Source organism: Amblyomma mixtum, chromosome 9, assembly GCF_055824585.1.
Source record: "Amblyomma mixtum isolate Tamu chromosome 9, ASM5582458v1, whole genome shotgun sequence".
In the NCBI taxonomy this organism is placed as follows: Eukaryota; Metazoa; Arthropoda; class Arachnida; order Ixodida; family Ixodidae; genus Amblyomma; species Amblyomma mixtum.
The window spans coordinates 12,779,649-12,834,948 of NC_143020.1; the positions used below are offsets into that span (position 1 = coordinate 12,779,649).

The 55,300-nt window shown below is 50.0% G+C and overlaps 2 protein-coding genes across 2 annotated transcripts; one reads left to right on the forward strand and one right to left on the reverse strand.

Annotated features, from left to right (window-relative positions):
- Positions 1–4,537: 4,537 nt before the first annotated feature.
- Positions 4,538–20,166, forward strand: LOC149328343 (uncharacterized). Its single transcript, XM_089558964.1, has 3 exons — positions 4,538–5,457; positions 16,208–16,352; positions 20,017–20,166. Exons 1-3 carry the CDS (start codon positions 4,538–4,540, stop codon positions 20,164–20,166), a joined length of 1,215 nt encoding a protein of 404 aa, XP_089415090.1.
- A 4,255-nt stretch (positions 20,167–24,421) lies between these two features.
- On the reverse strand, positions 24,422–54,972 carry LOC149328344 (uncharacterized). Its single transcript, XM_089558965.1, has 4 exons — positions 54,605–54,972; positions 49,238–49,412; positions 43,066–44,304; positions 24,422–24,556 (listed from the first exon to the last, which is right to left on the reverse strand). Exons 1-4 carry the CDS (start codon positions 54,970–54,972, stop codon positions 24,422–24,424), a joined length of 1,917 nt encoding a protein of 638 aa, XP_089415091.1.
- Positions 54,973–55,300: the final 328 nt, after the last annotated feature.

A 55,300-nucleotide genomic window follows, 5' to 3' on the forward strand; every position in this document is an offset into this window, starting at 1 on the left:
GTTGAACCGCCCACAGCAGCTGGTGGCAGTTCAGCCAGATTAACCAGATTCCTAGCGGTAGGAGAGTGCTCGTACTTGGTGTTCAACGTTTTCATCAGAGCACGCGGCTCTGCGATGTTGTGGCCTGCAGGAATGTAGTCAACCTAGGAAACATCAGGCCAGCTATGCATCAACAACACGTTGCCACAAATCTACATGCGTCTGATCACATGTGCTTTCCAGAGCTTCGTCTGTCCTTCCTAGCTCCATGCAGCGACGAAAGTAGCGCACCGCTCGTGCCACACAAGATCAGCTGCATTGTCCGCTGTCTGACGTTGCCTGCACGTGGTAGCAACAAAATAGATGGAGCCGACTGTGCGGGCGACGAGTACCACGCGACCAGCATGGACAGCAAAGCATTCAAGCTTCTCAAATAGGTGCTGTTAGCTGATCCACGGACATGGGCAGTAGCTTCGTTTGCAACGATTTCTCCGTCTCGCACCCACCGTGCTTCCTCTTGGATGCTTTGCCCAGCCGGCGAACACGCAGGCAATGGTTTCCCTCGTAGGCTGTTGGCGCGAGCTTGGCGAGCGGTTACTTGCTGTTCCAATACTGCCTTTTTACTGCTTTTTTTGGCCGATATGCTCTATCCGGGGCGGTGTCGAATGCTGAAAGACTCTCTTCGATCGCTGTGCTTGCAGGGAGCGTGACTTCTGCAACTTCGGCGGGAGAGTTTACGGAACCTCCGCGTTCGCTATAAGCGAGCAATGCGGCCAAAGTTGTTCGTTGTATCTGAGATGAATTTTCATTCCCCTAACACATATTTTGAAGGTAGCACCGCATTCGTTAGTAATAAGCGAGCGTTCGTTACATCAGCGGCCATTGTAAGTGGGCTCGACTGCAATCAACAATAATACACACTGTGTGAAATACTGATTATCGATCGATTTTCACATTCGCCTTCTCTGGGTAGTGGTCTGTGATTTGTGCATTTGAGATCACGTCACCTTGCGACGTCATAGCTCTCTCGACTAATCAGCGAGTTTCGGGACACCGGATGACCCTGGGCTGTTCACGATGTGACCTCTAGCGCTATCTAGGTTGCAGACCAGAAACCTGACTGCTTACAACACGGTAGGCACAATGTGATGACGTGAAAAGGTCCCGCGACCTCTTGGACAAATTAGGATGGCTCACCAGGGCAGGTTCCGATTGACGTCGCAATGCCACGCGATCTATGTCAACCACCCAGGTGGCCTATCGGGCAAGACTTAGTGAAAATGCGAGTGTATAAAACAACCCTCTAAATGGTCGTCTTCCGAATTCCTGTCTTGCGTTCCATTATAAACTCATAGGTGCCAAGCATGACAATGAGTGAAATAGTTCCAACTCATTGTCAATACACTCCGTCAGTGTAAACGTGCTGATGAATCCCCATTTGTTTAGTGCCGTGCGTGACGACACAAAGCGTCGGTTGCTCATTCGGACACAAAAAATGAAAGCAAACATGCACTGTTGTACGCTGAGGCGATCGATCAAAAATTTGCCATTCAGCTTTTTGCATTTCCATCTGAAATGATATTTGAGTAAATTTACTTTATTTCCATTCAGCTGTAGAAGCAGAGGTTCGGATATTTTTAAAAATAAACAGACCTATCCAAACATCATCCTTTCGGTGTGAAAAGCAGAAAAATATGACGAGCGAATACGCGTAATAAGCCTTTAACTAATCAAACTTTCAATGAGGGCCCCCGATCGGGTTCAATAACACCCCATGCTGTGCGAGTCAGTCCATCTGCGTATTAAAGCTGCCCAAAACAAAAAAAGGCTCAGAAGAGCAGTAGACAGGAAACACTGCCCCTGTCTACTGCGATTTCATCACAAACACTGGAATATACACCCGTTAAAGGGACACTGCAGACAACTCCTGCTAATTATTGTTTGAAAAAATTGTTCCTATGCCCCTTTTCGGGAATGTTGACGTTTTTTTTAGCAGCAAAAAAAAAGCGCATTTACAGTTGAGAAATTCGGACTCATAAGTTCACAGAATATTTTTAAAAAACTCCTATTCGCGTACATCAATTCGCATACTGTGCCAAGTGAGTATAGAACCAAGGGCCGCCGCGGTGGCTCAGTGGCTATGGTGCTCGGCTGCTGGCCCGAAAGACGCGGGTTCGATCCCGGCCGCGGCGGTTGAATTTCTTTGGAGGAGAAATTCGAGGCCCGTGTGCTGTGCGATGTCAGTGCACGTTAATGAACCCCAGGCGGTCCAAATTTCCGGAGCCCTCCACTACGGCGTCTCTCATAGCCTCAGTCGCATTGGGACGTTAAACCCCATAAACAAAAAACAAAAATAGAACCAAGGAGCCAAGAAGGATAATCATACTGTGCACATGTGCGTAAACGAAGTAGGCTAACGCGCAGGAGAATGCATGCGCTGGGTGGCGAGAAATATTGATTCTGGTTCTTAGTTTTAGCCCCGATTCACTGAAAGAAACAATTTAGCTTTAACGCGCATCACTTCACATTTCGTACTTTTCCTCATACAGTGTGTTATTACGATGAAGACGACCTAAATACGCTTGCCATCCTCGCCGGAGTCGCTGAGAACCATTCCAAGCGGTTCCACAATACCGAATAATGCTGTTTATTTCCATGTCGCAATGCATTCACTTTGCCTCGTCGTCCTGTCAGTGATTCCCGGCGCGAAAGCGTGTTCCTAGGTGCAGTGCATGAAACGAAACGAAGAGACGCGTAGGACGTTCGAGTGGCACTCGCCCCGGCCGATGCGTCATCCCGCTGAGACGCCGATTGCGTGCTCTTCGAAAAGAGCGACTTTCATGGCGTCGCCGAAAGGAAACAGAATGCTGAGTACTCTGTAGACGTGTCGCACACGTCTACCTCCTACTCTCTGTTGCTTTTGCGCACCGTGCGCTTACGTGAAGCGCGTGTCAAACCAGTTTGGCGCAGCGCTCTTCGCAACGTCTGCTGCATCGAACAGCGCTGCCTTACGCGCTGCAATGCGATGCGTCCTTAACAGATGCGTATACGCCAGCGTTCTTACCAGAGCGCCGAGTTTCCTTTCCGCTGAAGATATACTGCGTGTAGACGGGCGTTTGTATATCGACGGCATTTTTAAGACGAGAGCGTTATGAAGCTCGTGTCGCAGATATTCGGGCGGCACCGTCGGCGCAGTCAACGTCGTCAACGTCGTTGACCATGAGCAAATATCCACGAAAAATACTCATAGAAGGAACCTAGGCGAGGTTGGCCACCTAGGTCACGAATCCTTTTGGCAACATCACAACCTGCCCACTGGATGGTGAGCAAACTTCCCACTATGGCAGGTGGCAGTTAATTATTAGTCGCTAGAGGTTGCTCGGCAAGAGTAACGTGGGTCGCAGAAGCGCCACCGGTGGCAGCGCCTGCCATCGCAGTGCAGTGGCGCATCACTTAACCGCTGCGCCACTGCGCCAGGAGTGGTATGAGGACTCCCAGGGATCTATGAATGTTAAGTAGAGAATGACCAATTCTGCATGTATAGGCATTAACCTATTGAGCTATCCCGTTAAACCCTTCAGGTCGAGCTTAAGTGTCGCCTATAGATTTTTTTATGAGAATAGCAAAAGCTGAGTTAGAAGATGTCTTCAAAATATGCGAAAGGAAACCAATCGCTAGGAAACGTCCCTATATTATATTTCTAGTTCTCAAAAGTACTAGAAGCCTAATAAGATTCGACTAATGTCCAGTTTAAAATACGATCCCGAATGCCTATTCTAGACCACATCAAAGAACTCGCCTAGGAATCGACTGTAACAGAACGTTACCTGTCCGAGTGCATGCAGTTAACAAGACGTCCCCAATAGAATTTCTAGCGACCATTTTGTACCCACCAATTTCGTTCGTTTTGTTCATGAAAGAGGAGCGCTATGTTTCCACATCAAGCTGGCACTATACGCTGCACAATAAGCCTTATGCACGCAGTAAGCCATGTCTTGCAGCGATGCAAGCTTGGCGTCAACTGTTGCTCTGTAGTAAACGAAAATGAACAATACCCAAATAATACTATTTGTTGTGTTTAGTAAAACATCACGTAAAGCAAGGCCCAATCACTAAAAAAAAAGAATCATTACGACACAAGAAGCTAGAATGTTATTAAAAATCTTCTGAGGCGAACTAAGCAGTTACTTTAGCGCCGTTAAAATTTCCACCAGGGTCCCTGCTCCGTCGTTAGGAAACCAGAAGAAAATACTTTTTCCGCCTCCTTGCACCGCCTGCTTGACGCGCCCATTTATTTATTTATTTATTTATTTATTTATTTATTTATTTATTTTGTAAGAAAGAGAGTTGCGGTTTGCTGCCTCAGCGGCTAGCGCTGCCGAAGGAGAGGAAGACGATAGAAGACGAAGCTGACGAAGCTCGTGTGCGCTCTTGCGAACGCCGGTCTACTGAGCAGCACTGCTGGGGCAAGGACTGTGGCCGCCCACACTAACTGTGCGAGTTTCTGCATTACACTTGGTGGAGGTGCTGCTTGTTCTCCCCGTGGATCTGCGCTAAGATGCCCAGGCTACCAGGCTCTACCACGACGTCCGGCACCTCGGTCCAACCTGCCCAGCCGGTCATCTGTTCCGGTGCCGTCCGTCAGCGCGACCCCACGATCTTCAGCGGCACTGACGACACCGACGTAGAAGATTGGCTGGCGTCCTACGAACGCGTGAGCGCATACAACAAATGGGATGACGTCGTTAAGCTCACGAACGTCATCTTCTACTTGACCGACGTCGCCAACTTGTGGTTCAGCAACCACGAGGCGGATTTTCCTACCTGGTCGGCTCTCAAAACCAGCCTGACTGACGTCTTCGGCCGCCCCGCTGTCCGCAAACTTCGTGCCGAACAACGTTTGCGCAGTCGTGCTCAGCAGAATGGCGAGAATTTCACCAGCTACATCGAGGACGTTGTTGACTTGTGTAAGCGGCTCAATCCATCTATGACCGAGGCTGAAAAAATCAAACACATTCTGAAAGGGATTGAGGACGACGCTTTTCAAATGTTGGTGTTTAAAGATCCTCAAACCGTCTCAGACGTCGTCTCTTTGTGTCAGAGCTACGACGAGCTCCGAAAACAGCGTCATGCCACCCGGCGTGTCATTTTCCCGGACGACAACCTTTCGAGCTTGGCGGTAGGCGGTCCTGCTAACGATCAGCCGACCCTTCTTCAGCACATCAAGCAGTTTGTGCGAGAGGAGGTCGCCCGTCAGTTATCGCTGGTTACCTCCCAACCCGCCGCATCGCTGTCGCTATCGCCTTCTATTCAGCGTGTAATCCAGGAGCAGGTAGCTGAGGTCCTGCCGCCCACTAATCTACCTCCTCCGGTCACTGCACCGTTAACATACGCTGAAGCAGTCATCCGGCCACGACCTCAGCCGGGTGTTCCGACTTATGCGCCGCCTGTCAACATGTACCCTCAGCAGCAGCTCGCGTCGGCACTGCCGCGCCCTCACCATCCTTTGCCTCCTACCGGTCCCCGCCCTATGAATCCGTAGCGCACCCCAGATAACCGCCCGATATGCTATGCCTGCGGTCTCGCTGGTCATGTGGCCCGCCGGTGCCGCACTCGCGGATCCGGTGCTTACGAGTACGGGCGCTCTCCAACGTACGACGCTTCATTGCCCTCCGTCCCTGTCTCTTCACCTCTGCCGCCTCCGAATCCCTCTCCGCCTCGCTCCGACACCTACAACCGAAGCCATCGGTCACCGTCTCCTCGACGCCGTTCGCTCTCTGCTATGCGCCGCCGGTCCCCACCTCTTCAAGCGGAAAACTAGGCGCCGCAGTTCCGGAGGCAAGAACTGCGCCGTCAACGACTGTCTCAAGCCCGTCTAAAGCCCTATGAACGTTATTGAAGTGATCGTTGAAAGTGTTACTGTTGACGCGCTTATTGACACTGGTGCTGCCGTGTCCATCATTAGTCGCAACTTGGGCCGCAAATTAAAAAAAGTGATGACGCCACTTTCTGACCTTTCGCTTCGCACCGCCAGCGCTGACCACATTCGCCCTCTCGCAGCGTGCACTGCCCGCCTCGTCATCCAAGGCCCCTCATACACCATTGAGTTCTTCGTTCTCTCCCGATCCTCTCATGACATCATCCTCGGGTGGGACTTTCTGTCCGCGCATCACGCCATCATTGACTGTGCACGTGCTGAAATTGATTTGTCGCCGCTGTGTGATGCTCTTGTGGACGCCTACCCTGTTACCGCCGCGCCTATTCTCGCCGCTGACGACGTCGACGTGCCAGCTTTCTCTTCTGTTCTCGTGCCGCTGACTTGTGCTGCCCTCTCTGACGCTACTGGCCTTTATTCACCCTCACCTCTTTGTGCGCACCGCAAGTCTGTCTTGCTCCCTCATGCCGTGCTCACACTTGCTGGTGGTTGTGGCGCTCTGTACGTCGCGAACCCGTTGCCTTTCCCAACCACTTTACTTCGGGGAGAATCGCTTGGTACGGTTGATGTCATCGATCTCGACGACGCTTCTCCTCTCCTTGATGACCGTGACGCCCATGACATCAACGCTCTCACTCCTCCCGCCGATGTCGCCGACCCGTCCTCCCCGGATATGTTTTCCCATTCGGTCGATGCCGCTCTACCACATCACCAACGCGCCCAGCTCATCGCTTTGCTGCAGCGCTTCCGCACATCCTTCGACTCACCTCAAGCACCGTTGGGTCGTGCCGCAGCGGTTCGCCACCATATCGACACTGGCACCCATGGACCCTTGTGCCAACCCCCCTACCGCGTCTCCTCCGCCGAGGAGGAGGAGAAAAGCATTTATTTAGAAATGTACAGAGAGCTGCTCGGAGAGAGGCCCGTACAATATAAGGCGGAGTCCCTCATTCCGGGATCCCGTTGGTCGAGACCGCTGCACAAGTCCGCTGAACCAGGGCCTGTTGGGCCGATAGTTCCTGGCAGCTGAGCAGGGCCGCCTCCCAGTCCTCTCGGGTAGGGGAAGGGGTGATTGGGGGGAGAGAAGGATTTTTTCTGCATGCCCAAACCATGTGGAAGGTGTCGGCCACCTCCCCACAGAATGAGCAGCGGCCGTCAAAAGAAGGATTAAAGTGCTTGAGAACCGCCGGGCACAGCAGGGTGTTTGTAAAGAGCCTGAGGAGAATTCGTTCGCCTGCTTTACCCAGTCCTTTCATAGGAATTGGGTATCGCGGTGTTCGGCACGATAGTGCTCAGTAATTTCTTTAAAAGAAAGGAAAGGGTTGTGATCTGGGTTAAGCTCCTCCCAAGGGACGCCTGGTGCCCGGTGAGTGAGTGCGCGGGCTGCCTCATGGGCGGCTTCGTTACCTGGCATGCCTTGGTGGCCGGGGACCCATATGATTGTGATGAGTTGGATCGCCGTCGCGAGTACTGCGGTGTAAAATTTGGTGAGCGAGTGGAGTGATCCAACCGAACTTAAAGTTACGACAGGCTCCGCGAGAGTCTGTGAGGATGAATTTAGAGTCGGGATGGGAGGCTGCGAGGGCGAACGCAACCTCCTCCGCATGCGTTGAGTTGGGCGCTCTGAACGAGAGGCCGTCCACCTGTTTTCCCTCGTGTATGACTGCAGCCGTGTACCATTCCCCCCTGGAGCGGTAGGGGCCTGCAATGTCGACGTAGAAGACGTGTTTCTTTGAGCCATAGTAGCGGTGCAGTGCATTCGTCCGCGCCTGGCGCCGGCCATTATGGTCCTCCTTGTTCATATTAGTCGGAAAGGGTCGAACGTAGAGGGCGCTTCTCCACAGTTCTGGCACTCGAACCCGTTCCATGGTATGGTGATCATGCCTGATATGTAACCGGTCCAAGAGGCGGCGACCGGACACGGTCTGGGCGAGACGCGTGTATTGGTTAACGAGATGCGCCTCGCGGAGTTCTCGATAGGTGTTCACCACCCCCAACGCGAGAAGTCGCGCGTTGGAAGTGGATACCGGGAGGTCGAGGGCTCTCTTGAAAATGTTGAGGAGTACAATCTCCAAGTGATCTTCGTCATGTTTCCGTAAGCGGAGGTAAGGAGTCGAGTACAGTACTCGACTTGTTACGAAGGCATGCGCGAGCCGCATCGCATCCTTACTTCGCAACCCTCCTCGCTTGTTGGAAACGCGGCGAACCATTCGGCCCACCTGGTCGCCAACTTTGCGGAGTTCGGCAAGAGTTGTGTCTGCCTTACGATGTTGATTAATGAAGAGACCAAGTATTCGTAGCTCCTTCGCTTCACGGATGGGGCAGCTTGCGAGAGAAAGCTGAACGGAGATTTTGCATTTCAGAGAAGATCGAATATGCACAAATTCAGACTTGGACGGGGAGCACTGGAGGCCGCAGTACGTGGCATAGTGGTCAACTATGCTCGCCGCTGCTTGCAGGCATTCCTCCATCTCTCCTATGTTTCCCGTAGTGGCCCAGATGGTGATGTCATCGGCGTAGAGCGCATGCTGAACACCGCCGACAGCCCTCAGCTGTGCCGGGAGATACATCATAGCTATGTTAAAGAGAAGCGGGGACAACACAGCGCCTTGTGGTGTGCCCCGCGTTCCCATCTCAAACGGGCCGTACTCGGTCTCTTTTATACGTATATAGGCCAAGCGGTCTGTTATGAAATCTTTGATGTAATTGAATGTACGAGGACCACAGTTGATCTCGCTAAGGTTCTTTAGTATGGCGCCGTGTTTAACATTGTCAAACGCACCCTTGAGATTGAGTGCTAGGACTATTTTGTCGTTGTGTGGGTGTTCTATGGGTTCGAGAACCTCGTGATGAAGCTGTAAAAGGATGTCTTGTGCGGACTAACTGGGTCGGAAACCGAACATGGTGTCGAAAAAGGAGTTCTTGCTCTCGAGATATTCTGAGAGGCGGTCACGGACCATCGTTTCCATCAGTTTTCCTACGCATGAAGTGAGGGAGATGGGCCGGACGTTGTCTGTGTTTACCGGTTTCCTCGCCTTTGGGATAAAGGTTACCAATGATGTCTTCCAATCCGGTGACAATGAAGTGTCCCCGGTCCAAATGGCGTTAATATATTCGAGTAGGGTTTCGTATGCCCGATCAGGAAGGTTCGCCAATAATATGACTGTGACCTTATCCCTCCCGGGCGCCGTCCCCCTGCGCATTTTGACAAGAGCCGCGCGAAGGTCGTGAAGCTGGAAAAGTTGATCCAGTTCCGGATTAACGCAGCCTGCATACGAATAATCCTGCCCACGCGGGTCTTGATCCTGATTGAGGTATTGTGAGCGCAAGGTGTTCGCTAGCTGCTTCGTGTTTCCTTGAAAGTTGTGTATCGCGCGATTGATGTGTTTATGTGTTTCCGAGCGTGTTTGTGTGGGGTCTATGAGAGTCCTGAAGAGCCGCCAAGTGTTGCGGCTGGACATATGTCTTGCTGCGCTGTTGCATCGATCTACCCAGTTAGTGTCTGCGAGCTGGGCAGCATACTCGGCAGCTTGCTGGGTGAGGTCAGAGATGCGAGCGCGGAGTTTACGGATGTGTTTCTGCCGCCGCCATCGCTTAGTGAGGCTGCGGCGAGCTTCCCAGAGGTGCATCAGGTGGTTATCCACGTCAGGTGCACGCTCCGTAAGCTGGATATGCTTTTCGTGCGAACGGAGTGTTTGCATGAGTCCGTGTGCCCAAGTGGAGTAGTCCTGTTCCATGAGAGAAGTTACTGGGAGGGCCTGGCGGAAAGCGTTCCAGTCGGGAAGTTTGGCTTGCGCAAGGGGGCGACGCAAGGGCCGAGTGTAAATGACAGTGTTCAGTATGCAGTGGTCGCTACCGAGGGTGTCCTCGGTGTTGATCCACTCTGCGTGTTGGATGTGTTTCACGAGGGTAAGGTAAGTGTCCCGAGTGACGGAGTTCCCTACACGTGTTGGGTGGACCGGGAAGGTTAGAAGAGTGATGCGCAGCGTAGATATAAGTTCCGCCAACTTACGACCACGCGTCTCTTCCTTGCAATAACCCCACATGAGACAAGGCGCGTTAAAATCGCCCACTATCATGAGGGGGTCGCGACCCGCGATCCTTAGCGCTGCGCTAAAGATGTTAGAAAAAGTCATGTTTTTGAGTTTTGGGGGGCAGTAGATATTAAGTGTGTGTGCGGGGCTATCTGTTCGCCGCAGGGGGAGGACAGAGACCATCACGTACGAATATTCCAAATTTAGGTCGAGATCAACCTCCTGCGCTGTGTAACCCTTATGGACTAGGATACAGGTGAACGGGTCTCGTTGAAAAGTGTTATAGCCCGTGAGCTTAACCGCATCTCCGGTTTCTTGCAACGCAAGGACTACGGCGGGGTGTTCGAAGTTGTCAATGTACGGCCTTCAGTGGGCGCGTTTGGTCCTGTTTTTGAAACCCCGACAATTCCATTGCACAAGGGAAAAAACTTGCTGTATTTGCTGGGGGCGGCGCCCTTTAGGGGATTGGTTGGGAGGGGTCGCAGCCATATTGATTTGAAGGGAGACTGCCTTGGAGAGCCGGCACAGGTTCCGTCACCTGCGGCTGGATCGGTTCCGAGCGCCGCATCATTGATGAACAGGTGAACGACATGATACATCGCGGTGTGATCCAGCCCTCTCACAGCCCGTGGGCTTCTCCGGTCGTGCTCGTCAAGAAGAAGGACGGTTCCATTAGATTCTGCGTAGACTACCGCCGGCTAAACAAAATTACTCGGAAGGACGTCTACCCCCTGCCTCGTATAGACGACGCGCTGGATTGCCTGCAGGGAGCGGAGTGCTTTTCTTCGTTGGATCTGCGCTCTGGGTACTGGCAGGTGCCGATGGCCCACGTCGATCGCTCGAAAACAGCTTTCATCACGCCTGATGGGCTGTATGAATTTAATGTGATGCCCTTCGGTCTCTGCAACGCGCCTGCCACTTTTGAGTGTATGATGGACAACATCCTCCGTGGTCTTAAATGGCAGACATGCCTCTGCTACTTGGACGACGTTGTCATCTTCTCCCAGAATTTTCCGTCTCATCTTCTTCGCCTATAGAGTGTTCTTCGCTGTCTCAGTGACGCTGGCCTGCAGCTGAACTTGAAGAAGTGTCGCTTCGGCGCTCAACAGCTGACTATCCTAGGCCAAGTCGTGTCCAAGGATGGTGTACTCCCGGACCCTGCCAAGCTCCGCGCAGTTGCAGATTTCCCGAAGCCCACATCCCTGAAAGAACTCAGAAGCTTTCTTGGCCTTTGCTCCTACTTTCGCTGTTTCATCAAGAATTTTGCTGCCGTTATCGCCCCGCTGACGCAACTTCTCGCTGGTAGCCACGACTTGTCTGCTTGGTCCCTTGCATGCGGCGAAGCTTTTGCAACGCTGCGCCCGCTCCTCACCTCCTCCGATCTTGCGCCATTTCGACCCTTCCGCGCCTACAGAACTGCACACAGACGCCAGCGGCATTGGTCTCGGTGCCGTTCTAGCTCAGCGGAAACCTGGTTTCAATGAGTACGTCGTTGCTTACGTCAGCCGTGCGCTCACAAAAGCGGAGACTAATTATTCGGTCACAGAAAAAGAATGTTTGGCGATTATTTCGGCGATCACAAAATTTCGTCCTTACTTATACGGGCGCCCGTTCGATGTCATTACCGATCACCATGCCCTTTGTTGGCTGTCGTCACTCAAAGATCCATCTGGCCGCCTCGCTCGTTGGGCTCTGCTTTTACAAGATTACGACATTCGGGTTATTTATCGTTCCGATCGTAAACACTCCGACGCCGACGCTCTCTCGCGCTCCCCTGTGACCTCTGAGCCTGACCCACCATCTATTTCCGCCCTCACACCTTCTCTTCACACTATTGATATGGCTTCTGAGCAGCGCAAGGATCCTTGGATTACTTCTCTTCTGGATTTCCTAGCCAACCGCTCAGCGCGCCTCCATTCTAGAGCGCTCCGTTGTCAAGCCCATCACTTTGTCGTGCGTGACCAGGTGCTGTACCGTCGGAACTACCTCCCCGATGGTCGCAAATGGCTGCTCGTGATTGCAAGGCATCTCCGTTCCGCCATTTGTGCCAGTTATCATGATGACCCGCAATGCGCTCATGCCGGTCTACTGAAAACTTTTACCCGCCTACGCCATCGGTATAATTGGCGGGGCATGTACCGTTTCGTCCGCCAGTACGTACGCTCTTGCCTGGAATGTCAGCGTCGCAAGAACCCACCACCGCACTCACCTGCTCCTCTGCAACCTTTACCGTGTCCCGCCCGGCCATTCGACCGTGTTGGAATTTACCTTTATGGCCCTCTTCCCATCACTGCCGCAGGGCACCGCTGGATCACCGTCGCCATTGATCATCTCACGCGCTATGCCGAAACTGCCTCGTTGCCAGCTGCGACGGCCTCTGACGTAGCCGGTTTCATACTTCAGAACCTCATTCTTCGGCGCGGTGCGCCTCAGGAATTGCTCAGCGACCGGGGTCGCGTCTTCTTGACGGCGTCGTGGAAGCCCTCCTTCGGGAGTGTCATATTGTTCACCGCACGACGTCTTCGTACCATCCGCAGACGAACGGCATGACCGAGCGCTTTAACCGGACCCTCGGCGACATGATGGCCAAGTACGTTTCTGCCGATCACTCAGACTGGGACCGCGTTCTACCTTTCGTAACATACGCCTACAACTCTGCAACGCAAGCCACTACTGGTTTTTCCCCGTATTTTCTTCTGTACGGACACGAGCCTTCCTCCATCATGGACACCATACTCCCTTACTGCCCCGATTCGTCCGAATTTACAACCGTCTCTCAGGCCGCTGCGCATGCCGAAGAATGCCGTCAACTCGCCCGTTCCTTTACTTCACACGACCAGCACCGTCAGAACAGCTCCCGCGCCGCTTCTCCCGGTCTGCCGCCGCCTTATCTTCCGGACTCCTTGGTTTGGCTTTGGGTGCCCTCCTCCAGCCCAGGACAGTCTACAAAACTGCTGAGCAACTACCAGTGCCCCTATCGCGTTGTTCAGCAGACATCTCCAGTTAATTATCTTGTGGAGCCCACCACGCCTTCGTCTGACCATCGCCGCCGCGGCCGTGAAATTGTGCACTTAGACCGCCTGAAGCCCTACTACGACCCAGCTCTCGTCTCGTGCCCTTAGGCCGCCAGGATGGCGCCTTTTCACCCCGGGGGTATTGTAAGAAAGAGAGTTGGGGTTTGCTGCCTCAGCTGCTAGCGCTGCCGAAGGAGAGGAAGAAGATAGAAGACGAAGCTGACGAAGCTCGTGTGCGCTTTTGCGAACGCCGGTCACCTGAGCAGAACTGCTGGGACAAGGACTGTGGCCGCCCACACTACCTGTGCGAGTTTCCGCATTACAGTTTATTTATTATTAATATCGGTCCTAACAAGGACCCAGATAGGGTTGGGCATTGAAACAAACAACAACATGCCAAAATATACAGAAAGCCGTACATCTGACATCCTGTGTGCAGTTCTGAGCACAGCGCAATCAGAACACACACAAGCATATGCCGGCGGCAGGAGTTACACAATAACAACAAAAACATTATTAGCTTGTCTTTTTGAACGCGTCTTCAAGGCGGGACCTATGATTCCTGCTTCCCGCAATAGCTTCTCTATAAGCCGCGAGCTTCTTGACGAATAGACCTACACAAAAGGGACTGGGTAAAAGAGGCTACGGCTTAGTTAAAACTTTGGGCCAGAGTACTAATGTCCCTCCATTTTCAACCCACTTAGCTATAGTTGTTGTTGGCCTCAGTACTAAACGTGCTCCGTACAAAAGGACGGCGATAGCGAAGAGAACGCCAGTAGGAAAACGGAGGAGGAGGGTAAGATGTCAGCATGGCAAGAGGTGGACTCCGCGGAGACGGCCCCAGATGACGCCAAAGTAGCGCTCCGTCCGTCCGATCCGCAGCGCGGCGGTGCGTTGCGCGCTCTATGTCCAAGCCGAGCCCGAGAGCGCCTACAGCCGCCACCGCTCGGAACTGCGTGTTCCGTATTGCCGCAGCAGCAGCGATGAAAAATTGCACTACCAAGAAGTCTAATCGTCGGCCAATTTTTTACTATCGTGAAATGCATCTATAAAGTTTTCATCTGTTCGTGTTTTTCGACCTTTTCGATCTTCTACCCTAGCCCAAACGCGTGGAACGAAGTTGGAACAGCCTCGGTTGAATTGGCTAATGTACAGGGGTAAGATCGAGATGGATTGGCGCGAACCGAAGCAAGAGACGGAGTCTCTTTTTTTGTACTTTTCTACTCATCTCCTTCTCCTTTCTCTTGGATTTGGTTTTTGCTTGTCTTGCCTAATTTTATGAATATCTTCAACTGCGACGGGCTTCAGTTTACGACCGTCCGGGTGGGGCCCCAGTAGTGACTGTCGCCTTAAAAGCGAGCAGCTCGCAAGGAAATCTCTCAAAAACGCTTTCGATATGAATTTGGATGCGCAGCCTGCATGTTTCACGTGCCAACATGGTGGCGCTCTAGTCCCGTGCAAATAAAAGCTGCCCGCCATCTCTTGGTATCCGGAAGGCGAGAAGACTACAAAGACTCGCTAAACCAACTTCATTTGAGCAAGAACTAGAGCGCATGCTGTCTAACTTGGTAAAAGGAACAAACTGTGCCGCACCGCTGCCTGCGAACAAGAGAGCTTCCTGCCATTCTCTTCGGCCGCCTATCGGATTCCCTCTCGGTGACGAAGTGGCAACCTTCAGAGAGGCTCGCGCAAGCGCACGCTCCCAGCCACCGACCAAGCGCGAGCTGGGCATGCGCGTTTAAATATAAGGCAATGACTTACCGGTCAAAGAGGAAAGGTCTACTATTCGATTGCAAGACGGCACACATGAAGCACTTATCTCAGCGTAAGTGTCCTAAACATTTTTTTTTCAAGACCACTTAAGCCGCCATTCTTTAGACCTCGCGAAAATTGTATCTTTGGAGAAACCCATTGTGTCTCATATATGTCCCGCAAACACGTTTTGAAAATTTTGTGCGCTTCCTGGGTTATCGGAACTGGAATGATGTGTCATACTTTATAATCTCAGGTGCATGCCGGCTGTGAATGACCGGAAGCCTTTACAGCATCAGAAGAATGCAATTAGGAAATAAATTTTTAATTATTTGGTTACATCCGTTTACAAGGTAGACATGCCTGTTACCGGGGCCGGGAGGTAAATTTTGCGTGATCCCGCATGCAAGGAACCATCTGCCAAGGCAGTCTGGAGAGTACTTGAGTTTCAGGACGTTCTTCATCTCAGATCCAGCATATTACACTTGCCCTCGGTAAATCATAAGACCGTGTTTTTCATGCCGTATTTTCTAGACTATAGTACGCTGACTACACGTGTTTAAAAGCTGTACATATCCAGGAAGTTCTCGTCAGCGGCTTCACGAAATCCGGTTCGAAACTGCTGCAGCAGAAGCTTCGAATTCTCAAGGCGATGAAGACACTGAAGAGCTTTTCGTTAATCCCACATGCTTCACTTGATTTATTCCGCCAGCTCCAGAGGAAATGAATACTGATGGAATTTGGAAGTAGCTTTACACCTTGAAAATAAAATTCTGCTTACCTATTGTATACTGGTTGGCGACAATCACAAACACTTCATTACATGCCGAAATTTTTTCCTGCAGCAACACAGCAGTGTCTGCCGACGCTGTGCATGTCAACAACGCCTGAGTAGGCACAGCGCCACTTCGACACTTGGGAAGAGGCGCGCTTGGCAAACGTTGCTTTCTGCCGGCCTCCCATTGCTGCAAATGTGAGAGTAGCCTGGCACTGTCGCTGTCAGAGCCTTCGTCGGGGATCGCAGTAGCGTGCGTTGCGATTACGCTCTTCCGAGCGTATGTCACTTCGGTTAATCTCTCTAATCGTCACTGTACCCTTGGCTTGTCCGCAGCAACAAATAATCGTTGCGGGGTTTTTGGTCAGGCTTCGCGCAGCAGTGTAGACAATCCCCGGCTTTCTGCAAGCGATGTAGAGCGACCTTGGAGCTCGAGCGTACTTTTGTGTAAGCTTTAGCTGCTGTCTGCGAAGCTTTTGTTGTCTCCATATGTATGCGTTTCTGTGCAGTTCCGTTGTATGTCCATGTGTCATTGTTGATCCACCATCTCGCCGTTCGCCAAGAGACCAGCGCCAAATAAACCAGCACCTCGAAGGAAACGATGTGCGGAGAAGGAAGAATAGAACATCTTTACTGGCGCATCCACGCCAGTATTTGGCGACCACCAGCACTCCCTAGCCCGTTTGCAAGCAAGCGCAACGTCTATCTGGGCTCATAGAGATTCAAGGCTGTTCAAGGCGAACGAAAACAGACTCGTGCAAGGGACCCAGGGTCTGCAAGTGGTGACGGCCCATGTGACCAACGTCAGGAGAGGGCCGCACATCGAGGAACGAAGCGACGAGAAAGGAGCAACAGTTGCTCAGGTGAGCGGGATTTCTTGGATCCGTTGGCGTGCGTGGCGCAGGCATTAGGAGCGGGAGGTGCGTTGTTCGCACGAGTAGCACGACAGCAGCCATCGGTAGGAGGAAGATGAAGTGAACTGGTAACACTAGCGAACTGTGGGGGCTTCAGTGCGAGGTGAAGATTCGAAAAATTGAGGCAAAAGCCGAGAAGGCGATAGTAATAGCAGACGCCGAAGCCCGAAGGGCACAAAAAGAAGCCGAAAGGGAAGTAGCAGAAGCAAAAATCCGAAATGTAATACGGAACGCAGAAGTTCGAAAGGCGGGAACGGAAACCCGAAGACAAATCGACGCCGAGGAGCGCATGGCAGTGCAACATTTCCTGTCATGGGCAGCGAGTGTCGCGCAGATCGTCCTAGGTTCTGACCCCGATGGGCGCGTGCAGTTGAGCTTAGACTCCGTCGCGTTGTGCGCTGAGATCCCGGCGACCCCTTGCGACTTGTTGAGATGAGTTAGCGAGCACGACGCTGCTTACTAGACTATATTGGCAAAAGGCGAGCCGGACATCGCCACAGCCGTGTCCAACGCTACGGCGCACGCCCAAAACTGAGATGCTCCTCGTCGCGTTTGTGCAGCTAAGCCGCTCAAATATCGCACTTGAGAGTGCAACTCTGACAGAGTCAGTAGACAGCTTGCGGGGGGACGCAGAGGGTGTGGAACCTGATGCTACCACGTGCCAAGAGCCAGCTAAGCCGTTTCCTGATGAGTAGAGTGGATGGGATCTCGCGTGCGAAGCCAGATAGTACGGGAAGGCGAACGACGCGGTGGACATCGCTGCAGTTCTAGTGCCAGTGCCCACCACGCCCACTGAGGCACCTAAGTCAGTCCCCGACACATCCCGCAGACCGCGCAGAAAGCGAGAGGCGGTGATGCAGTGTGAATCTGTGAACGCCTCCGCCCAAAACGAGGCAGCCGAAATAAGTGCATGCGACGGGACCTTCGAGGTAAGGGAAGCAAGTCACTCACGTGAGAGAAGCACACAGGCGGAAATCGTGAATGACGGGACAGGAGCCCGCACAGAAGAACTACTAACAACCGAATGCGATGGCGCACCTGAGACGCACTGTGACGCATCAAGAAGAAGAGAGCGAGGCGTTGCAGCTTGCTCGACGCGACGCACTTACCTGACTCCGATCAGTTAGTCAAAATTATCCCTTAGCCTGTCGTGTTCCGCCAGCAGGCGTGAACGGTCCCGCTCGCCTGTGCACACCTATGTGTGTGCTCGTGGTGTGCGACCATGGGACAGCTATGCGCTCCTCGGACAGTGCACGGAAAGTGACTCCTCGAACTGTGTTGTGCTTACGGTCACACGAACTCGGTCAAGCGATGCCCGCACCACTGCAAGAACTTGGACTTGCCGTGAACATAGTGCATGCCGCGGAAGGGTAACACGCGAGAAATGTGCTCACGAACTTACCCTGTGTGAGCGGCAATTCGCGGCCTTTTCTTTGTTTAGACTGGCTGGGCAAAAGATCCCAGCAGTCTTCTTCTGGCAAGGCATGCAAGGCCGATATAGCGACCACAAGGCGTTTGAATAGGGCGCATTGATAATTCAAGAGGAAAAGAACTTTCCCACGCATTTCTGAAGGCGTGCGCGGCTGCGAGCGCATCCCAGCTCTAAGGCCATGCCCTTCTATACCCCGCGGCGAAGCAGCGCGCGCGTGGACAGATGCTCCAGAGATTCTAGCACTCTCGAGAAGACAGGGACAGGGAGACAGCTTAGCGCGTGCTTACGCGCTTTCCGTCTCTTCCAGCGCCCTAGGCCTTTTCGGGAATTTTCGAACTCGGTTAATTAAGAGCGTGTTGCATCATGTTATGTTGTTCTAGGTCAGGCTTCGCGCAGCGATGTAGACAGCTCCCGGCTATCGGCAAGCAGTGTAGAGCGAGCTTGAATCTCGAGTGTACTTTTACGTCAGCTCTGGTATCTGGAAGGTTCTCTGTCGGGCATCGCGCAGCGACGTAGGGAGACCCTGGCTTTCGGCAAGCTCTGTAAAGAGCTTAGAGCTCGAGTGTACGTTTGTGCGAGCTTTGGTAGCCGAGTTCATAGCTTTTGTTTATTCCGTGTGTATTTGTTTCTGCGCACTTTTTAAGTGTTTAAAAGTCTACTTGCTTTGAACGTTCGTGCATCATCGTTCGTCCATTCTCTGGCCGTCTGCTATGAGGCGAACACCACATAAACGAGCACCTCGAAGGAAGCGAGGTGTGAAGACTGAAGAACGCAACATCGTTACTGGGGCTGTGGATTTGAATTCAGAGGACAGGCAGAAGGAACCTTTCAAGACGTCAACTGGTGCGAGCCCAGAGTCCGGTGATAACACAATGTCACAGGATTCGGGGCATATTTGAAAACAATACCCTAAACTGAATAATAGAATTTTCCCCTAATTCACCTTGGCTAAATAGCTAATTAAGCCAATTTAAAAATACACTGAGGAGCGTTGGACGATGAGAAAAAATATCTTGTTAGTTTCGCCAAGCTCCGTTGAGCCACTTTTTTTTAAATCTTTGGTTGATGATAGGTGGAAAAACCTGTATATGGAGGGGACTGCTGTCTGTTAGCCCGAGCCGCCCTTCAGGCTTCATAGAAGAGCGCCCCCACGACTACCGGGCCAATAACACTCGTTCAGCCACCGATCAGCGAGGCAACGTGCGCCAGCCTGCGGGGCGGCTGTTTCGTGATTTTCGGTCATCGGACTGTCGCAGTGCTTTGTGAACAAATTGTGTTTTGTTTGTCTCTCTTGTGTTAGTGCAATTGTGTTAGTGCAAGGTGCAATATTTCTTTTGTTAAGAATTCCTCTCGAGTGTTACTTTGCCCGAGTTGCATTGCATTGTAAATCACTTTGCATGCGCTCGTACGAGTGACTGTGAACTTTTTTTTGTTTCTGAACTTGTCTCCGACCCATTCTCTGGCTTGCGACCGGCGAAAGCTGGCAACCAAACGACCAACCCTCTTGTCACTTGATAGCTGGCTTCTAGCTAAGCTTCTCACGCTGAGTCGACGGCATCTCCTTTGAGAAGCTGTCGGCTCCTTGCATCCGCTACACAGTTTGTGTTCGTTGATAGAAATTTCGTTTCTTGTCAAGTTTTACGTAGAGGAATGTCTACTGCAATCAGTATCGCTGTGGCTTTGGTCTGGCGGGGCGAGTGGGCTTCAGACAGCACATGCATTTGTAGTGTGAGGCTTGGCGTTTGTGTCCCGTTTGGCTCGCCTCTGAGAGAAATTCCCAGGGGTCGACATCAACACCCGATGAGGAGAGGCCTGGAGGACTGCAGAACGCGAGCTCCTCGCACGTCCAGTTAGCCAAGCTGCGTAGAAGCACCTCACCTTCCGGACGCATTGTTTGGCAGCGGGGATGCTCATATGCCCGGAATGCCCTCCTGCGTAAGTGAATACCCTCTTGCCTAAGTCCCTCGACTGTGGTAACCACGGCGATGGCGGCGGCAGCAAGCCCCCTATGGGAATAGCGCATGACGAAGACAGCGCTCAAGAACTGCAGTAATCCTCCCAGAGGTGCTCTCAGCAGCTGGGTCCAGTCACAATGCCTGGCCGCGGCATCCTTTTTCACAACATGGTTCACCGCGTGACCCTCCACGATGCCCTGAGCTTTGACCTTGTGGGCTTGCAAAGAAGAGCAAGTGCAAGTCGCTCGTGCAAACGCAAGTCCGTCGAGCAGCCACCTGCAGCCCCCGTGCAACAAACTGCAGACAGTGGGAACACCACTCGCGCTGCCTGCCCGACATAGATGGCATCCCCCTCATCCTCAAGCTCACCACATGACGGGGGCGTGGCCGTTGGTGGGAGAGTGTGCGATTAATACCGAAGTGAACTTTTCCGGACACGCCTTCTGCGGCAGGCCCGACCCCATAGGGGTATTTGAAGGAAATTAAGGCTGCGGTTTGGGCGGGTTGGTATTGATTCATAGTAAGAACAGCGCGCGGAAACGAGACGAACGAAGAATGACAATTAAGCGCTGACTCCCAACTGTTTTTTGATTCGAAGAAAACGTTCGTTTAAATGCTTTTCCATTCAGGAAAACGCCAAATGTAAAAGAAGGCAACCGAAACTACTGATCATACATGGCGGTGAGAAGCACCGTGGTGCATGCGCGTGAGACAGTCAGATGTTATTTTCGGATACATAAGAGAGCAATAGAAAGATCTCTGATGCACCCGCCACTATTATCGTCAATATGGAATGCCTCTATAATTTCACATGTTAACCTGTCTTTATGTTCGGCGAGGATGGCGGTGTTAGAGAAAACAGAAGTGCGTGCACCTTTCTTCGAATGACGGGCAAGATTGCATGAAGAATAATTGGAATTGGAATGGCGTTCCCTGAAACGAACATTTATACATCGCCCTGTTTGGCCTTTGTAAACCGCTTCGCAAGTACAAGGCATCCTGTACACCACCCCACACTGCTTGATACAAAAAGACTCTGATGGTTGATCTCGCCACGACCCTTTTCTTCTTTGTGTTTGTTCCCTTCGCTTTTACCTCCGCTTGCCTGCACACACAGTGAAGTTTGCTTGGTGCTGAAAACACAACGTCAACGTTGTATCTTCCCGCAATATTCTTTAACCCATGCGCTACGCCATGAATGCACAGCACTACCAAAAACTACTTTCTTTCCTGTTTCGGCTTATCGCCTTTATTCACCCATGCAAGAAGTTTATCAAATGCCCGAAAAATCAAATGGGAGGGGTAACCGCTTGACCTAATCCGGCAGCCTGACACATTGCACTCTCATTATTCCTTATCTTCACAATAATTGGAAATGGCGGGTTTGAGGCATGAGATAATAATGCTATTTTTACGTTCTGTATGACTCGACTTGTAATTCAAGAGAGACTTGGTCAAGAGAGCAGAGTATAACCAGTACACATGGTACACTTCTAAGTGCAGTCTTAATTCGCGAAACTGTAGTGCCCCATCTTTTGGAACTTCTGTTGTAAATGTCATTCTTAGCGCGTTTTGTTCAAAAACCTTCAGTACGTCTATTACCCTTTGGGTGATATTTCCCTTGTAAGTGAACACGATGTAGTCATCTACGTAGCGAAAAATCTTTACAACTAACCCTCCCCAGCTACTTTCAATAAATTTGTCAACCCGGGTGAGCAAGACGTTGGAAAGGGCCGGGCCTACTTTAGACCCGATACAAACGCCACCATTTTGGACAAAGGACCTACCATTCCATTCAATTACAGTCAACTGGAGGTAACAGCATAACATCTCTAAAAAGCTGTCAAGAGAAACTCCACAACATGCACTCAATTCTGTTTTATCATTGTCTTCGAAGATGCACATTTTGACCATTTTCATTAGTTCACCATGCGGTAACGAGTAGTACAGGTCTTGCACGTCCGCACTCAAAACATCGCACCTTCCTTGATTGTCGGTTTTTAGAAAGTTAGCCACGGGGAAAGGATCATAAACTTTAACCTTCGACAAGTGCTTCTGAAGATAGCCTGACACTGAAAACTGCCAGGTGCCGTGTTAAGACACGATAGAACGAAAAAGAACATTATCATTATGCGTATTTTCACTGAATAATACCTGTAGGTGCATCCCGTTCTCCTTCTCAACACCAGCTGCGAGACGTTGTTGTTGTTGTTGTGTTTGCCTTGGTGTCATGGCACATACCCACGACGGGGGATTGGCCAGGGTTCAGTGAGTAGAGCCCAAAGAAGGTAAATTGGTGCCAAGCTAATCATTTAACTTTGGGTACGCATTCCGAGGAATTAAAGATGGAATTATAGATAAGAAGAAATTATGGGGAGAAATAAATGAAAAAAAAAACAACGGGATAAATGTTAGAGAATTGAATACAAGAAAAATTCTGAATGATTTTGCCATGCGGACATTTTGGGTACCATTAGCAACTTGTTTTACTCCAAAAGACGACACGGCATTTGTCTTGGCTTTTCTTGCCTTGAATGTCAGAGCCTTGAATTTTTTTTTATGGCATTGTCCGCTTTTTCTTCAAAGGTGCCAGCAGGAAGGACGACAAAGCACCCTTCCTTAACAGACACCGTGATCCTAAGGCCACTGGATGCCCCGAATTTAAGGAAGGAAGTTCCGATAAAACTCGGAAGCGGGTGCGGCCGAGAGACTCCTGTTTGCGAACAAGTTCTCTCTCACCGGTGGCTCCCGTCTGCTAGGACGTTCCCTAATACTGACACACACTCTGAGGTGCTGTTCATGTGAACATAATGTAAATACTGGTGTAAAGTCTTAAGTGCCTACCTCGTAAACCACGTCTCCAATCTTCCTTGTCTCTTCTCCGGCCTGACCACGCTACCAGATCCGTAGAATCTTCTTTAGCAGCCAACCTGCAAAAGATCTTAAAGCACCCGCTTGAGGCCGCAGCTTATTTCTCATCCCTGGATTTCCCTCTTCGGAGTGAAGGCTTTACTTAACCCCCTTCAAAGATCGTCAATGTTCCCCCCACAAAGAGAAGCCCTGTTCTCGGAAAGTTGGAGACCAGTTGCGGTTCCTCCCCTGAACCTTCGTTCACCATCGCTTATGCAGGCAAAGCTGGAGGTTTGTTCGCTGTGTCATTTCGTATTTTAGCGTTGCCAACCTTGACGTTAAGATACATTAGTATTTCGGTTTTTCGAAAGACGCGCCATGCCCTATACCTCCCACATCAAAAAATTGCGCGTATTAAATGCCATGGGCTCCACTAGGTTGACGTAAACACAGGACAGGTACTTTTCTGCATGTTTATTGGAGTGCGTGCCTTAACTGAAATAAATTTGTGCGAGGACTGACAAAAGCAGTGTGACACGCTGCTAGTTTACGCTAACAAATATTCACATTAGCACACACTCTACAGGAGTGTTACAACACAGTTCACTGCAGTGAAGATTTCCGTAGTAGCGGCGCTTACATATACATCAATAAAATGAATTATAGCCAAGGACAGGAGCCATACAGCCACACACAAGGAAAAAATGTTGCGATCAAAAAATGCAACAAAAAATGCGATTGATTCCTATATACACGCTTACTAGCAGTATCTACACATTCTACGGTGAACATATACGAAACCAGCACTGACTTTACGAGCATACAAGGGCCCCGGCGCAGTCTACGCTGTTTGTTCCAAAATTTCAAAAGCAAAGCAACACCAGCAGTACTGCTAAGCGCTTCTACAAACATGATATTCTCTTCTTATCATCCACTGTATAAGTTTTAGTTCTTGCGGCATTATTACAGAGCGTAATCACCGCACTGCTTATGACGGCGTTCTGCAGAGTACAGCTCAAAATTTGGCCCAGGCGAAAATGCCAGAGGTGCTTGTGGGCGTCACATATACTGACACAAGACATATTTTAATATCCTGCTGCCAGAAACCCACTAGTAGCAAACCACCTTAAACGCAATGGCGTTTGCTGTTTCGCAGCAGTCACGGACAGCAACTCAACACCTTCCCCTCATAAAATGGGTGATCTGATTTTGCTTGTGAATGTAAAAGCGATATTGAGAGCAGGTACCGAAGCAGTAGGAAATGGAATGAATCTTTAAATCACAATAGGTACGAAAAAAAACAGAGCTAAACCTGAGAGGCTGATATAAACTGTGGAATGCAACAGTTCTCGGCAACAGCTCCACAAGGCCAATATGTCAAATAGCGTTAGTTAAAAAACGCACATGAATACAGTATTTGTCACAAAGACCACGCGCGGGAGAACGCCGTCAGCTTTGTTCTCTGAATGGCGAGCAGTTCACTTTGACAAGCAGTCTCCTATTCTGCTTAAACTAGAGCCACACACACCACTGGTAATTGCAGGCAGTTGTTACAAAGGCACACTTTCGATGCAATAAAACTCTTTTCCCAGCCAATAAAAAGACCATCGAAGCATCAGCAGCAAAAATTCAAGCGCACAAAGGAAAAAGTTAAGAGTATAAAGTTGTCCTGATAAGCATACAAATCACAACATGGCAATATATATCGCAGTTTGATATGTGGGCACATCCGCAATTTCTAGAGAAGCAATTTCACTAGCGAATGCGGGGCGCAGCACAAGCTAGGACGGGTCGGTGGTGGAAGCATTCGGTACATCAGGCCAGGTGAAGTTTGTGACGAGGTGATGTTGCGGGCCGCACTTGAAGGCCTGCCGAAAGCGGTTGACAGCCGGGAGAGCGACGTTGTAGATAGCGATCTGCAGAGGGGAATGGCGCACAAAGATCACGAATTTTAGCACCTCGCGTTAGAGGCCCCGTGTGGTGAAAAAACAGGTGCCGGCGTTGCCGTCGGCGTGACAGAGAAATTACAACTAAACGACATGGTCTTGACGACAAAATCACATGACCTCTTGTGGCTCATTCAGACAACCCAAAGGGACCACGCTGTTGCTTTCCACATAAGCAGGGCGTACCATCTAAATTAAGCCAGGGTTCAAAAATACGCTGAGGCATTCTGAGACGCCGCGACCAAATGCATGCCGCTGGGTTTTGCATGGGGCAAGTCACTCAAGTTTTCGTAGTGTGCCTAATTGCATGATTAGCAATTAGGCACACCTAATTGCTAATCACACTACCTTCGTCAGCAATGAAGGTAGAAGAAAAATTTCAATGAGAAAGTTTGTAGAAGGGCCTGAAAAACGTCCGACATCTTAGCTCTTTCCCTCCATGCAGATGACCGCGAAGTACAAAAAATACCAGGTGAGACGGACGCGTACGAATGAAGGGGTCATTTAGTGTGATTTGCTCTCGCTTGAAAGGCGACAGGGCAGCGACGCAGAGTCTGGCTGTGCGATTTATGCCAGCCGTACACTTCACTTCTGGCGGTTCACGATAGCGATAAGACGACACAGCCCCTATCGCTTGCACTCGCGTAAATCGCACAACCAGCACCTGCGTCGCGGCCCGTCAATTTTAACGGCACCACACTTGGTTAGGTGAGCTGTTGTTTGGTTGGGTGGAACGTTTGGGGGCACTGCAAGCGCAGCGTGAAAGCGCACATGTCACGTGGTAGTATATTTTATATCTCGCCAGCGTGGTCACTGAGCGAGAAAAGCTAATAGGTAATACGAAGAAAGTTAGAAACTGTTCAGCCCGATGTTTTTTTACCGTTCTGCAGCTTTTCTATTGGAATATTTCGCCTATCTTCATTGTTCTCGAAGTTTGTTAATTCATCGCAAATAAATATGTGATTAAACCCTATACGAAAATTGATGTTACTTGTTCCATACAATAGCCAGGAGTACGCATTTGTTCGCGTCGGCATAGCGTGCCGGAGCGTATTTTGAAACAATCGCCACATGGTGGTAGAAGCGCGGCACTGAAGCCGTCGGCGTTCAATGTGTTCGTTAGCGTTTGCGATGACAACGATTCAGATTCCGATTATTTTTAACGGAAGGAAGTGCGCTTAACTGGATCCCTTGGTGAGTGGACGCCTCAATCGCGCTTTGAGGTACGTAGGGTGATAAAAGAGAGATATAGCCTGCTTGCGTTCGCGCTGACAAGGTTGTGGCAGACACGCGGCACTGCAGGAATAGGCCGCACCATTAACTGGGTGAGCAAACTCTAGCGCTCCACCATTAACTGCCACTTCCCCGGGTGACCGGGTGGGCACGCTGTGTCCGGAACGCACTCAACGTTACAGACGCCAAGCCGTGTACAGTTGCCCGAAACGCCATAGCTTTCGCTCTTTACCATATTCAGCAGTGGTTAAACAGCGGGTAATTTTTTTCTCGTTATTCTTTAATTAACAACTTTTTCCTTTACATTATGGTGTGGGTCGCGTGTCCATCGATATATGAAACAAATATTACTGAGCGATTCCTGTTCCTGCACAGGAAAAAGCTTCACCGCCATCAAATCGACCTCCCTCTCAAACAGACGCCACACCTGGCGCTGTCTACGTCTTCCTGCGAGGCCTCGCACATACACTGTGGAAACGCGCAATGGAGATGGCAGGCTAGCCATAGTGAATTCGAAGAGCATACGAAGATCACAGGGCAGCCAAGCTCGCAGACAAGCCGTGGCTACCAAATCAGGCCGTCATGTAGTGCATATGATGAGGCAGAGGACGGACGGCGAACGCAGTTCTCACTCTTTCGGCACTCCCAAATCTACCGAGCTCTATCTCGAGATCTCATGCAGAGTCATGGAGGCGGCTTGGTCGCCTTTAGATCCTCCTTTGGGTGGAGGTGTTCCTGCCCCCAAAGTCCTCGATGTCTACCCCAGACTGGCGTCCTTGCCTTCCACTCCATCACGTCAGCGCTTAGCAGTCGGCGCTTTCTCCGGGTCCTCCACGTCCCGAGAAATCGGTGCGTCCGGTAGCTGGTCTGACAAATCGGTGGGCATGTCGCCTTCGACATCGACGTCCATCGCCCCCTCCAACTTTTTAGCAGCCCCGATGCCAGGATCTGGCGGCTCTAGCTCCTCTTATCTCGGCATATCGAGACATGGCAAATCACGTCTCTACACCTCTCTACACGTATCTCCGTCGCGCTGTCCCATCTCAGAAAATGCAGAGCTCCGGATCCTCGGTCTGTTCATCAATAAAAGTCTTAGGCACGACTCTACTATAGCGAAGCTCAAGCTCATATGCAAACAGGCAGGGCGCATGATCCACCGCGTTTCCAACAAGCGGGGTGGTCTGGGAGGCAGGGACAGGCTACGGCTCGCTCATGCCTTCGTGACCAGCCGGAGGATCCTGCGCCGTGCCGTACGTACGCACCACCAAACAAGAAGACGGGCGAATTGACGCCTTCTTCAGGAAGGCAAAAAAGCGAGCACTGGCCCTCCCGGTCGCTACCTCCGACGCCAAACTGCAGGCGTTGGGGATGGTAAACTCCTATCAGGAGTTGCGGGAGGCCCACTTCGTGAACCAATATACGGCGCTCTCGCAGACGGCTCCTGGGCGCCGCTTGCTAAACCGCTTGCACATGCAACACACATGCATACCAGAGGGGACCGAAAACATCCCGGTGCTGTGGCGCCATATCCTCCGGGTAGCGCCGCTCCAGCCTAAAATGGACATTATTTCACATTAAGGAAGCCGACAAGCGCGGTTCCGCACTCTTGAGAGGCAATATGAATCTAAACAGGGCGTTTGCTAGGTGGACATCACAAGGTCGTCGCCCGCGGAATTCTACACGGCTGCCGTGGTCAATAGCGGAATGAATGTCGATGGGCTATTTTTTCGGGTCTCAAATTCAACGCGAGCGCAGGAAGCTGCAATAGCTCTCGCTGCCGCCTATCCAAAATCAAGAAGGGTTATCACAGAGTCTCGCCGGACCTGGAACACAATCTTGCAAGGGAAATATCACGTCTTGCCTCCCAAATTCTAAGACGGGTTCCCGCCGTTCCAACTCGCACAAACGCAATCGGGGCTCCTGGCCACAAGGGTCTACGAGGCTATGAGGCCGCTGATGCGGCCACCCGAGCGATCACAGGCCCGGCTCCTCATCCTAGCTCTCCTGGCTCAGAAGCTCATAATCCGCTTCTCCGGTTCCGCGAAGTCTTAATTCATTACTGCGACAGTCATCGCCTCTACCCGGCACCTGCCAAGGGTGGGGGAGCGAACTCTGCGGCGCCTGCAGACAAGAACGCTTCTCTGTCCTGCCATCGCCAAACACTTTGATCCGGACATAGATGGGCGCTGCCCGGACTGGGGAGAGATCTGCGATGTTTCGCATGGTTTGGGCATGTACTCAAAATCCTCACCTTCCCCCTTCCTTCCCCCCCTCAACCGAGAGGCATGTGAGACTGATCTCCTCAACTGCTCTACATAGGAATCCAAACGGGCTCTAGTAAAGCGGGTGCGAGGCGAGGCGTCGCCGTGCGGTGTCTCAGAGTAAGGATACCGACCATGTAGCCGGGTCTTCTGACCCCCAAACTCTGAGTATTATAGGTTTTTCTTCACCACCGCCACCGATCTAACGCAGTTTCGCCAAGGGCTGTCTCCGCAGGTAGCACTTTGTTAGTAGCCACACCACTAGACGTCTCCTCTGTGTCCATCTCGTCGCCCACTATTTCGGTGTATTCTTATTTTAACCAGGTTGGTTGCAGCGGCGGCACAAGTCTTGATGCGACTCCAGTCGTCATGTCCAAAACGTCTACATACGCCACACTTGGCGACGTGATACTATCGACGTATGAGGCTATCTGATGGCAGTGGAAACCCACTATGCCCTCTAAGGAACAACGACCAGGGCCAGCAAAAGCCCAACGCGCAGCTCGTATAGAATATCTTCGAGAGTCACTCCTGCATGAATCCTCATAAGCGCCGTGCATAAATCCTGTGAAGCTATGTTTACGTGGCCGCGTGTCCGACTCTCAATCGTGCACGTGAGTTCTTTGTCTGCGTCTTTTTTGTAGCGTGAGCTACATTGGCCACAGTCTCCCCACCCCCACCCCACCCGAGAGGACTGAGAGGCTGCCCTCCTCGGCTGCTCAACTCTCCAGCACCAACGAGCCTTGGTGACAAGAGCCCGCGCCACAGCGGAGGCCACAGGGGTCCCGGACTGTGGTCCCTCCTAGTGATTGTGAGGGCCGGGCCCTTTAGGCTCGGTCCAAGCAATACCACTCTTGTGCAGTTGTTCTTGTTCTGACTGAGAGAAGGATGAAAAGGAAATTGCACGGGCCTGCTTACTGGCTGAAGCCAAGCCACCACCGCTGCAACGTGCAGATAGAGGAGAGTTAAAAGATCAGAGGAAAGACAAAAGGGAAAGAAATAGACGCGCGTCGCAGCAACAACTGCGTCCGCCGGAGCGGACGCTGCTGAAAAAACAGATAAGCGGCCGAAGCCGCGCTCGCCGAAGCGAGGACGGATACCTATACCCACTCTTGTACATAGTATAAATACATGTTTTACACCACCACCACCTCGCCGTTTCGCGCGCTGTGTTGCTCGACCATACTGCGTTTGCGCGAGGAGCACGTGACGTCACTATGGACAGCTGGCGTGCCTCGCCGCTCTCGCGCTCTGCATCCACTGACCCAGGGAGCCATTATGCGCACTTCCTTTCCTTAAAATGATCGGAGAGTAAAACGTTGTCAACGCCAACGCCAATGAACACTACAAAAGACGACCGCTTATGGCTTCAGCGCCGCGTTTCTGGCACAACGTTGTCAATGCCAACGCATACAGCGCACACCTGTCACTACCGCCAGTTAGCTTAAAGCACGATTGAGGTGCCCACTGTTCCAAGAGGGCAGTTAGGCGCCTTCCCTCTGGTTCAGGTGTCCAACGATATGTGGACACCTCGCCGCTCGGCGCAGCGGGCTACTGCGCATGGGCGAGAAAATTGCGCGGCGTGTATAAATATGGAGGGATTAACAGCTACTGCACCGTGTTGGCTGGAAGAGGAAGAGGACGGAGCTGTGCTGACGTGTCTCGCATGGGCTCCTGCCTCGAAGCCACTTTTCGGCAGAAAGCGTCAGCCTTCGGGCTTGAATATTTTGGACGACATCCGGGCCATTGTCCAGTGCCTGCTGAAGCCGGATTTTGCCAATCTACGGACACCTAGGCAGATTGCCGGCTGACTGCCGGCCTAGCCATCGAGCTCGACCTAGCTCGTCACCTCTCCGCCGGGAACTGAGCTCCCAGGGACCTGCAAAGATGGAGTACGCCGTGGAAGGCGAGAAAATATCATCGTCGGAGCTCGAGGACGGAAAATGGGAAACCATTCTTCGATACCGCGACCGACAACGAGGCCTGAAGAATAAAGGGCCCGCATCAACCGACGACGAGCCTGCGCAGGGGCACCGCCAAGGCAAGTCTAATTCCAATTTTCCATCGCGAAAGAACGGGAAAAAGCTACTTGCACTCAGCAAGAATTTTTACAACGCATTTATTCACTGTCAACTGCAATGCTATCTTTCATCGTGGAGTGATACTTAAGCTACTCACTTTCAACACCTACACTTGGCTTGGATGAAGCTCAAATTCATACAGACGACATAACACGTCATGTTTGGCGGGTTTGGTGCATCGAGTACCTTTTGACCTGTCCCTCTGACGACTAAATAAACCCCAACCAAGAAATTACTATCAGAGCTGAAATAAACACCTGTGTGTAATATGGGGCTGCCACTGAGTCATACAAGACCGAAAATTTGAAGCCGTTAACCATTTCATTACAAACACTGTAGCTCTCGTTGATTTATGCGCATTACTACTATGCTAACTTCACCCAGAAAATTTATCACTAATATTTTTAAGGCGTTAAATAAAATTGCCAGCTTTCTGAGCGCCACTTCTTTAGTTGAAGAATAGTGCGCTGCTAATGCATACTTTCCTCTACATAATATCGAAGCCAATTAAGACAAATTTATAGCAAATTTTGTGTACAAGGTTCCGTAATCAGTCAACCTAAGATAAAATCATACCGAACATCCACAGCAATAACAAAATCATATGCTAATCGCACCAGATCCATGTCATGGGATATTTTGAACATTTATTCTTCGTGTTGTACTCATATTCCTGTTCAGTATTAAGTTGTATTTAATGTTGAGTCGTGCATTTTACTGTTAAAATCAAAACCTCACTTTTGCTGTCCCATTGTTGTTGCTCTTTATCACACAGATTTCGCGTTAGCACTGGAGGTAATTAACTTCAAAAAGATGATTCTGTAATTGCTTTCTAAGCAGCGTAACTGTATATTAAATGTTTATATAAGTTTGTATTTAACGTATTGTTGTTGCAACCATTTACGTGCATTTTATGCACTATCTGCACTGGGTGTCACCCCGACGGTTCCTTCCATGGGACCTCCTCCTTTACATCGTATATAAATAAACTAAAAAAATGCTTTATGCCCACCTCTATTTCCATTAAACTATTCCTCATCGTGCGATCGCAAGTGCATCTCTTTTTAATAACAGGAATCAAAACGGTTTAACAGCGACATTAAGTAAAAGTAAAGGCCACACATCGCAGTGTTAATGAAGGAACAAGCTTGCTGAATGTGTAGAATTATGCCTCAAACGAACACCAAAGACATTTCGTGCAATTTGATGTTACACTAGACACTCGGCCATGAAAGGAAAATCTTTTTTGACCGGATGGTTTCGATCTAAAATAGAATTTCAATGTTAGGTCCCAACGCGCAATGCAATCTCCACCTGGTCAGTAAACACAAAAGGGAGAGGCGGTAAAATAAGAGAGTGACATGCCATTCAAGGTCCCAGCACCAACTCAATCGTTTCCTCCTAATACTTTGACTAATACTGCTCTGACTCACAGCTAAAAGGAATATCAAAGTATGATATTACCGGGTACGTACAAACAGTGCGTCAGTTGCAAATTATTCCAGGCTGCGGGCAGTTTTAAAACCAGCAAAAATAATGAAGTGGAAACATTTCTGACAGAGATAGACAATGAGCTAAGTTCTTTTTGAAACGATGCTTTTATAGCGAAGCTAGAGCATTAGTGGCTCGTGGTCCGCTTAATAAAACTGGTACTAAGAGCGAAGGTATTTCAGTGACAGGTCGGGAAAGTTGACATCTCAGCAGATTATGACGAGTGATGGGCGGCCAGATTCGGATCTGCGAAGAAAAGGAAGGCTAGAGTTTTGCTTACAGAGGACTATATATTATTATCACTACAGTGCACTACAGTAATGAAAGCCAACTCTCCTAGTTATTACCAACACGAGTGCGGCTTGTAGCTCCTGCGTTCATCAGGTAGCTCCTTGCATGGTAATGAATTTGTGATTGGTCCTCCCTCAATATAACCTACAGATGTCCACTAACAGAGAAATATTGCTATATCTATTCCTTCATAACCTTCCCCTCCTCCACACCTAACAGTGAGAGTTAAGTGAATCGAAATCCTTCCCGCGCTCCATTCATGGCCAAATTTAACATTATGCACAAGCGGCGATCTTGAAAGAAAAGCATGTTTGCCTTCCGAATTGAGTCTAAAATAAAAAAGCACACGTTGCATGGAGTAGCTTCTCGTTTTCCCCACTTGCATTCAGGCAACGATCAGTACACTAACTAGAATGCCGGCAGCGTCCGCTGAAGCGTGTGGGATATGCTGGTATCCTTCCGCGTCCCCTCTCCAGAGGTGGCGAAAATATTTATTGGGAAGGGACAGGAGGTATGTTTGGATCAGCCCGTAAGGAACCGATCCTTACAATCACTAGGTGGAGGTCCCTAGTTTGGGACCCCAGTGGCGGTGGCCGCCGCCCGCACGCCTCGGACTAAGGCTTCTTGGGTCTGTAAGTCGTGGAAGCCGACCAGGATTGCCTCCCAGTGCTCTCGGGTTGGGTTAGGGATGGGGGAAAAGCCGGGTAGGAGGGGCAGGCACATACCATATGATAGGTGTCCGAAGGCATCGCTATAGAGTGCTGGCAGCTGCCGCTAAAGGAGGGGTCAATTTTTTAGTGCTGCCGGGCACAGCAATGTATTGATGAGAAGGTGAAGAAATAGCCACTCATCCGCCTTCCTGAGGCCTTTACATGTGCCTCTACGTGGGAGAGGGTAAAGGCGATGGCTATCTTGACAGTAGGTTGTAACATCTTTGAAGGTACAGACCGGATTAAAATCCGGTTCCTGGTTGGGTGGGGCGGAGCAAACAGCCCGGTGAGAGAGCGCGCGAGCGGCTGCGTCAGGTGCCTCGTTTCGTGCCAACCCCGGATGAGCAGGAGCCCTCTATAAGGCAACCGTGTGCAGGATCCGTATCCCGTATGCAATTTTGGTCAATTCGATAGGCTACGAAGAGAGTTTAGCCTTGTTCTACACTCCAACAGGCCCCTCGCGAGTCGGTGAATGTGTATTTTGAATTGGAATGTGAGGCCGCGAGAGCAATCGCGATCTCTTCTGCGTGTGTTGGACTATGGGTTCTGAAGGTGAGGCTGTTAACTGTGTTGCTGTTGTGAGCTACTGCGACCATGCACTATCTCCCGTGGTGAGGGCCGCAAACGTCCACGTAGTGTGCACCAGTTTTGTTGGTTTATTGTCGTGCTAGCGCTTCTGCCCATTATGGTCGTCATGTGACATGTTGGTTGGACGAGGTCGCTCATGGAGGGTGCGTCTCCATTGTTCTTGGATGTGAAACCTGTCGTCTATGGGAGGGGTGTTTTGGACGTAGTCGAGCAAGAATGCTGCGAATCTACTCCGTCTGCGACAAACGCGTGTACTGGCCTGTAATGCGCAGCTCCCGGAGCTCCAGGAAAGAGGCGAACGCGCCGGATTCACGAGACGATGCGCGCGCCGCGAGGAATGTGGAGACAAGGCACTCTTCACGATCGACAGAGGGCGCGTTCTGCCTTGCGATGATAAATTCCGGCTTTGCTTAAGTTTATATAGCCGGCAGATCAAGCCGGTCTTAGACGCTTCCTGGGAATGACGAACTTTTATCGCCAGATCGTTCCAGAATGCGCAACGCTGCAGGTGCCTTTGACGAAGCTTTTGAAAAAGGGCTAGCGCTGGAGTTGGGGTCACGAGCTGCATTGCGCATCCTAACACAAGGTGCTCGCGGATAGTTACAGCTATCCGACATAAACAGGAAATTTGCGATTGAAACAGACGCATGCGACCTCGGCTTAGGAGCAGTGTAGGAGCATGAAGGCGTATTCCGTCTGGTAGCATTCGCAAGCCGTTCGTTGACGCCGGCACAGAGGAACTACTCAGTGACATAAAAGGAATGTCTTGCGATAGTTTATACGCTGAGGTAGTACGAATACTACGTCGACGGGGTGGTATTTGTTATCGAGACGGAATCAACACGGCGCTCACCTAGCTGAGACGACTTAGCGAGCCGAGAGGCCGCCTAACGCGTTGGGCCCTGTTGCTGCAGCGTTATTTCACCGTGCGCTACCTCAAAGGGAAAGACATCGCCGTGGCTGACGCACTCTCGCGAGCACCTGTTCAGAGTTAGAAAGGTCATGCGACCGACCGCATGCAGACAGAGAGAGCGAGGACAGACCCGAGCCGTAGCCCATGTGATGGTGGCGATACGGCGTGTGTTGTAAGCGGCACTGTGACGCTCATTTCTTGTCCCGTGCATCGCTGGGGACGCAAGTGGCCCCAAGAATTACACGAAGTTGTGTCGCTTTGCTTTCTGGCCTGGAATTAAACGGCACGTACTAAGCTGTGACCGCTCCTGCAATGTGTGTCAATGTGTGCAGCCCCGAGGTTAACAACCGCCCGGCCTGATGCAGCCGATTAACAGGCAGACTCCCTGGCAAATCGCGGCGTGTGACATCATGGGACCGTATCCCTTAACACCTGGTAGGAGCAAGTTCTTGCGTGTGGCAACGGATCACTTCACCAAGTGGGTTGAACTTTTCCCCTTGAAAAGCTGACGGCACGAGTGATCATTGAGAAGCTGATGGACGTACTCACCAGGCTCGGTTTCCAACAGCAGCTGACAGACAATGCGTGCTACTTCACTGCGAAGATGGTCGTAGATTCGTGTGATGCACTTGGCATTAAGCACAGGAAAACGACAAACTATAATGCTCAGTCGAACCCCATAGAACGAGTAAACCGCACCATGAAGCACATGTGTGTCTCGTGCTCTGAGAGGCACAAAGATTGGGACTCCCATCTGCCAGAGATCACCTTCGTTTTTCGTTCGACTGTTAACTGCTCGACTGAGTACACGCCGTCTTCTCTCACTCCGAGTAGAAAGCTCCTAAATCCGCTGGAACTAGTTCTCGCAGAGAGCAGGAAGACGCCAGTTGCTTCGTCAGCACGATCTCATTGGCATAGCTGCGCCCTAAAATGACCGAGGCCTTACGTAAGGCTCTACGCAATCACTGCATTGCGAGGGCGGAGCAGAAATCACAGTACGACCGCTGGCACCAGGTTGTTCACTACGACGTGGGTTATCCGGTGGTTCGGATTTTTCAGCGAAGCTAGCAAGGAGTTCGCAGCCTCGTAACGGGATCGGGCCGTTCCGCGTCAGAGAAGTGGTTTCCTCGGTCATATACAAGCTCAAGGACTTGCGGTTGAAGCTTAAAGGCGGACCGGTGCACGTATGCGACATGAAACGTTACGTGCACTGAAATTCGTTCGTTGAGGACAAACCCGACTCGCGCCGCAATCGGAAAATGAGCGCTGCGATCAGCCGACGAACCCCGCGTCCCGCCACAACTTGAGCCGTAGGCAGAAATAAAATCTTCCTGCGCAGGCTAGAGCGAGAGCGCGAACCAGCACTCTCGTTAGATGCATAAACGTCCGGATCGCTCGTTCCAATAAGTGTTAGGCAATACTGACTTTCGTTAACCTTCATCACTCTAGTGAGGGCTGAACAGCTACATACCAGACGATGCGAGTGTTGGATACACCTTTGTTGACCTTTTCAGGGCAGATAGAAAAGAAGCAGGGCACATCCGAACGGCACCGTTCACCACTGCCGCCTACAGCCAGCCCCCAGCTTCGGCAACGCGCCGCACCCAATGTCCGACGCTACGCCCCGCCCACGACCTGCTGTCGCAACCCTTGTGTATCCAGGATGCCCCTGCTACCTGCCACATTAGGCGCCACCGCCACCACTTCACAGCAAGCTGTGTATCTCTGTGCGGTGAAACCATGGACCTGGTCTCCAAGCAATCGCAGCCGGTGCCAAGGAATTCACCGCAGCGACTCAGCCGCGCGTACTCGGGAGACTGAGACCGGTAGTAAGCTGCCTGTCGGCATCGTCATCACGCGGGTGGTGAAGCCTTGGGGGCAGCTTATCGACGCGGGCACGTCGCGGCCGTCAGCTGATGCACCTGCGGAAACTGAAGAACTTCGAGCTTCGATCCATGGACGGCTGATTTAGTAATGGTGTGCCTGATTCTGCGTTCGGTAGGCTTCTTAAGGAGGCTGGGATGTGGAATACACGGTTATCCCTCCTCGCCCCCGCGCAAAAGGCGATCGCGCCGGTGTCACGAGTCGACGCGCGCACCGCCAGGAATGTAGACAGAAGGCTTGGTTTGGTTTTGGTTTTATGGGGTTTAACGTCCCAAAGCGACTAAGGCTATGAGAGACGCCGTAGTGGAGGGCTCCGGAAATTTCGACCACCTGGGGTTCTTTTAACGTGCACTGACATCGCACAGTACACGGGCCTCTAGAATTTCTTCTCCAAAGAAATTCGACCGAGGTACACAGTCACTCCGGTCCTGCTCCATCACTGGCGCTAGCCAACTTATTACACCACGAGACTGTTGAAGACTGGCTTAAAAGGTACGACCAGGTGGCCATATACAATGGTTGAGGCGCTGACTGCAAGATGCCTCATGTTTATTTGGCTGTCGAACACTATGTGAGGCCCTGGTTTATAAACAATGAATCTGGCCTTCGCGCGCAACATACGTTCAAAACCGAGTTCCTCCAAATCTTCACGGACAGAACATTACACACGGAGAACTCTGACCTGCTTTTGCAGGCCCCGTATCACCTCACCAGCGCGAGTGTAATGGTGTATGTCGAGGAAATGAGGCGGCTCCTCCGACGTGCGGACCCAAGCATGACCGAGGCGAGGAAGGTGAGTTCTGTGATGAAAGGAGTTAAGGAGCAGCTGTTCGCCGGCCTGGTTCGAAGACCTCCAGTTACTGTAGCTGACTTCGTAAAGGAGGCAAGCTCTATCGATAAGTTTCTTGACATTTGGGCCCGGCAGACAACCGCACAACAGCATCGATGCTCACGGCCACTTTGGAGGGAGCCGCGATGAATCTGGCAGAATCTCTTCGTGAGTTTACTCGATCCATCGTGCGAGATGAATTGGCGTAGCTCGCCCCGGCTAAGGTACAGCGTCAGGTTGCCACACTAGCTGATGTGCGCGAGGAGGCAGTGCAAGCTTTAGGTACGAGTCCACCACTACCTCACTCAGGCCCTGTGCATCCAGAGCATCCCAATCTCAGCTGCGCCGCCGTCACATGTTTCATTACGTCCCGCGGGTAGCCGTGCAAGGTCAAACATTCCTGCTAGCTGAGGGCTCAAGAGACGCCATACTCGTCATGGACATACTGACCGAAAACGGTGCCGTTAGTGATCAGCAATCGCAGTCCGTCTAGTTCTCAACCGAGAAGGCAATCTCCGTCGATAGTGCTCTCCCGGCGTTGCTGCAGATTCATACCAACAAGTGACCGTGCCTTAACGTTGCACTGTAATTGTAACCGTCAGCTCAAAGAACATATGGCAGATTCAGGGTGTTGTGGAAAGTAAGCAGCGGCTGCTTCTGGACAGAGCAATTTCCTTCCTCGGGGCTGTTGTCTTCCTCTAATATAGCAAATTCAACGTTCTTCTCACGAATAATAGCAACTCATACGAACGCCTTAAAAAAGTTTACGACTGTGGCGTACATTGGAATTAGGTCCGTGCACAGATTAACAACTGCTTCAACGAATGGGCCCGGCAGATTTGTTGCTTTTAAGTTCAACCTTAACCCAATCCTGCCGCTCGAGCAACGAGACAAAGTGCATAACTGTTAAAATGCTACCGTGGCGCCTTCGGGTCGTCGCCACGTGTCGTGTGATCTTGCGAAATATCACATTATTACAGGTGAAAATGTCCCTCCACCCCGACAGTCACCTCATCGAGTGTCTACTAAATAACGTGAGGCTATCAGCGCATAAGTGAAAGAAATGCTCGCAACGACGTTTTTCACACTTCTAAGAGCCCGTGGGGTGCACCTGTAGTGCTCGTGAATTCTTCGTTGACTACCATCGGCTAAACAACGTCACTAAAAAGGAGGTATCTGCACTGCCCAGAATGGAAGACGTTTGGATCAATTTATATTGCTTCTTCATGTATCTGAAGTCTGGATATTGGCAAATTGAGGTAGACGAGAGAGAACGGGAAGAGACGGCTTTCATCTCTCCAGACGATCTGTACGAGTTTCACGCGATGCCAATCGGTCCTTGTTCGGCACCCGCGACTTTCCAAAGGCTCATGGATACCGTTCTTGCGGATTTGAAGTCGCAAACATGTCTGGTCTACGTACACGACGTCATCTTTTTTGCCCCCTTCTTTCGAGGACCACCTTCGTTGCCTCGAGGAGGTATTGCAGGCCTTAACGTCATCAGGCTTTACTCTAAAAGCCGAGAAATGCCATTTTGCATGTGAAGAGCTAATGTTTTAGGCCATGTCGTGAGGCACTATTAGAGCTTTAGGCCATGTCGTGAACCCGGAAGGGGTCCTTGTGTACCCTAAGAAAACATCCGCCATTGCCCACTTCGCTACCTCGGGCTATGCGCGTATAACTTCCGCTTTGTGGAGAATTTTCTCACCTCTTACTGATCTGACAAAGGCGCATATACAGTTCATGTGGCAACCACTACAACAGAAGGCGTTTCAAGAGCTTCAACGTCCCCTGCAGTCACCCCCCTCCCCCCCCCCCCCCCCCCTGCTGGCCCACATTGACTTTCTTGCAGACACAAGGGTCCACACAGATGCGAGTAAAATTGCTTTCGACCTGTCTTCGTTCAAGTTCAGCTGGATCAAGAACGTGTCATTGCCTATGCCAGCCGCGCACTATCGAAGACAAAAGCAAACTACTCTGCGTCTGAAGAACAATGCTTCACCATTGTGTGGGCAGTTTCGATGTTCAGACCATACCTTTATGGCCGCTCTTTTAAAGTTGTGACCGATCATCACGCGCGATGCTGACTGACGAACCTCAAGGATCCCTCCGGCCGCCTCGCACTATGCAGTCCTCGACTTCAAGAGTTCGATGTCACCGTCATTTACAACTCGTTCGCACATACGCAGACGTGGACTGCGTATCTCGTGTGCCCATGCAACCAGCTCCGGACGACGTTGCTGACGACGATGAAGTATTCCTCAATGCAATACATACCAACGATTTCCCCTAGTATCAACGAGCAGACCCCAATCTCCGCGACGTCATTCGTTATCCTGAAGTGGCCAGCAGCATAGTTTAAAGTCTTAAGCAGTCTATGTCATGTCTCTGCATGTGTAACAGCGTTCTCTTCAAGAAGAATTTCTCTGCCAACAGTAGTCCATAATTGCTGGTCGTCCCCGTGGCCCTACGCAACGCAATTCTTCGCACCTGCCATGACGGAACCAGCTTCCGACCATCTTGGTGTTACTAGAACACAAGCCAGAATTCAAGACAAGCGCTATTGGCCTCGCCTGGGTCCTGTGGTTGCACTTACCGGGATTGCCAGCGCCGCAATGTTTAGCCCGCGAAGCCAGCCGGATTCCTCAAGCTCATTGAGCGATCTTCGCGAGCATTTCAACAAGTCGGCATGGACTTCTGGGACCCTTAACCAACATCCGGCTCCGGAAAAAGATGGATAATAGCCGCCAGTGATTTTCTCACGCGTTTTGCGGAGAAAGCACCCCTTCAAAGTAGCACCACCATCCAAGTAGCACAGTTGTCTGTTCGTGAAATCGCCTACGCATGTTGCTCCACAACTTCCGATTACAGACAGAGGGGCTTTCTTCTGCTCTTTGCTCCTGTACCATGTTCGAGTTTTCAGTCACACCAGTCACCGCAAGACGAGTTATCATCCCCAAACTAACGAACTGACGTAACATCGAAACAGGAGACTTGTAGACATGGTTTCAATGCACGTGGACATGGAGCATAAATCCTTGGGCGAAGCCCTGCCCTACCCTACGTCTCTCTTGATATGTGAGACAAATATATTAAGGCGGAAGCCTTTAATGCCTCATCGTTGTAAGCAGGAGTTGTCGACAGAAATGTCACGGTTTTCAATTGGTCGAAACGGTCGTAGTGTCGTCACAGTGCGCGAATTTCAAACGGGGCCAATTGTACTTTGGCTACTAACCATGCAACCCATTAAAGGGATCGTATAGTGATGCTCCAAGTAAGTTTGACTGAGTTTAGTTAATTGCTTACTTAACCAATTAGTCTAATAAACCATTCTAGTCAGACCAGATAAATAAAAACCGAGTAGGAAATTGGCCGAGCTTGGGAATCGAACCCCGGTCTCCGGGCCATGCCAGCTCAATGGTTTGGAATGAACAAAGGTGCGTCTAGTGAATACGGTGTCTTCGTTCACTCCCATCTTCCTCCCTTTCCGTTACGGCGAGGTTTAGGTGTCCACCGAGATTTGAGAGATAGATAAGTTCCTTTCCTCAAAAACCAATTTACCCACGAGCAAGGCGTATTTGTCCGCGTTTCAGATTGGTCCAAATTGTCGTGACATCACCGCGGGCGAATTTTGACGGGTGTCCACCGAAATATGTGAGGCAGTTACTGCGCAACTTCCTTTCCTCACATACAATTTTCGACTAGTGTCTACTCAGATATGTGAGACAGTTACTGCGTGATTTCCTTTCCTCAAATACAATTTTCATTTTCTTCATTACGGCCCCTCTTTCTTCTTGCACTCACACTTCTTCCCTTCCTGTACGGTGCGGCTCAGGTGTCCACCGAGATGACAGAGAATTACAGCCCCATTTCCTTTCCTCAAAAAGCGTTGCGTTCAAAGGGCAACGCATCACGTCGAACGAACGGGTGGTGGTGTTCCTTGGACTCCGTGGCAGCGCTACAAAACGCTGTCGCGTTCCACTCCTAAAGGCTAAGCTTAAGCTTCATTAATTGGCAGTTAATAAATGCACCAAAAAAATGTGCAGTGAACAATCGCATAGCAGAATGCAACACTCAGGCTTTCGCCTTTCACCACTTTAGCCGCTAAAGTTCCTCGTAATTTTTTCCTTTTACCGCTTAGCTCTGATAGACTCAACGGGTTTACACACTTTTACAATTCTCAATTGAACGGGTGCGTTAGGATAATTATCATATGATTTATCGTATTCCAGATCGTACCCATTATGGTTCAATTAACATATATGTTCACCTTAGTTTTCGCTTGTGTAACGTGTGCGTATTCCGTTTTTTTTTTCTGCATCCCAGCCACTACCATCAGCCAGGTACATCAGTTCTGAAGTTCGCGTTTGCATTTTTTCTTTACATCTCGCGTAATATGCACTTTATCGATTGATCAATCGAAATTGAACTGATTCATTGATTGATCTTTTGATTCATTCATACAGCCAATAGTTGAAACGACACCACGTATTCGTACGTTCCTATACCACGTATTCCCACCACGTATTCCCACCTTCAATTACAAAGAGCAACAATATAGGGTAAGTAAAGATATTATCGAATAGAATCAGTTTACAATTAACATGTTATCACGGCCCGAATCTCAAATATACAGAAATACAAAGCCTAACAGGACGCCGCTTTCTTTGCAGAAAATCCAATGTTTGTTAAAATTAAGGAACTTCAAAGTAACCTTTCATTCTTATTTTTCTGTCCTTTCAGCTCCTATTGCTGACGTGCTGGACCGTAACAGGAGAGACGCCGTGCAGAGCGCGCCCCTCATGCGCCTTCTGCACTTATTGCGGCGGTCCTTTTCTTTGGAGGAAACGTTACGGACAGTGCGAGTGCAGGGCTATCAACACAAGGCAAATCTCTACAGTGATGTATCCGCACTGTAGCACATTCCTCTGATATGTGGCGTAAACTGTAGCACAAAAAAGTCAGTCTACACATAGCCTCCTACGAGATAACTTTAATCGTAAAAGGGAAAACGTTTCGAGCCACTGTGGACATCTATCGAACAGTCTGCAGTTTTTCACTATGTTCTGATGGGGACCACTTGTATTTGCAAAGCTTCAAAAGCAAGCGAAGATATGCGCAATTCTCGGTTTTAAGGGAGCAGAATTTAGCGTCCGACATGCCGTCTTTAAAATAATGGTGAATTTTGCTGTTTACGTCTTGTAGCGACATGTGGCCTAAGAGGCTGGTTTGTTAATGGTGGAATGGAGTTCCTCGTCCCGAAGCGACTCAGGCTATGAGGGACGTCTTAGTGAAGGGCTCCGGAAATTTCGACTTCCTGGGGTTCTTAACTGCACTAACATCCCACAGCTACCGCACCTCTAGAATTTCGCCTCCATCGAAGTTCGACCACCTCCGTCAGGATCGAACCCGCGTATTTCGGATCTGCAGCCGGCCGCCGTAACCACTGAGCCACCGCGGTGGCCATGGGTTGAGATATCTTAATGTACCTTCTCTTAATGTATCTCTTAATGTATCTTCAGTCACTCCTCAAGGAGCTAGAGTCACATGCTAGAGCTAAGTATTACGATCCGATAAACAGAAAGGAACGGGGCTGAAACCCGAAGGCAAATTAAATGTCGTGAAATTGAATGCAGGATTCTGCTAAGAGCTAAACGGAGTATTCTAATAGCATTAAGAGAAAGCAAGAGTTATGGTGACTTTCTGAACGAAGACCAAACAAATAAAATCTTGAACAAAAAGAAATCGAGAAGCGCGCAGGAAAGAGATTTTAACAGAAAAACAAATAGGACATTGATGGTCATTGATGGTCACCATGGTCACCATTCCGTTGATGGTGATAACGAAATTTAGGATATGTGTGGGCATTTTATAGCCTCTGCTCTCCGATAAAAAGGAACTCTTAATAGGTCACACGCCTCTCGCTTCAGCTGGACGCAGCTGGGTTGATATAATCATAATTATACAGCACATTTCCTAATCAACGACACCTGTGCGTTCGACGCGTTTATCTTCTAAAGCATGTTTGCGCAAATACAGGTAAATAAGAGTGTAGCTTTTAAATGTTTTGCGCGATTTACGCCTATAGCGCCATCGAAATAAAGAAAATCCATGTGATAACTAAGATACGATTTTAAAATAATCGCATCAGTGTTTCACATACTGTCAAATAAATACACATTCGGCAATAGTGCTTACCTGAAACCGGCTGTTGTAATAAAAATGAAGCCGAAGAACGGTGCTTAACTGCTTCGTCACTAAAGCTCCAGCCAGGGCAGACACCACAGCCATTGGGCGCACAGATTCGTAGAGCGGCGGTGCAACCAGGAAGGGGTAAACAGTCACCTCCCGGATAATCAGCAGCCTATAGAAGCTGAGACTCGCAACTCCCGGCACGTGGTAGATGCTGTGCCGTGGCCGACGGAGCGACTGCTTGAAGAAGGCTACGGTGTTCTTCGCAGCTCTTTGGTACAACTCGAATAATGACGAGTCCGTATCGTTGGGGAGATAGGTATAGGCGTGGTCCAGCATCGTCCAGGATCGTGTCATGTTGAAGGCATTGGCTGAGATGCGCTCAAGCGTAGCCCTCACCTTCTCCGCCAAGGACTCACTGTAGCCCTTCGCCCAACCCTGTATTGATTGTTTCGACAACCGGACGATGTTCCACGTGAGTGTCGCATCCTTTTGAGCAACTTTGTGCAGTTGCCACTTCACCAGCGGCATCACCCACTCCAGGGCCTCCATGCACTTAATAAAACGGTGGTATTCTTGGCTACCCCCGAGGCCCATATCCTCAAGCAAGCTGTTGGTCAGGTAGGTGGACACCATTGGCGACAGTGACCAAACAACGTAGGCACCCAGGAAAAGTTGGAAAGGCTCCTGGTAGCCACTGCGGTTGAAGTACGCGGAGTCCAGGTGTGCAAATAGGTCAGGGTGGAGGTTCACGATCTCGTCCGATGGCCAGAGTTGCGAGTCATCGGGAAGGTGGCCATTTATCGCTCTTCGGAGGTCCGGGTCGGTCAGGTTATTGAAGTGGGGAAGGTGGTCATTGGCCCCAAAAGCGCGCACGAGGTCAACAATATCGTCGTGCGTCATCAGCACCTCTCGGATCATAGTCGAATAAGACTGGCCCGTTCGGCCAACGATCTCCGCGCACCGTCTGAGGTAGTGGATCGCTTTTCCTCTTGCATAAAGCGCCTCGATGTCTCTGATCCACTGCAGGCTGCGTGGGTCCAGGCTCATGTAGATGGTGTTCTCTGAGGGACGTAGTGGGTGCCGACCCACGTAGAAGGCCCAGAACATAGGGACGCCTAGGTGCAGAGAGGATCGCACTAGGGTGTTGAGAATCTGTGGACGCGTCGCCGTTGATTTCCCTGGCCATGGGAGGCCAAGAGCACTGAGGAAGGCGGTGAATGCAGTAGTGTTTCTCAGCTCCCCCTGCAAAGGATTGGTTATATAGTTAACTTTGATTTTCTTTCCTGCGAAGAAACTCTCCTACCTTATTATTGCTGATGATGATTGACAGGCTGTTTATAGCCATTATGCATAGCGAGCCGATTTAAAACCAGAATCCTAGAGCAACTGCTTCCTCTAAATAACAGATCCAGGGAATCCTGAGTTCGTTAAAATATTTGTGGTTAAATCTGCTAAAAGCGACGGCCTTCTCGAGGCGCAAAATTAGTGCCTGGATAACTCGAGATCAATTGTGGCCTTTAATTACTTATAGGCTTCGACGCATGGGAGTTGCACACTACAAGGCCATGCACAGGGACTAGTGGAAAAAATTTCGGTTGTGCGCTACAAAAGGCAGCGAGAGCAAGCTGTACAGGCATCGCCGGCGTCGTACGGTACCCGATGACTCTACAATCGTTTCTGATCCCTGCCCAGGACTTCCAGCCCTGAGAATCACTCTCATAGGTGGTGATACCTTCTATTTTATTCACACCACTTTATGCCATCGGATACATACAGAGGAGTGGCGGAGTGGTAGAGTCCATTTCAAGTGTCTAAGCACGAATAACTGATTTCCGCAATGAAAACAACGACATCGGCATGATGCTTGCAAGCATGCATACACAATAGAGTGTGCAATAGAGTGTACGCGTTTTCTCTTATTATTGAACACAGTCTGACAAAGAATGTTTTGGTTTGGTTTATGGGGTTTAACGTCCCAAAGCGACTCAGGCTATGAGGGAGGCCGTAGTGAAGGGCTCCGGAAATTTCGACCACCTGGGGTTCTTTAACGTGCACTGACGTCGCACAGTGCACTGGATTCTAGAATTTCTCCTCCAAACAAATTCAACCACCGCGGCCGGGATCGAGCCCGCGTCTTTCGGGTCAGCAGTCGAGCACCATAACCACTGAGGCACCGCGGCGGCGTGTCTGACGAAGAAGTAACTGATTCCTCCGGCGTGCACACGCGCAGTGTCGTTTTTTTTTGTAGCTCGATGGTCGTGTCACTGTAGCATTATAGAATCTCTTTGTTGCGAGCGAGGCCCGAGACTTCGAATCCACGCCAAGTTTGTGGTCATGAATAAATAGCTTGCACCGCCATTCACAAGGTGCTGCTGGAACCTTTGCCACAGGTTTCATGAGAGCGCCAGAGGAGCACTAAATACAGAGTGCTAAATGAGAACACACTGGGGGCAAAGGCCCCACTGACGAAGGTCGGATATCTGTAAAACACGACTCCTTGATTGGAATAACCTGACATGAGGGAAATGAATGGCGCAAGTTACTATAATTTCGTGTGAGAGAGCTCGTTAATTCGACTTCAGCGTCAGTTTAGCCCAAGAATTGGATAATAGTGTCCTAAACTGTTCCGCGGCATCTACCGATGCCGTTTGTTGAATTTAGAGGAAAATTTCGTCCGCGATAGTGAGTGATTGAATACAAGTTGTGCAGCAGGTATGAATAGGGAGGCGTAGAGGTGGCTGCCGTTGACCTCAACTGCGGTGAGCGCAGTGTTGCTGCTTGTGTCAACGATGTGTGGTTAAGATGTTAAGCTTCGCCTCTAAGAGCGGAACGCGACAGCGTCTTGCAACGCTGCCAGAGAGTCCATAGGACGCCATCACCCGTTCGGTTCTACGCCTTGCTCGTCGGTAAATTGTTTTTTTAGGAAAGGAAATGTATATGTCTCTCATATCTCGGTGGACACCTAAACCTCACCGTAACGGGAAGGGAGTAAGATGGGAGTGAACGAAGACACCGTATTCACTAGACGCGCCTTTGTTCGTTCCAAACCATCGAGCGGGCATGGCGGAGTGGTAGCGTCCTCGTCTCGCACTCCAGAGACGGGGGTTCGATTCCCAAGCTCGGCCAATTTCCTACTCGGTTTTGTTTCTTTACCTGGTCTGACTATAAATGTAGTTAGGCTAATTGGTTAAGTAAGCAACTAACTAAACTCAGTCCCACTTACTTGGAGCATCACTATACGATCCCTTTAATTGGTTGCATGGTTAGTAGCCAACGTACAATGGGCCCCGTTTGAAATTCGCGCACTGTGACGTCCCGACCGTTTCGACCAATTGAAAAGCGTGACATTTCTGTCGACAACTTCTGCTTACAACGATGAGGCTTTAAAGGTTTCCTCATTAATACAATTTGTGCAGCAGGTATGAATAGGGAGGCGTAGAGGTCGCTGCCTTTCCGCATGCATGCACTCTGCCGTTCGCCGGGTTTACGTGTTTCATTCAATGAACATCTGAATGCACAAACACTAAAATGAAGGGAAGGCACGAAATCAAATGCCGTCCAATAAGACGCCATGCATCATCGTATTTATTCTTGGTTATCTTATGTCCGCACAAGTGAACATCAGGACCACCACCTTTATTTCATTTATTTCTTTATTTATTTGACACTGCTAAATTTATTTCGGCAGTCTCGGCAGCAGTCAGTATAAGAAAGAAAATCAGAGTTTGCACTACAAACCAAAATCGTGAACAAAATATGAGCAATTGGCAACCATGAAATAATGCGCATAAATACAGTCTATTCGCGCAGTACAAAAGAACATATAATCATTAATAAAACCGGCAGTGACGTCTTACAAATAGACGTACGCGAAAACAGAAATTTTGGAAATGAATTGCAACCCCAAGAACACAGCCCTTCTTTATAAATCAGCTTCCACGGCAGCCACGAATTTCTTCCGCTATGGGATTTGAGATTTCTTCCGCTATGCGCTATGGGATTTGAGATTTCTTCCACTATGGTGTTTCACAGAAAATATTGTATACGTTTATCGCCTCTTTTTAGAGCCACGCTGTAGTGCCTATGCCACTGAGCTTGTAGCCTTTCATTCGGCTCTTGCTTGTGCTATTCATAACCATCTCTCTTCGCTCGTTCATTTTACACAGATTCTCTATCCCTGCTCTCTGCCTTGTCTTCGGTTGGGTCTTTTAACTTTACGATTAAGAAAGATCTCTATCGTTTTTCTTCTCTCGCCCCATTTTTTTATTTCATATCAGGGCTCGCTCCGGAATAGTGCCGGGCAATATGGCATAAAAGAACTTCCCGTTGGGTTATGTTTTGGTTCATATTTAAACATTTACGGCGCGAAAAACAGAGACAAAAACATATAGATACACGACAAGGCGAAAATTTACACTCTGCTGCGCTTTCATGCCGTGGGCGCTTTCACAGCTACGTCGTTCTTCGCATCTTTTATGGCGCTTTTTTTGGGGCGAAAATAATGGTGACACATATTTAATCAATTCTGTTTCTTACACCTTTAATAAATCCGCCATTTGTCTACTCAGATATCCTCTTATTACTTTACTTACTGGGCATGGTAGATTTCCTTTTGTTTTGAAAAAAGTATCCTCTCTCCATCTTCAACTTGTAACTATGGAATGCTACGGGAAGACATCCGTCACTACTTCCTTTATAGTTCCCTTATTGTTCCTTTCGTTTCATTCACAAGGCAAGGCTGCAACGATTCGCTCAAGCTAGAAAACGATGGCGGGCTGAAGAAACGGATGAAGTTGCTTTCGCAATTTCAGGGCTTAACCAAGCTGAGCATCTGCCAATTTTTTCTCTTCCACAAGCTCTGCACAGAGGGCTGCTTCATGCTCCTTTGTTCGGCGTGGCTGCCTTTCGTCTTGGCCTGTATACTGTGCTTTGAGTTTGTAACTGTGGGCTTCAGTGTGGTGTGACTGGCTTTGTCTTGTTTTATTTTGATTATGTTTTCACTTCCCCCGTTTTCGTCATGGCCTGCACTCCACGGGTGGTAGGTATGCATGTCTCTTTGACTGTGATGCGCCTTTTGTTTCCTTGTCTTTATTTTGTTAAATTTGTTTTGATTGCTCGGATTTTTCCTTCCAAATGTTTTTTTAAGCATTTATCTTCTTTTAAATATCTTTAATTGACGTTGAACCTGAAAAAACGCTCCTGGTCCCGGTTCTCTCTTTGCCTCTCTTTTATGTTTCTTACATTTTCTGAAAGGAACAATAAAAGGGTAAAAGGGTGTCCCACTATACAATAGCCCCCGCTTTGAATAGCACCAATAAGTATTAGTTTCACTATGAGATATCACATTTCTTTTACTAAGGGTACCTAGTCTTTCCATTCCTTTTACAAAATTCATAGAGCCGTTTATTGCCCTTTTTTGCTTGTTGACAATATTAGGCAATGTCTGTACGCAGCGTAGTGTACGCCGAACTTCTAGTGTTGGGAGGACAGCTCATGTTCTAAGATAAGCGATAGAGGGTTGTCTATTGTAGATGTTGTAAACGTATTTAAATGTTTTCAATTGCAAGATTCCAGTGTAACTTATATTGGACTTTGTGCGAGGATTCCATACTGCATCAGCATATTCGAGCGAGTACGTCACAGGCGTCGTGTAGGCAGCGAGTTTAGTCGAACTAATGGAACGTTATAGGCGGTGTTCAACTATAGCCTTCAAAAAGAAGGAGCTAACAGTCTTTTAAAGGAACAAAAGAGAAGGGAAATTGCAGCTGAGCAAGCGGAGTTCAATTAAAAACAAAGGCAGGAGCCAGGGTATTAAATCCAATTTCATAGGGAAATCGGTGGCACCGGACGGTGGCAAGTTTCTCAGAATGCTCGGAGCAAGTAGAACGAGCACTAGTGACAAAAAGACAAGCTCACAATTTTTTTTAGTGCAACTTTACTTTCCCTACTGGTATTTAAAGCTTCTGCTCTTCCCGTTGGTTCCTTAACCCTTAGCTTATTCTCGTTTCCGGATTCTCCTGCCTGTACGCTGCGTCCGTTCTTGATCCTGTACAGTCCTGTCTCAACGAGCGGAGAACTCGGTAACAGATTTCACACACAACAGCATTGAACTGGCTGTGAAGAACCTCAGTTATTAAGGAAGCAATGTTAATGTTCCTTGAGCAGCGTAGCCCACCTGGCTGAGACAGCGAAACAGGAACATTGCAGCTTTTCCACTGGCCTTGGCGGAGTGCAGAGGAACCTTGTGGAGGAGGATGTCTTTGACGATCCGCCTGCTGAAAGTTGTGCGGTACTTGTCCAGGGGGGAAGGATAGCGGTTCTTGGCGCTGTCCCAGCCGTGGCACACGTGGCTGCCGATAGTACATCGTAAACGGGTTTTGAAAGCGACTTATGGCACACAGAGAAGAAATAAAGCTGGCCGAAACCAATAGACTGCAGTGCTCGTTCTCCGAGAGGCTCCCTCCGATACCAACCAAGGTATTATAAGCTGTAACTTACAAATAATGAAATGCAGATTTTTCCACCTCCCACCCCCCTCTGGCCAGCATTCTTGGACGAAAAAATGAGTCATGGAATGTTGTAAGGTGACGTTTGGTAAAATTGAAGGTAATAGTCCTTTCTCCCAATAAGTACCAAAAACTTTCTTTTAATATGTTTTTCAATCGGCCGCATTGAGTAGCTAAGTCTGACATAGAAAACTGCAGGAGAACATTTTAGACGATAGCAAAAACGTTTAGCAAAAAAATTCAAGCCTGCTGACGGGAGATCAGCGGTTTTATTCATTGGTATTGTGTAATCTTCAATATAAGAAAAAAATGCGTTCGTAAATTTTTCCTGTGAAACATTTCAATTGCGCACAGTTGCGTGGTATATTTTGCTTTTGGAAGGGATCTTCGGTGACGTGAAAAGCTTTTTTTTTCTTACCAGGGGTGGGGGGCTATCTCTCACGCTAGGGTACACCAACATGCTCTTCAAGTATCTTCAATGACTCACTTTGGACAATAAATTTCTCATCTCCTCATGCACGCCCGACAGCTGGTGCAGCTGCTTAGGGCATCGCTGTATATAATGTCGCTGCACTCAGGCTTTCTTGCATATCTCGCGCTCCGTATGCTGCGCTGCAGGGATTGGGGCACCACACTCATAACTGAACAAAAATCCTTTTTGTGCTGCGAAGAGAAAAAGAAAGCCGCCTAGCGGATCTTCGTACATTGTGAAAAATCCACGCCACTTGCAATACACACAAGTACACACAATGATGATGGCAGGTAAGACATGGTACCAGACGAGGCGCACTTCGCCTTCTTACCTGTCGATCGGCCAAACATTTTTTTTAATCTTATGCCACCCAATCACTTCGTTGTTTCAATTCTTCTCGGTGGATATAGCACTTCACATTTATCGCAGGTTATGACAAAAGTTTTCCTGTGCCCGAGCATTAAGCTGTGTTCTCAACTCCCTATTGCGCACTTTCGTTTCAGGTACAAGACGAGCGCTCCAAGGTAATCAGAAGAGGGAATGCAAATAATTTTCTAATTTTCTAGGCTAAATGCAAGAAAATGTAAAATGGCAAATTCAGCGTCTGTGCTAGTACGGCTTCTCCGCAGATACTATATCAGCGGTTGCAGAAAACCTGCTCTAAGGAAAATGTGCGCGAAAAAACAAGGACAGCATTATCAGACGAAGACAACACTGACGATGCCGTATGTTCACAAAAAATCCCACAATGTTCTCTTCTCCGCTCCCAGCAAAGTATCAAATATTTATCTGCTGATGAAAAAAAAAATCCGTTGTGTACTATCAGGCACCAACTCATTTCCACATGGTGCGCAACTGCTTTGGTTCACAGTATTCTACTTACCTGCAACGGAGGAGCGTAAGGCAACCAGGGCGTTGTTTTAATGACAGAGCTATGGAGCACAACCTTTCAAGGACGGGGAGAGTGGGCGGCTCACCGTTCAATGCCGGGATTGCAAATGCCAATCCCTGTTTGGGAAACCGACATTTTTTGGGCGTGGAAAGGATCGGGCAGAAAGACAGATCATAAATGCTTATCATTTCACATTAACAGGCAGTTACTGTGCCAGTACACCGTCATTAGTGCTGCATGATAATGAAATTGCATTTTTCGAAACCTGAGATTGATCTCCACGTTCCGAATCACCGGGCTGTACTCAAGCTACTGTTTTTTCAGTAAAGTATCAGCGCCTTGTTCACTATTTCACTCTTTATCTTGTTCGTGCTGCGAAATTCTTCTAATATATACCATCACCAATTGGCTCAAACATGAACGGGGAAGGTGAGTATACTCGGCACATGTCCACACCATGTGAAAGATGTCGCAGATCTCTCCACAGTGCGGGCAGCGCCCATCTGTGTTCGGATCAAAGTGTTTTGCTATGGCAGGACAGAGAAGAGTTCCTGTCTGCAGGTGCCGCAGAGTTCGCTCATCCACCTTACACAGCCCCTTGGCAGGTGCCGGGTAGAGGCGGTGGCTGTCGCAGTAGTGAGTTAAGATTTCGTGGAACCGCAGAAGCGGTTTATGAGCTTCTGAGCTAGTAGAGCAAAGATGAGAAGCCCGATGTGTGAGCGCTCGGGCGGCCGCTTCAGCTGCCTCATTGCCTCGTAGACCATAGTGGCCAGGAGCCCTGATTACGTTTGTGCGAGTTGGATCGGCGAGAGCCCGTCTTAAAATTTGGGAGGCAAAAGGTAAAATTTATCCTGCAAGATAATGTTCACAGGACAGGCGAGAATCTGTGATAGCAGTTCTCGATTTTGGATCGGCGGCGGCGAGAGCTATTTCAACTTCCTCTGCTCGTGTTGAATTTGGGGCCCGAAAAGATAGCCCATCGACATTCATTCCCCGGATGGACTACGGCAGCCGTGCAGAATCCCGCGGGCGAGGGCCCTGTGATGTCTACGTAAAAGACGCCCTCTTTAATCCATATTGCCTCTCAAGCGTGCGAGCCCGCGCCTGTCATCCGCCTTCATGTGAAGCCATGTCCGTGTTACGCGGAAGCGGAGCGACCCAGAGCATGTGGCGCCACAGCACCGGAATGATCTCCGTCCCTTCTGGTATGCGTGTGTGTTGGATGTGTAAGTTGTTTAGCAGGCGGGTCCCAGGAACCGTCTGCGAGAGCCGCGTATATTGGTTCACGAGGTGGGCCTCCCGCAACCCCTGGTAGGAGTTTACCATACCCAACGCCTTCAGTTTGGCGTTGGAGGTAGCCACCGGGAGGTCCAGTGCTCGCTTTTCTGCCTTCCTGATGATGGCGTCAATGCGCTCGTCTTCTTGTTTGCTGGTGCGTACGTATGGCACGGCGTAGAGGATCCGGCTTGTCCCGAAGGCATGGGCCAGCGGCAGTGCGTCCCTGCCCCTCTGACCACCCCACTTCTTGGAAACGCGGTGGATCATGCGCCCTACCTGTTCACCTAAGCGCTTCAATTTCGCTATAGTAGAGTTCGGCTTGTTACTGATGAACAGACCCAGGATGCGGAGCTCTGCCCCTTCTCTGATGGGACCGTCCGACAGACATATGTATAGAGACGTGTCGTCCTCATGATTTGTCCTGACGTGTAGAAGCTCTGCCTTGGCGGGAGCACATTGGAGACCACAATCGGCAGCATATGCATCGACTATGAACGCGGCCTGCTGAAGGCGGTCCTCCGTATCCCCAAGGCTCCCTCGGTGGTCCAGATTGTAATATCGTCTGCGTAGAGCACGTGTTTTATGCCCTCCACCTGAGCCAGTTAGCCGGGCAGGTAAATCATGGCGATGTTGAAAAGGAGCGGTGATAACACCGCTCCCCGCGGTGTACCTCATGTACCCATAGAGTACGGGCCGTATTCCTCGTCCTCGAACCGGAGGAGTGCCTGACGAGCACTCGTTCAGAGAACGCCCAAGAACTGGAACGCCTCCTACATCAGTTTCCAGGCTCTCCAGATGAGTTACTCGCCCAGCTGAGGGACAAATATATCAATCCGCAGCCCCCTACTCTGCTCCCAGACTATGCGGGTCCCGACAACCCTTCCCTAAGCGCCCCGATCAGAGTGGCAGAGGTCCGGGCTGCACTAGCTAAGTTACGTCCGGGCTCGGCAGCCGGCCCAGACCGCATCAATAACAAGATTCTCCGTAACCTCGACGACCGCTCTATTCATGCACTCACAGCCTACATGCAGCAATGTTGGGAGTCCGGCGTTCTCCCAAAGGAATGGAAACATGCAAAAATCAATCAAGACAGAGAGAGTGCGAGAGCAGAGGCCGCTTGCAGTTTAATCGTAGTCCCGGTGTAAAACCTCTCTAGGTTTTGAAAAAAAGGAAAGGCGCATAACCAGTTTGTTGGAGGAAGCCTCAAGCACGCCACAAAAGTGACCTAAAATAGAGTTACCAAGCTTTCAGTCGGCATTCGTGTAGCGCTTGAGGTGTCCACCGACAAAGTGAACTAGCTACGCGCCTTTCCTTTTCTCAAAACCTATAGTGGTATGAGACACCGTGCAAGCCGGCCCCAGTTCAGACGTCCATCAGCAAAATCTCTGATCGCTGCTAGGATTGTCCATGCCGCGGTGGCTCAGTGGTGAAGGCGCTCGTCTATCGAACCGGAGTACCCGGGTCTGAAACCGGCCGCGGCGGCCGCGTTTCGATGCAGGGGAAACGCAGAAGGTGCCCGTGTGCTGTGCGATGTCAGTGCATTTTAAACACCCTCAAGAGGTCGAAATTATTACAGAGCCCTCGTCTACGGCCTCTCTTTCTCTTTCTTCTCTCACTCTCTCCTTTACCCCTTCCCTCACCGCAGGGTTGGCGTGTCCACCGAGATATGCGAGACAGTTACAGCACCATTTCCTTTCCTCAAAAGCAGCCTTCTTCTAGATATGCTACGCACTAAAAGCCTGCCATGTAAGTGGAAGATAACCAAAGCGCCCCTCTGGGCAGTGCATAGACTGGGATTCACGAAAAAAAGACAACAAATTCACAATCAAAAAAGAATGACAAAACTGTCAAACTGGGAGCACACAACGAAATTGGGACGCTTCTTGTAAATAGTGGCACGCGCTTTAACGGTTTCCAAGTTTTGGTGAATCAAAGCATTAGCAATATTCCAATAGCAATATTGGCAATAGCATTAGCAAGTGCGTCTCAGACTAGTGCCCTATCACGCTCTGCTCTGCAGCCACACCGTCATATTCTTTTCTTCTTACGCTACGTCAACGATCTCGAAGTGTTCAAAACCAATCGCCACGTGCTGGCACTCAAGGGAACCAGAAGCGCCTGCCCCGTATTTCAAGTAATCAGTTAAGAAACAGAATTCTTCACCACCGTAGGAAAATGGACCTGACATAACGAAACAAGCAAGTGGTCGAATAATGCGGGGGTAACAGATGTACTTTGAAGCGTGATTATATGTATAGAACTTTTCACGGGGTACATGCTGATGCCACAACACCTCTTTGAGCTAATGTGGGTAAACGTGGAGAGGTCACGCTGTCACATCACCTTGATGGCTTAACGTGAACACGAGCCCAAGGAAGGGATATCGATTCTCACCTGTAGAAGTCGTCGCACGGATGTACGGTGCTGTCCAGGGAGCGCCTCAGGTCTTCATCCAGGGAGAAGCAGCCCTGCAGACAGATTCCCATCCGGTCCATAAGCACGACGGGCGTCACGAACAGCGTCGCCGACGTGGCCGCGGCGAGGCCGACCACGAACGAGGCGTAGCGGAGCCAACGGCCAGCGTGCGAGGCGTCTTCGGGAGGCCACCACTCCGGATCGCGGTCACCTCTGGACACCACGCGGCGCTGCTTGGGACGCTTCCCGAAGTCTTCGCCCCTGTGCTTCCCCGGCAGATGCCAGGTGCCGGTATCATCTCGTCTTGAGAAGCGTTCCTCTGAGCCCGACAGTAAGACGGACTCCATAGCACGCCACTTAGGTAAAAATGCCTGAGTTTTTTATGTTCGATGATTAAAGACACGCAGACCAGGGCTTGTTCTAAGTTCCGTGAAGGAAGGAATCGCAGCAATGGACACCGATTCGCCAGCTACGCGCTTGTCTTCTTCTTCTGCGCGTGCTACCTCGTGGCCGGTAGCACGAGATAGGTTGATGTCCATTACGGCGTGATTTCCGTCCGTTAATTACTGTCACGGCAGAGTACTAGAGATTTGCAATTTTCTCAAACTGCTGTCCTGTGCCATTCGTTGTTCTTGAATGTGTAATGTGGGGACTCATGGAGAAAAGTCCCCGGCA

Coding starts and splice junctions, on each gene's coding strand:
- LOC149328344 (XM_089558965.1), bottom strand. CDS start 54,972: ATGGAGTCCGTCTTACTGTCGGGCTCAGAGGAACGCTTCTCAAGACGA. Junction 49,413..54,604: donor CCGTGCGACGACTTCTACAG/GTGAGAATCGAT, acceptor TACTATCGGCAG/CCACGTGTGCCACGGCTGGG. Junction 24,557..43,065: donor ATTACAACAGCCGGTTTCAG/GTAAGCACTATT, acceptor TCCCCTCTGCAG/ATCGCTATCTACAACGTCGC.
- LOC149328343 (XM_089558964.1), top strand. CDS start 4,538: ATGCCCAGGCTACCAGGCTCTACCACGACGTCCGGCACCTCGGTCCAA. Junction 5,458..16,207: donor TACCCTCAGCAGCAGCTCGC/GTCGGCACTGCC, acceptor CTGGGCTCATAG/AGATTCAAGGCTGTTCAAGG. Junction 16,353..20,016: donor AAGGAGCAACAGTTGCTCAG/GTGAGCGGGATT, acceptor GGGCTTGCAAAG/AAGAGCAAGTGCAAGTCGCT.